Below are 72,089 nucleotides of genomic sequence, written 5' to 3' on the forward strand. Positions count from 1 at the left end.
ACATTAACACCAAACTACAAGTAGATGTGTTTTGCAAAACAACCAAGAAATGGGAAAAAATCTCTTATCTCCAGTGCTTCATGGCACTATGTCTAAATGAAGGGTCAAAGGTTGAATCGAAAACTTCAAAAATACTTTCCACATTACAAGATCTTTCTGATGAGGAGGATCTCCTCAACTAGTAGAGGCTGCATTTACAGTGTTCAGTAACGGAGATCAAGCTGAGGATGAAAAGGAAATAAGAAGATGAAAAGATAAGCTGCCCTGTTAGCTGTGGTCCTCCAGTCTACTCAAGGTAACCCTAGGGAGAGAAGGATTACACCATGAGTGAGTGACCCCAGCCCTATTGAGGGACCAGAAAGCCACCAACAAAGTTGGGGGCTAATCAGTGTGCATACTGCAAACAGGAAGAGCGTTGGCCACACGATAGCTGGAACCATCCCCATAGAAGGAAGGGATCGAACAAGACCAAGACATGGCAACTTCCCTTGACTACAGATGAGATGGGACATGGCCGTGGGGCTCCCCAGTTGGCTCTAGGAGCCCTAGGGGACCTTGGCAGTAGGAGAACATGTTGAATTCTTGCTCCTTATTGGAGCCACATTCCTAGTGTTAAACACCCAAAAAGAGAAATCTTCCAAAAATCGAAGCATGGCATAAAAGGAGTATCAGGAAAAGCAGAGACCAAAAGTTTTCAGGAGTCCTTGATCTGTGAAATAGGATAAAAAATGCTGAAGCATTCTTTTCTGTATGTACCAGAATGCCCTGTTCTCCCTCTAGGGAGGGATATGCTATCTAAATTAGGAGCCTCAGTAAGCTGGGAACAAGATAAAATAGAGATCCAAGTTCCCAAAAGTCAGGGAGGTGAGCTTACGACCCTATTGCAAGATACACCAGCACCTGAGAAGGAAGAGCTTCCCCTAAATGTTTTAAGCCGAGTTAACTCATGTAGGGGAGGAAGACATTTCCTCTACCCACTCTAAGTCCTTCTGGCCAGGCTATGAATTAAATACATGTGAGAGACAATAACAGGAGAAAATTAAACAAAGCTTTGTAACATGTATACATGGGAGAGACTCAGGAAAACTGAGCAACTCACCAAAATGGTGGAGGTTCTCATCTTAAATACCATCTTCAGCTACAGAGGAGGATGTTGGGAGTGGGGGAGTCAGTTATGGGAGATTACCAGAAAAGCACAGTAAACAAGAGTAAGGTTATTATGCAGATTTAAGTCCTTGCCTTCTGCATTGATTAAGAGTTTCTAGAGGATAAGGTCATCCCCCTTTCTCCCTGGTACAAAGAGGGAGACACTTTTACAGATGGAGATTTCCCTTACAAATATCTCTTACAAAGGGTAAGTAAATTCTACTTTCTAGAGTTTCTTTTAAAAGTAACCAGCCCAAAATAATCCTCATGCAAAAGAGATATATCTTGGGTGGCCAATTCCAATCCCCCACACTCAGAAGTATGGGCACAAGGACAGGTGGGGCGAGCAGCTGTTGACACATCAGTAGAGGTAAAATTGAAGCAGGTAGGTCACTCGTCCCCGGTAAACAATACCCCTTGAAGCCAGAAGCCATAAAGAGGAATCTTTCCTGTAATCAATAGGCTTTTATTTATTTAATTATTTATTTTTCCGAGGAGGGTTAGCCCTGAGATAACATCTGCCAATCCTCCTCTTTTTGTCTCTTTAGGCTGCTTCCTGTCTCAGACAGACTCAGTGACTTAAGGGGCGGTTTAACCCCATCAAAGGGAACCCCTTCTCTGATCACAGGCACGACACAAAAGCAGACTCAGTGACTTCAGGGGGGCCTTGAACCCACATCTCGTCACTCCAGAGGAGACTCGATTTCCAGAGGGCCCTTGAACCCCTGGCTAGTCAACAGGGATTGCTCCCGTTTTGCCAGAGCCAAGCATTGGTCCTTCTGGATTGGCCAGGTTGTGCAATCCTTCCAATCACAGGATGCTCTCACTCCCCTGAGCCAGGCTACCCCCAGATGGGGACTCAAACCTGAAGCCAGGCCCCAACATGTAAACTTTGTGAGACAACTTAAAGAAATAACTGTTATAGCCATGCCGTGGGGTTGGCACCCCCACCCACCTCTATTGAGAGATCCTCTGAGCAAAGTGCTCAGTGCGGCTACTGGGTCTCCCAATCAGGCAGCAACATCAAGCCGGTGGCAAAAGCACCATGAAGAAGCAAGCCCCACATTGGACACCAATTTGTTACCAAACCAAAGTGTGTTCCTTCCTGGTGAGTTAAATCAGACTACACCAGAAGTAGTTGTCTCACAAAGTAAAGTATATTTGCAGCAAACAGGAGACCATGTGGAATCATTTCCAGAGTCATGGTGTCCCCGAACAAAGGGAAGCAGGGACATTTATTTCGGATGGGGAATGAATATTCAAAAAGGAGAGGTGGGTATTCACTTACGCAGGCTCAGGTGGAAAACATGTTTCCACATACACTGCAGGTTGCGATAATAAGGCCTAAGCTCCTCCTGGAGAGATCTTAGCATTAAAAATAAGGCAAAGGTCAGGGGCCAGCCCCATGGCTGAGTGTTTAAGCTCACATGCTCCGCTTCCATGCCCCAGGGTTTTGCTGGTTCAGATCCTGGGCAGGGACATGGCACTGCTCATCAGGCCATGCTGAGGTGGCGTCCCACACAGCACAACCAGAAGGGCCTACAACTAGAATATACAATTACGTAATGGGGGGCTTTGGGGAGAAGAAGAAGAAAACAAAAAAGAAGATTGGCAACAGATGTTAGCTCAGGTGCCAATCTTAAAAAAATGATAAGGCAAAGGTCACAGGCGTAGCTCTTGTGGTGAGGCTTGGTCTGGTGCAGGGTGGTTGGTGATTGCGTCCCCTTAACATAACAAAAGGAAAAAGAATAATTTGGAAAAACAGTTAAAATATCCAAACCCACCCTTCAGTTCCTCAGGTCAACTGGGTGGTGACAGTTCCTTCAGCTGAAACCTGCCACTGACAAGTGTTATCAAGAAGTAGGCATTCTAGGTCCTCGCTTCTCAGTCCTGCGGGCCAGCAGCATCACATCCCCTGGGAGCTTGCTAGAAAGACCGGATCTAGCCTCCACCTCACCCCACTGAGTCAGCACCTGCACTTTCGCTGCATCCCAGGTGGTTCTCTCACACATTACATCTAGAGATTCTCTGCTCCGGGTACTACTTTAAGTAAGAAGATTTGTTTGCTGTAGATGAGAGGTGGTGGGTCCACATGCCTCAGTGGCTCTGTCTGAATCTTGATGCAGAAATGGGACCAAGTCACAATCATCCCCCTACCTCAGGGCCTGGTCACTGGCTGGAGCAGGCCCAGAAAGCCCTCATTCAGGGCTACCATGACAAAGGTGGTGGGGACCCTCTCAAGTCTGTTTCCTGGCTTGGGAGGGTAAACCTAATAATATTTTGATACTTGTTTTGTAAATTTATGTAGTGGACTCTGAAGATTTTCTGGGTTTCCACCACTTCCCTGAGCACATTTCTTAAGCTCTTGCTGGCTCAGTTTTCTCATCTGAAAATAGGGATATATCATCTGTCTCCCGAGCTGTGTGAGGATTGATTGAATGGGTTAATCTTCATGGCATCTAAGAGCAATGACCGGCACATAGTAAGTGCTACATGGGTTAGCTAATATTGTTTTTATTTCAGGAAAGTTTAAAGAGGTCCCATGACCTCCTTTTTGGCTTTGTTTTTTCCTTAGAAAGAGTTAACATTTGACCAGAGAATTTATTCCCTGTGAGCCATCTGCATACCCCAAATTTTTGCCAGAGTTTAAATTATTCACACAAGTATGTTCAAATGGTTCAAACTTTTCCATCTTTGGGGCCAGTTTCTGAAGCTGTTACAATCTGACTCATGAAAATTTACATGTGGAAGTTGAGTGACTGGAATCAGATAGTCAGCACCAGCCTTAGGGAAAGGAGAGGACGGAGCTTTGCTCCTTCGAGAGAAGAGAACACAAAAGGACCCACTCTGACCAGGGAAAAAACAGTCCAGGGCATTTTCTACTTCCCTTGAAGAGAGATGTTTTGTCTTCCTTGACAGGAAGAGAATGAGACCATTAAAGCAGGGAACCAAAGGAAAAAGACATATAATTTTGCTGCATAGACATACCAGAAAGGCAAATAATTACCCCACTTTGGAAGTGTTATTCAGCGCTTCACACAAGGGAGAAGGAAACCTGAAGATGACAAAACTTTGTGGAGGAGAGACCAGCACATCCTGCCTGAAGCCGAGGGAGTCAGCGGAGGAGAGACCAGCAAGTCCTGGCACCCAGGTCTCCACCACTTGGTGGAAAGAACTGAGCACATTCAATTCCAGACTGCACGGCAGAGGAGAAATGTGTTTGGTAGGGTTTTGTTTGGTTTTGTTTTTTTGAGTTCAGAAACTCCAGTAGGATAGAGTAAGGCAGACCCATGGTCAGGTGTGTCCTAAGCCCTCTGGGAGTTGTGGAAGATGGTACCAAAGGCCAGCATGAGGAGTAGGCCCACCCTCCCTCATTAGGATGGCTCTGGATCTGGGGGACTCTTCACTGTGAGAATAGTCTTTGCCTTTTTTAGAAATAGATTGGATCCGCCTACCTATCAAATATGATCAGTAATTTTAGACTTCCAAGGAAATGACTAAGTAAATCCTTGAGGTCTCAACCATCCTCTCCAGAACTTATGAGGTTTGCCTTTGTTTTTTTCTGTTGCTTTCTTTTGAAACCTCCTTGGTGTCCAGCTTGGGAAGTAGACAAAATCCACTACTTTGGGACCTAGCTGATTAGCTTTGGAATGGAAAAGGGATGGATCCCGTGTCACTCAATGCCACCACCCTGGTTCCACTGAAGGACCAGCTGTTATTCCCCTTTTGTAATTTACTGACCTTGATGGCAGGTGATAGAAAGAAGAAGAATTCAGAGGCAGGACCAAGATGCGGAGTGAATAGTCTTCTTTGTCTCTCCCCCTTCAAATCTACAACCAATTGGATGTTCATCGGTTAACAAAGTATATCCATATAGCATCTCAGGATGCCTGAGAGACCCGTGCTGCTATACCTCGGAAGGCAAACAGACTTCCTCCTGGGAGGAGGTGGAGATAGGTGAAGACTCTCCGACCCCTGACCCATGGACAGCCTAGTACCTGCAAGCGGCTCTCTTCCAGTGGACTCCCCCATGGCATCGCCACGCACCAAGGGCAGGAGTGTGCACTCACCGGTGGAGTGACGGTGAAAACAGGTGACTACAGCCCTACCTAAGCCCCCCACGATTACACCTAAGCCCAGTGGGAAACTCCAGGGTCCTGCACTGGTGGCAGGGAAAGCCTCTGCTCGCCATTAGCGGAGAGGCCCCGCCCAGCATCCACAATGCCAGGAGGCCCCCAAAGAGCAAGATCCCAGGCAAGGCAGCAGCCCGCCAGCTGCCGCTGAACTCATGGACTCTGGCTGTGTCCCAGACGGGGCAAGGGGCTCCCAGAGATTCCATGGGAGTGGTCTGGGGCTGAGTGGAGCTCCAGCTGCCCAGCTCCGTGGCCCAGAGGGAAACTCCAGGTTCCCACAGCAGCCTCAGTGAAAGCCTCTGCACAGCACTAGTGCCCCAACCGGCAATCGCAAGGCTGGAAGGCACTGGGGCAAAAGCAGCACAGCTAGGTGAGCTAACCACAGACTGCAGAAGATAACCATAGCTCTGCTGGGACCTATAGTGCACAAGTGAGATCTTGTGGGCTCTGACAGTGACAGAGCTGTGATTATAGGTGATCCTTCTCCCGGCCACTGGGAAAGCCCATAACACTGCTGCAGACCCCAAGGAGGGAGCACATCTAGGTGTTCTGCAACAGTAGGCACCAGCAGCCTGAGGCCCCCTTGCGATTGCCCCCACAACTGATGAGGGACCCCATAGGACCACTGTGACTACGAGGAGGGGCCCAGGTCCAGTCAGTAACAGCTGACAGGGTTCCTGGTCCGTGCAGTCTAAACAGCTGCTCCCCCCAACACCAGTTGAAACAAGTGGAAGCAGTAACTAAATTCTATCTCTATGTGGAGGCACAAATCCATGACTTCAAACAGTATGAAAGAATATATTAAATCTCCAGAACAGAAGGAAAATGACAAGTGTCCAGAAAACAATCCCAAAGACAATGAAATCTATAACCTAAATGATGATGAATTCAAAACAGCCATTATTAAAAAACTCAATGAGTTAAAAGAGAATTCAGATAGACAACTCAACGAGTTCAGGAGCTATGCCACAAAAAAGCTTGATACTATAAAGAAGAACCAATCAGAAATACTGGAGATGAAGAACACAATGGAGGAGATTAAGAAAAATCTGGACTCTCCAAACAGTAGGGTCAATAATATGGAGGACAAAATTAGCAATTTGGAGGGTAGGAATATAGAAATGCTGCAGACAGAGGAGGAGAGAGAACTAAGACTGAAAAGAAATGAAGAAACTCTCCGAGAACTATCTGACTCAATTAGGAGATGCAACATAAGGATTATAGGTATACCAGAGGGAGAAGAGAAGGAGAAGGGGGCAGAAAGCCTGTTCAAAGAAATAATGGCTGAGAATTTTCCAAACCTGGGGAGAGAGATGGAACTTCATATGACAGAAGCCAACACATCTCCAAACTTTATCAATGCAAGAAGACCAACCCCAAGGCATATAGTAGTGAAGCTAGCAAAAGTCAACGACAAAGAGAAAATACTAAGGGCAACCAGGCAGAAGAAAATAACCTACAAAGGAACCCCCATAAGGCTATCAGCAGATTTCTCAGCAGATACTTTACAGGCTAGAAGAGAATGGAATGATATATTCAAAACTCTGAAGGACAAAAACCTGCAGCCAAGAATACTCTACCCAGCGAAAATATCCTTCAAATACAATGGAGAAATAAAAACTTTCCCAGATAAACAAAAGTTAAGGGAGTTCATTTCCACAAGACCTCCTCTTCAAGAAATGCTCAGGAAGACCCTCATACCTGAAAAATCAAAAAAGGTAAGGGGCTACAAAACCCAGAACAAAGGAGATAAGTAGAAGGACAATAACAGAAAGTAACAGCTCTCAATCAGAACAGGTTAGTAAAAGTTAAATAAAACATTAAAGATAAAAGGAAGGGAAACACTAAGAATAAATATAATCCTGTCATTTTAACCACAAACTCACAACACAAAAAGGAAGAGGAAAAAAAATCTGACAATAACAACCTAGAAGGGGAAGAGAAAAGGGACGGAATGTTTTAATTTAAGGAAATAAGAGGCCATCAGAAAAAGGACTATCTCATCTATGAGATGTGTTATACAAACCACCTGGTAACCACTAAACAAATAACAAGAATAAAGACACAAATTACAAATAAGAAGAAAGCTAATATAGAAATTTACCTACCTGAATTAGGAATCCAAAAATCATGGGACGAGAAACAAAGGAAATGCAAGAGAACCAGAAAACAAGTGATAAAATGGCAGCAGTAGGCCCCCACGTTTCAATAATCACTCTAAATGTAAATGGACTGAACTCTCCAATCAAAAGACACAGAGTGGCAGGATGGATCAAAGAACAAGACCCAACAATATGCTGCCTCCAGGAAACACACCTCAGCCCCAAAGACAAACACAGACTCAGAGTGAAGGGATGGAAGACAATACTCCAAGCTACTAATGAACAAAAGAAAGCAGGTGTTGCCATACTTATATCAGACAAAGTAGACTTCAAAGCAAAACAGATACAGAAAGACAAAGAGGGGCAGTATATAATGATAAAAGGGACACTCCACCAAGATGACATAACACTTATAAATATATATGCACCCAACATAGGAGCACCAAAATTTGTAAAGCATCTATTAACAAAACTAAAAGGAGACATCAACAACAATACAATAATAGTAGGGGACCTCAACACCCCATTAACACCAATGGATAGATCATCCAGACAGATAATCAACAAGGAAATTATAGAATTAAATGAAAAATTAGACCAGATGGACTTAGATATATATAGAACACTTCATCCAAAAACAGCAGGTTACACATTCTTCTCAAGTGTGCATGGAACATTCTCAAGGATAGACCATATCTTGGGAAACAAAGCAAGCATCAATAAATTCAAGAGGGTTGAAATAATATTCAGCATCTTTTTGGGTCATAATGCTATGAAACTAGAAATCAACTACAAGAATAAAGCTGGAAAAGGGGCAAAAATGTGGAGACTAAACAACATGCTACTGAACAATGGATTATTGAATAAATTAAGGCAGAAATCAAATATTATCTGGAGACAAATGAAAATGAAAACACGCCATACCAACTCATTTGGGACACAGCAAAAGCAGTCCTAAGAGGGAAATTCATTGCAATACAGGCTCACCTCAATAAGCAAGAAAAATCTCACATAAACAACCTCAAACAACACCTAACAGAATTAGAAAAAGACGAACAAACAAAGCCCAAAGTCAGTAGAAGGAGGAAAATAATAAAAATTAGAGCAGAAATAAACAATATTGAAACAAAAAAGACAGTAGAAAGGATTAATGAAACAAAGAGTTGGTGCTTTGAAAAAATTAACAAAATCGATAAACCCTTAGCCAGACTCACTAAGAAAAAAAGAGAGAAGTCTCAAATAAATAAAACTAGTAACGAGAGAGGAGAAATCACAACAGATACCGAAGAAATAGAAAGGATCATAAGAGAATACTATGAAAAACTATATGCCAACAAATTGAACAACCTAGAAGAAATGCATAAATTCCTAGACTCTTACAACCTCCCCAAACTGAATCAGGAAGAAATAGAGAATCTGAATAGACCAATCACAAGTAAAGAAATACAAACAGTAATCAAAAACCTCCCCAAAAATAAGAGTCCAGGACCAGACGGCTTCTCTGGAGAATTCTAACAAACATTCAAAGAAGATTTAATACCTATCCTTCTCAAACTATTCCAGAAAATTGAGGAAGATGGAGCACTCCCTAACACATTCGATGAAGCCAACATCACCCTGATCCCCAAACCTGACAAGGACAACATAAAGAAGGAAAACTACAGGCCAATATCACTGATGAACATAGATGCAAAAATCCTCAACAAAATTTTGGCAAACTGAATACAGCAATACATCAAAAAGATTATACACCATGATCAAGTGGGATTTATACCAGGGACACAGGGATGGTTCAACATCCACAAGTCAATCAACATGATTCACTACATTAACAAAATGAGAAAGAAAAACCACGTGATCATCTCAATAGATGCTGAGAAAGCATTCGACAAGATCCAACATCCGTTTATGATAAAAACCCTCAATAAAATGGATATAGAAGGAAAGTACCTCAACATAATAAAGGCCATATATGACAAACCCACAGCCAACATCATACTCAATGGACAATAACTGAAACCCATCCCTCTGAGAACAGGAACAAGACAAGGGTGCCCACTTTCACTACTCTTATTCAACATAGTACTAGAGGTGTTGGCCAGAGCAATTCGGCAGGAAAAAGAAATAAAAGGAATCCAAATAGGCAACGAAGAAGTAAAACTCTCACTGTTTGCAGACAACATGATCTTATATATAGAAAACCCCAAAGAATCCATAGGAAAACTATTAGAAACAATCAACAGCTACAGCAAAGTTGCAGGGTATAAAATCAACATACATAAATCAGTAGCATTTCTATACACTAACAATGAACCAACAGAAAAAGAACTCAAGAACTCAATCCCATTCACAATCGCAACAAAAAGAATAAAATACCTTGGGATAAATTTAACCAAGGAAGTGAAAGATCTATACAATGAAAACTACAAGACTTTCTTGAAAGAAATTGATGACGACATAAAGAGATGGAAAGACATTCCATGTACATGGACTGGAAGAATAAACATAGTTAAAATGTCCATACTACCTAAAGCAATCTACAGATTCAGTGCTATCCCAATCAGAATCCCAATGACATTCTTTACAGAATTAGAACAAAGAATCCTAAAATTCATATGGGGCAACAAAAGACCCCGAATTGCTAAAGCAATCCTGAGAAAGAAGAACAAAGCTGGAGGCATCACAATCCCTGACTTTAAAGCATACTACAAAGCTACAGTAATCAAAACAGCATGGTACTGGTACAAAAACAGGTGCACAGATCAATGGAACAGAATTGAAAGTCCAGAGATAAAACCACACACCTACGGACAGCTTATCTTTGACAAAGGAGCTGAGGGCATACAATGGAGAAAAGAAAGTCTCTTCAACAAATGGTGCTGGGAAAACTGGACAGCCACATGTAAAAGAATGAAAATTGACCATTCTTTTTCACCATTCACAAAAATAAACTCAAAATGGATCAAAGACCTAAAGATTAGGCCTGAAACAATAAGTCTTCTAGAAGAAAATATAGGCAGTACACTCTTTGACATCAGTTTCAAAGGAATCTTTTTGGACACCATAACCCCTTAGATGAGGGAAACAATAGAAAGAATAAACAAATGGGACTTCATCAGACTAATGAGCTTCTTCAAGGCAAGGGAAAACAGGATTGAAACAAAAAAACAGCCCACTAATTGGGAAAAAATATTTACAAGTTATTTATCTGACAAAGGGTTAATCTCCATAATATATAAAGAACTCACATAGTTCAACAACAAAAAATCAAACAACCTGATCAAAAAATGGGCAGGGGACATGAACAGACATTTCTCCAAGGAAGATATACGGATGGCCAATAGAGACATGAAAAGATGCTCACCGTCACTAATCATCAGGGAAATGCAAATCAAAACTACATTAAGATATCACCTTACACTTGTTAGAATGGCAAAAATATCCAAAACCAAGAGTGACAAATGTTGTAGAGGCTGTGGAGAAAAAGGAACCCTCATACACTGTTGGTGGGAATGCAAACTGGGACAGCCACTATGGAAAACAGTATGGAGACTTCTCAAAAAGTTAAAAATAGAAATACCCTATGACCCAGCCATCCCACTACTGGGTATCTATCCTAAGAACCCGAAATCAGCAATTCCAAAAGTTCCATGCACCCCTATGTTCATTGCAGCATTATTCACAATAGCCAAGATATGGCACCAACCTAAGTGTCCAGCAACTGATGATTGGATAAAGAAGATATGGTATATATATACACAATGGAATACTACTCGGCCATAAAAAAGGACAAAGTCGTCCCATTCACAACAACATGGACGGACCTTGAGGGTATTATGTTGAGTGAAATAAGCCAGACAGAGAAAGACGAACTCTGTATGACTCCACTTATAGGTGGTTAACATATAGACAAAGAGAACTGATCGGTGGTTACCAGGGGAAAGTTGGGGGTTGGGGGAGGGCACAAATGGTGAAGTGGTGTACCTACAACATGACTAACAATAATGTACAACTGTAATTTCACAAGGTTGTTAACTATCATAATCTTAATAAAAAAAAAAAGAAAGAAGAAGAATTCGACTTGAGAGAAAGTGACACGGAGGCCAGTTTCCTCTGCCTCGAATGTTCTTCTCCCTACTCTTTGCATGCTTGATTTCTTCTCATCCTTTAGATCTCAGTTTAAATATCGCCTGTCCAGAATAGCCTTCCCAATCCCCTGCCTAGTGTGGACACCCCCTGTGATGATTAATTTTATGTCAACTTGGCTGGGCATGGTCCCCAGAGAGGTGGTCAAACACTATTCTGGATGTTTCTGTGAGAGCGTTTTTGGATGAGATTTACATTTAAATCAGTGGACTTTGAGTAAAGCAAACTGCCCTCCCTAATGTAGGTGGGCCTCTCCGATCATTTAAAGGTCTGAATAGAACAAACGGCCAACCTTCACTGTGCGAGATGGGGTTGTGCCAGCACGTGGCCTTTGGACTCATCTGTAACGTCAGCTCCTCCCAATTCTGCAGCAGACTATCTTTGAACTCAAACCACAATTCTTTCATGAGTCTCCAGCCTGTGGGCCTCCCCCATCAGATTTTGGACTCACCAAGCCTCCACAACTGTGAGCCAATTCCTTAAAATAAGTTTCTTTCTATATATACACACACATCGTATTAGTTCTGTTTCTCTGGAGAATTCTGACTAATCACACACACACACACACACACACACACATCACTATTCTTTTCTTCTTTTTATTTATTTATTTTAATGTTTTTTTCTGAGGAAGATTAGTCCTGAGCTAACATCTGCCACCAATCCTCCTCTTTTTGCTGAGGAAGACTGGCCCTGAGCTAACATCCGTGCCCATCTTCCTCTACTTTATATGTGGGACGCCTACCACAGCGTGGCGTGCCAAGCGGTGCCACGTCCGCACCTGGGATTCGAGCCAGAGAACCCCGGGCTGCCAAAGCGGAACATGCGCACTCAACCGCTGCGCCACCAAGCCTGCCCCACACATCACTGTCCTTTTCCTCAGCACTTGGTCCTTGTTTGTGTCCTTCAGAGGCTCGTTCCAATGTGCAGCCATTTTGTTCATTATTTCATGTTTTTTTAGTATCTTCACTGAGTGTAAGTTCCATGAGGGCTGAGCAGGTCTGCCTTGTTCTCTCTGCCTTGTGCTGTGTCTTTCCCAGAAGTGCCAGGCACATAGCAGATGCTAGTAAATCTTGGTTGAATGAGTGAATGGCTAAGGTTCTCTAATATACTATGGACTGGGGGAACTCATATGCAAAACGTGGTTATAATGTGTGTGAGAATATTGTGTTAAAAATACTCACAGACACAATGAGACACCACTTCACACCCACTAGGATGGCTAGAATCCCAAAAAGTAAAAGACAAATAATGAGTGTTTGTCAGGATGTGGAAACGATAGAACTCTTGTACATTGCTGGTGGGAACGTAAACTGGCACAGCTACTGTGAAAATCAACTTTGCAGTTTCTCAGAAAATTAAACATAGAGTTATCCTATGACCCAGCAGTTCCACTTCTAGATATACACCCAAGAGAAATGAAAATATGTTCCCACAAAAACTTGCACACAAATATTTATAGCAGCATTATTCATAAGGGCCAAAAGCTGGAAACAACTCAAGCATCCATTAGTTGCAGAATGAATAAACAAATGTGATATATGCATACAATGGGATATTTTCTGGCAATTAAAAGGAATGAAGTAGGGGTCGGCCAGTGGCAGAGTGGTTAAGTTCACGTGATCTCCTTCAGCGGCTTGGGTTTTGCTGGTTCGGATCCTGGGTGCAGACCTAACACCGCTCTTCAGGCCATGCTGAGACGGCGTCTCACATAGCAGAGCCAGAAGGACGTACAAATAGAATATACAACTATTTACTGGGGGGCTTTGGGGAGAAGAAGGAAAAAAAAAGAGAGAAGATTGACAACAGACGTTAACTCATCTTGAAAAGACAGAAAAAGGAATGAAGTACTGATATGTGCTATAACATGGATGAACCTTGAAAACATTACGCTAGTGAAAGCAGCTCTTCATGTGAAACGCCCCAGGCAAATCCATAGAGACAGAAGGTAGATTAGTGGTTGCCAGGGCTTGGGGGTAATGGGGAATGACTACTAATGGGTGCCAGGTTTCTTTTGAGGATGATGAAATATTCTGGAATCAGTGGTAATGGTTGCACAGTCTTGTAAACATACTAAAAACCACTGAATTGTACACTTTTAAATGGTGAGTTTTATGGTATGTAATTATATCCCAATTTTTTTTCCTTTTTCTCCCTAAAGCCCCCTGGTACACAGCTGTGTATTTTCAGTTGTGGGTCCCCCCAGCTGTGGCACGTGGGACACTGCCCCAGCATGGCCCCAGTGTGGCGGCTGTATCCGAGCCCAGGATCTGAACGGGCGAAACCCTGGGCTGCCAAAGTGCAGCGCGCAAACTCAACCACTCGGCCCCGGCCGGCCCCTATATCTCAATTTTTTTTTTATTGAGTTATTGATAGGCTACAATCTTGTGAAATTTCAATTGTACATTAATGTTTGTCAGTCATGTTGTAGGTGCACCACTTCACCCTTTGTGCCCACCCCCCACCCCACCTTTCCCCTGGTATCCACTAAACTGTTCTTGGTCCATAGTTTTAAATTCCTCATATGAGTGGAGTCATACACAGATTATCTTTCTCTCGCTGGCTTATTTCACTTAACATAATTCTCTCAAGGTCCATCCATGTTATTGCAAATGGAATGATTTTGTTCTGTTTTGCAGCTGAGTAGTATTCCATTGTATATATGTACCACATCTTCTTTATCCATTCGTCTGTTGATGGGCACTTAGGTTGCTTCCACATCTTGGCTATTGTAAACAGTACTGCAATAAACATTGGGGTGCACAGGACTTTTGGGATTGCTGACTTCAAGCTCTTTGGATAAATACCCAGTAGTGGGATGGCTGGATCGTATGGTAGTTCTATTTTTAGTTTTTTGAGGAATCTCCATACTGTTTTCCATAGTGGCTGCACCAGTTTGCATTCCCACCAGCAGTGTATGAGGGTTCCTTTTTCTCCGCAACCTCTCCAACATTTGTTGCTATTAGTTTTAGATATTTTTGTCATTCTAACAGGTGTAAGGTGATATCTTAGTGTAGTTTTGATTTGCATTTCCCTGATGATCAGCGATGATGAGCATCTTTTCATGTGCCTATTGGCCATCAGTATATCTTCTTTGGAGAAATGTCTGTTCATGTCTCCAGCCCATTTTTTGATTGGGTTGTTTGATGTTTTGTGGTTGAGTTGCGAGAGTTCTTTATATATTAAGGATATTAAGCCTTTGTCAGATATATGACTTGCAAATATTTTTTCCCAGTTAGTGGGTTGTTTTTTTGTTTCAATCCTGTTTTCATTTGCCTTGAAGAAGCTCTTTAATCTGATGAAGTCCCATTTGTTTATTCTTTTTATTGTTTCCCTTCTCTGAGAAGGCATGGTGTCCGAAAAGATCCTTTTAATACCGATGTCAAAGAGTGTACTGCCTACGTTTTCTTCCAGAAGCCTTATGGTTTCAGGTCTCACCTTTAGGTCTTTAATCCATTTTGAGTTTATTTTGGTGAATGGTGAAAAAGAATGGTCAATTTTCATTCTTTTACATGTGGCTTTCCAGTTTTCCCAGCACCATTTGTTGAAAAGACTTTCTTTTCTCCATTGTAGGCCCTCAGCTCCTTTGTCAAAGATAAGCTGTCCATAGATGTGTGGTTTTATTTCTGGGCTTTCAATTCTGTTCCATTGATCTGTGCACCTGTTTTTGTACCAGTACCATGCTGTTTTGATTACTGTAGCTTTGTAGTATGTTTTGAAGTCAGGGATTGTGATGCCTCCCGTTTTGTTCTTTTTTCTCAGGATTGCTTTAGAAATTCGGGGTCTTTTGTTGCCCCATATGAATTTTAGGATTCTTTTTTCTAATTCTGTAAAGAATGTCATTGGGATTCTGATTGGGATGGCGTTGAATCTGTGGATTGCTTTAGGTAGAATGGACATTTTAACTATGTTTATTCTTCCAATCCATGTACATGGAATGTCTTCCATCTCCTTATGTCATCGTCCAATTCTCTCAGAAAGGCCTTGTAATTTTCATTATATAGGTCCTTCACTTCCTTAGTTAAATTTACCCCAAGGTATTTTATTCTTTTTGTTGCGATTGTGAATGGTATTGTATTCTTGAGCTCTTTTTCTGTTGGTTCATTACCGGAGTATAGAAATGCTACTGATTTAGGCAAATTGATTTTATACCCTGCAACTTTGCTGTAGTTGTTGATTACTTCTAACAGTTTTCCAATGGATTCTTTGGGGTTTTCTATATATACGATCATGTCGTCTGCAAACAGCGAGAGTTTCACTTCTTCCCTCCCTATTTGGATTCCTTTTATTCCTTTTTCTTGCCTGATTGCTCTGGCCAGGACCTCCAGTACTATGTTAAATAAGAGTGGTGATAGAGGGCATCCTTGTCTCGTTCCTCTTTTCAGGGGGATGGGGTTCAGTTTTTGCCCATTGAGTATGATGTTGGCTATGGGTTTGTCGTATATGGCCTTTATTATGTTGAGGTAGTTTCCTTCTATGCCCATTTTGTTCAGAGTTTTTATCATAAATGGCTGTTGGATCTTGTCAAATGCCTTCTCTGCATCTATTGAGATGATCATGTGGTTTTTATTCCTCAGTTTGTTGATGTGGTGTATCACGTTGATTGATTTGCGGATGTTGAACCATCCCTGTGTCCCTGGTATGAATCCCACCTGATCCTGATGTATGATTCTTTTGATGAATTGCTGAATTCTGGTTGCCAAAATTTTGTTTAGAATTTTTGCATTTATGTTCATCAGTGATATTGGCCTGTAGTTCTCTTTTTTTGTGGTGTCCTTGTCAGGTTTTGGTATCAGCGTGATGTTGGCCTCATAGAATGTGTTAGGAAGTGTTCCATCTTCCCTAATTTTTTGGAATAGCTTGAAAAGGATAGGTATTAAATCCTCTCTGAAAGTTTGGTAGAATTCCCCAGGAAAGCCATCTGGTCCTGGGGTTTTATTCTTTGGGATGTTTTTGATTGCTGTTTCAATCTCTTTCCTTGTGATTGGTCTGTTCAAATTGTCTGCCTCTTCTTGAGTGAGCTTTGGGAGATTGTAGGAGTCCAAGAATTTATCCATTTCCTCTAGGTTATCCATTCTGTTGGCATATAGTTTTTTGTAGTATTCTCTTATAATCTGTTGTATTTCTGCAGAGTCTGTTGTTATTTCTCCTCACTCATTTCTGATTTTGTTTATTTGAGCTTTCTCCCTTTTTTTCTTTGTAAGTCTGGCTAGTGGTTTGTCAATTTTATTTATCTTCTCAGAAAACCAGCTCTTTGTCTCATTGATCCTTTCTACTACCTTTTTCGTTTCAATAGTATTTATTTCTGCTCTGATTTTTATTATTTCTCTCCTTCTGCTGACTTTGGGCTTCATTTGTTTTTTTTTTCTCTAGTTCAGTTAGGTGTGCTTTAAGGTTGCTTATTTGGGATTTTTCTTGTTTGTTAAGATGTGCCTGTATTGCGATGAATTTTCCCCTTAATACAGCTTTTGCTGTATCCCATATGAGTTGGTATGGCATGCTATCATTTTCATTTGTTTCCAGGTATTTTTTTATTTCTTCTTTAATTTCTTCAATGATCCATTGCTTGTTCAGTAGTGTGTTGTTTAGTCTCCACATCTTTGTGCCTTTCTCAGCTTTTTTCTTGTAATTAATTTCTAGCCTTATAGCACTATGATCTGAGAAGATGCTTGTTATTATTTCAATTTTTTTAAATTTGTAGAGGCTTGCCTTGTTTCCCAACATATGGTCTATCCTAGAGAATGTTCCATGTGCACTTGAGAAGAATGTGTATTCCGCTCCTTCAGGGTGGAGTGATCTATGTATGTCTATTAAGTCCAATTGTTTTAGTTTTTCATTCAGCTCCACTATTTCCTTGTTGATTTTCTGTCTGGATGATCTGTCCATTGATGTGAGTGGGGTGTTGAGGTCCCCTACTATTATTGTGTTGTTTTTAACATCTTCCTTTAGGTCTGTTAATAGTTGCTTTATGAATCTTGGTGCTCCTGTGTTGGGTGCATAGATATTTATAAGCATTATTTCTTCTTGATGAAGTGTCCCTTTGATCATTATATATTGTCCCTCTGTGTCTCTCTTTAACTATCTTATTTTGAAATCCACTTGGTCTGATATGAGAATTGCAACACCTGCCTTTTTTTCCTTGCTATTTGCTTGAAGTATTGTCCTCCACCCCTTCACCCTGAGTCTGTGTTTGTCCTTGGGGCTGAGGTGTGTTTCCTGGAGGCAACAAATTGTTGGATCTTGTTCTTTAATCCATTTTGCCACTCTGTGTCTTTTTATTGGAGAGTTCAATCCGTTCACATTGAGAGTGATTATTGATGCATGTGGACTTAATGCTGTCAATCTGTCGCTCATTATCTTGTTTTCCTGTGTTTCTTTTCCTGTGTGCTTTAGACTACCCATTTAATACTGCAATTTCTTATGCTGGGTTTCTTAGATTTTTCCTTATCTATGATTTGTGACTCTGTTCTGTACTTTATTTTAGTGTCTACCTTGAAGTTTGTATTTAGAATCTCGTGTATAATATAGTCTTTTCTCTGGTGGTCTCTTACTTACTCGACCAATACTGATTTAGACCCTTTGCTCTTCCCCTCCTAAATAATTATTTTCATTTTTGATTCCAACTCGTCTTATTAATTTGTAGTGAGAGTGCTAAGATCGTCCTTGTTTTGGTAGTTTCCTTATTTTTACCCTAATGCTATAGTTGAATATTTGCTATCCTGTTCTGGTTCCATCCATCGGTCTCCCTAGTCTGTGGATTGTGTCCCCTTTCTCCCTTTTTTCTTTTTTCAAGTATGAGAGCCTTCTTGAGGATTTCTTGTAATGGAGGGCTTTTAGTTACAAATTCCCTTAACTTTTGTTTGTCTGGAAAAGATTTAATTTCTCCCTCATATCTGAAGGAAATTCTTGCTGGATAGAGTATTCTTGGCTGAAGGTTTTTATCCTTTAAAGCTTTGAATATATCACTCCATTCTCTCCTAGCTTGTAGGGTTTCTGTAGAGAAATCCGCTGACAGTCTGATAGGGGCTCCTTTATAGGTTATTCTCTTTTTTTTTCTTACTTCCCTGAGTATTCTCTCCTTATCATTCCTATTTGCCATCTTTACTATTATGTGCCTTGCGGTGGGTCTTTTTACATTGACAAATCTAGGAGATCTAAAACCCTCCTCTACACACATTTCTCCGTTGATCCCTAGATTTGGGAAGTTCTCTTCAATAATTTCGTTAAGCACACTTTCTGCTCCATTTTCCTTTTCCATATTCTCGGGAATTCCTATGATCCTTATGTTCTTACTCCTCATTGAATCCATTATCTCTCGGAGATTTTCCTCATTTTTTTTAATTCTTAGTTCTCTTTCTTCCTCTGTCTGGCGCCATTCAGCCTGTCTGTCCTCGATTATGCTGATTTGCTCCTCTAGGTTGTCTACACGGGCATTCAGGGAATCCGTATTCTGTTTTATCTGGTCCATTGTGTTTTTCATCTCAAGTAATTCTGTTTGATTCTTCTTTATGATTTCAATCTCTTTTGTGAAGTAACTCCAGAACTCGGCTTGTTTCTCTATCTTTCTCTCTACCTCATTGAGTTTTTTGATTATAGCTGCTCTGAATTCATTCTCACTTAGTTTACCTAATTCCAAGTCCTCAGGACTTAATTCTGTGTTTTTATTGTTTTCCTTCTGGTCTGGGGCTTTTATAAATTGCTGGATTGTAGAGGAGCGGTTTTTTCTCATGGTGGTAGAATTCAGTTGCAGTTACAGCCTGTCGCCACTAGATGGGGGTCGAGAGCGGCGTATTAGCTCTCCGCCTTCGGGCAAGATGGCTGCGCCCACTGGCTTTGCCGGGGGGGAGGGGCTGTTACTGACCCGTGCCGGTCTGGGTTCAGATCAGTTCTGTTCTCTGGTCTCCCAAGGCCCTTGATTTATAGGGTCCCCGCAGACGGAAGTTTCCCCCCCCCCCGTCAGTGGGTCTCCACTGAATCAGCGGCAGGAGTCCTGGATGATCCCCCGGTTGCGCGGCCCCTCCCCTGCTCCTTCCCGACCACGCTGCAGCCATCGCAGACTCTAGGGGAGGGAGCGATGTTCTCTCCTAGTGTTCCAGTGCCTCCGAGGCCGTCTGCAAGGTTTATGATCTCCGCCTTCTTGGTATTGTAGGTCTCTAACGAGCTGGCATTATGTTTATTCTCTGAAATTCAGTTCTTCCAATCTTTTGTTGTATTTTGGAGGGGAGAGAATCCCGGGTCAGCTCACCCCACCATTTTGCTCCACCCACTCTCCCCCTATATCTCAATTTTTAAAGTTAATAAAATTCCAAAAAAAAAAATGCTCTCAAGAGATGAGCACTCACAGGTTAACAATGGTGCAGGATGCAGCCCGAAGCCAAGTAGAGCACACGGCATCCCAACCACTCCCTTGAAAAGCCTACACTACATGAGCAAGGGCATCTCTAAACGAGACTTACATTTATTATCATAAGGGTGGTAATATTAATACTAGTTTCAATTTTTCTTTTTGGCCTGTAAGTATGCCTGTAGGTGATATCTCATTCTTAAAACTACTTAGCCATTATTTCAGAACCTATAGCTATAGCCCCTTTGAAAACCAGGTGTCAAAAACCACTATTGAGGGGCCTGCCCTGAGGCCCAGTGGTTAGTTCCATGCCCTCCTCTTCATGGGCCCAGGGTTCACAGGTTCGGATGCCAGCTGGGGACCTACTCCACTCACCAGCCATGCTGTGGAGGCATCCCATGTACAAAGTGGAGGAAGATTGGCACAGATGTTAGTTCAGGCCAAATCTTCTTCACACACACACACAGACAAACCACTTTTGAGTACACGCGGCGTCAAGCGTGGCTAGTAGGAAATGACACTTTTGGCTGGCACAAAAAATAAGGTAAAACTTCCCCCAGGTCATCTTCCTCCAGGAGCACTGCAGACAGACATTCATCCTGAGTCCAGTCTCAACTACAAAAGCCAGATTCTCTTCTTGTCACTACCCTCTCAGCCATGAGCTCTGAGCTCACTTTCTGTTGCTGATGCCTGCTCTGTGATAGCTTGTCTGATAATGGCAGCTGAGGCCACACTGAGTGGGAGGCACTCTCCTGGGTGCCGTGGCAGCCCACAAAGGAAGCCATCGACACCACATACACCAGAGTCACCCCTCTACTCCTGGGGAGATGCTGGGGAAGGGAGAGAGCGACTCCTCTGAGGAGGATGTGCTAGACCACATCTCACACCCACACAGAAGGCCTCCTCCATTTGGGGTGTCTGCTCCTTTCATTGAGAATTTTAGAGGAAAGGAAAGGAAACATTACAACCAACTCTCATCTCCCAGAACTCCGTGTGAGTGCAGTAGAGCACATTGGAGCCCCCTCTCTAACTAGGAGGGCCCAGTGCACAGAAGCTGGTGTTAGGAAAACACCTTCTGAAGAGGAGCAAAGGTTAGCCTAGGAACACTGCAGCAACTCCTGAACACATGCTCATAAGGTCCGTTTCTGCCAGATCTAGGACAAAAAGTACCTGGTGAGAGGACAGTATGTTCTTCAAAAATGCAAATCAACCAATTAACTCTGACTGCAACTTTTCATTTCCTAAAAATGAAAGATGGGCACTAAAATCCCGTTTTGAACTTTATTCAGGAGCTGTCCCCAGAAGCCTGGGGTTTAGCAGGCAAACTAACCTCAGGTCATCTGACCTGTGAGCAGGGCTGTGGTGGAACCAGGAGTTGTGAGTGGGAGGGCTGACCACATTTGCAGAAAGTTCCCTCCCCAGATTAAATGAGTAGAAATAGATCTGGTTTTCCTAGAGGAATCCCTAGCATTGGCCTTCCATTTGACAATGATTACCAGCTTGCTACATTGAGGGGATGGGAGAGAAAGGACCTTCAGGGTAATCAGTACGAAAGCCCCAATATGGGAAACTCTGAGTGTGGTAACAAAGTGGCAGAGGCAAGGGGCTGGTGAGTCAGCAGTGTTCCGTTAGAAATTGAATTCTCTGCCTACTGGACCTAATCAGCAGGTGCCTCCTGCTGTGAAGTACCCAGAAGAACTCAGCATCACTACTGAGCAGTGTGCGGAGCCTGAATCTGATCATCGGAGAACATCAGCCAAACTCAAATTGAGGGACAGCCTACAAACTTACAGGCCTGTATTCCTAACAAATGTCAATGTCATGAAATACAAAGACAGATACAGAAACGGTTATAGATTAAAGGAGACTAAAGAGATGTGACAACTGAACACAACCGATGACCGATGTATAAGGTTTGTAGATTAGAGAATAATATCGTATCGTTAATTTCCTGGTTTCGTTCATTGTATTGTGGTTATGTAAGAAAATCCTTGTGTTTAGAAAATACACACTGAAATATTTAGGAGTATAGGACATGAGATCCGTGTCTTACTCTTAAATGATGCAGAAAAATAATGAGAGAGAAGAATGAAGAGGCTTTCTTCATGAATAAAATCAAGATTCCGCCAGCAAGGAGGAAGGGAAGAATGGACGTTGGACTTCACAACCAGCACACAGAGCTTAATAAGGTAGTCTTTTATTGCTGAAGAAATAGCTTGGGTAAATTCCACCCTAAACTATTAAAACATGCACTTATATGTAAGAACATCAAGTGAGATTTTTCCCGTGGTTCTGGAATTAACCAGAAGCGTTAAGCACTGCACATCTAGAAAGTTGTCATCAGTTGAGGTTAGCTATTCACCACAGAGACTACAAGAGGCACCACGTCACAGCCAATCCCACTTTTCCTCCCCCGGCCCACCCCAAACCCAATGACTATAATAAGAAATTTGAGACATAAGGGAGCCCTTGGCTTTTCGACTAGTACAATGTTCATGAAAAGAAGTTATTTCCTCACATTCTCTAAAACCAAGAAATGTAGAAGAGCCCAAGAGAATTAGCTATAAAGATTTGGGGAGACAAGAAGGAGGCAATTGCATTTTATTCCCTGGTGGGACATAAGCTTATCTAGTAGAAGTCTAATCTGCCCTGTTACTTGAGCAAGGAGAAAAGAAACTTAGGAAGACGGCAAGATGGAGAGAGGGCTCCACAATGGAACAGGCTGTACATCCACTATTTGTCAAGGCATATATGCATACATTTCCACTAGGTCAAATGGACTCAATAACTAAGTTTAGGTCATGTTGCTAATACCAGGTCAAAGATAGTCAACCTCAGGGAAGGAGAATCCCAGAGCAAGAGGCCATGGGATGGACCGTCTTTGGTGTGGACAAGGGCAATGAGAGCAGGGAGGGGAAGCCAGTACAATTTACAGAGCCGCGTGGTCTGGAATGTTGTCTATCAAATTAAATCTGATCTTACTGGTGGACTCAACCCTGCTCTCAGTCACCTGTACAAACTACATTTAACCTCACAAATCCAAAGAACCAAGACAGTTCTAGTTCGTACTAGGAGGATGAGGAAAAAAAGAGCTTGGAATGGCTTTTGAGATGTAAGTTTTGAAATGAACAGGAATGAGTCTCATACCAAAATGAGACTGTTGCAAAACAAGAATGCCTACAGAATTATAAAATTTGACCAGGATGTGGATAAAGAATAAGCAACACTGGTAAAGTCAGGTTCGACAGGGCAGCTAGGTGAAATTATTAGAAAAAATAAAATTACTTTATGTTTTAGACACGTGAGTTTAGACTTCTGAATAAACTGGTTATGAATAGAAACTAAAATAGATAAAACACTGGCCTTGAATCATCATCCATCTGGATGTGACTCACCACCTCCATTTTATCAGTCCTGTCCTGTGGTTGACTTACCAGCATAGAAACGCCAAGGGACCAGTCACTATGGTGACAGAAGGAGAACCAATTTTCCTACGATGTTCCAAGGGAGTAAGAAAAATCAACATTAAGTGATCTCTAAGGAGTATGTGTTCACCAGGGTCTGCTACTGCCAAGTCACCCTGATCAGTAGCAGTCAGTCAGTGAGCAGATGTCAAAGCTGACCTTCTGTCCACTGTGTGACATAATCCCCATGACCCCACCTTCATAAGGCCACTTTCTTTTAATCAAAAGGAAAGAAAGAAGGAAAGTAGGAAGAAAGGAAGGAAGGAAGGAAGGAAGGAAGGGAGGGAGGAAGGAAAAAGTAGACTGCATCCAGCAATAGTCAGAATATGGTTATATTTGCCTTGAGCATCCTTATCCAAGTTTGACTGGAGTGGTTGACAAAAGTATTGACATATTTCCTGGCTGCAATTATAATTACCACTATACCTATTGTTTCCAAGAAGGCATTGAGGGGATGGGGGATGGCACATACACAGTGAAGTCCAGTCAGATCAGCAGCCGGGGTCCTGGAAAGAGAGTGCCTGGGTTCAAGTCCCAGCAATCTCATCTATTAGCTGTGTGACCCTGCGAAGATTATGTTATCTCTCTATGCTTCAACTTCCTTATCACAAAAAGGCGGTACTTAACATCATTGACTTGTGAGGCTTAGAGAAATAATCATATGTAAAACCCTGAGCGCAATATCTGGCACATCATAAACACTTAATAAATGCTGGCTATCATTGTCATAATAATTATAATTATTACCACCTTAAAAAGTAGAGAGGCACAGAGTGTGGGTGGGAGTGAGGGTAGAGGGAAAGGAAGGGCTGGCTGCTGTCAGAACTAGATGAACAACGAACGCAGAGAGTTGAATGAAGACAAACCAGCAGCCAAAGCCAGACTGAGAAACTTAATTGAGTGCCCCCACAAGGGGTCCTGGAGTTGATGGAGGGCAAAGGCAGGGTCTTGCATGACCCAGGACTGGAGTGTCAGGAGTAGATAGACAGGAGTTGCCTTGTAAATACTTGCAGCTGCATTTTATCGGCTCCAAACAAATGGAGACACGCCCCAGGCCAAGAGACTCTGGGTTGGCCTGCAGCTCTAACACATGCCATGGGGTTGTGGTAACACCTGAGGAGAGGCAGTGTGGCCAGGCTAGAGGCTGCCCACTTTGGCCATTTGGGTCCAAGCAGCCATAGTCATCTGCTCCAGCTGGAGAGCGATGGGCCCTGATGTGACAGCTTAGCAAGTATTCCTTCCTGGACACAAAATTGTTTCAATTCACCTATGGGAAATGCAGACGCACTGTCAGAAATGAGGAGTTGAGGGTAATTATAAGCTAAAGATAACAAGTAGAGCTGTGACAGCTGGGCTTGACATAAAACTAGAGGAAATTGGAGATAATTTGAGAAATGTACCCCAAATGAGAAACTGTCCTTTCCTTGAACGGTTCTGTAAAATGAATACAGACACCCGTGAAGTTAAATAACACAGTGCTCAACATCCCCAGCTCTACTCTCAAACAAACATGGGTTTGAATTTCTACCGTGCCACTTGGAAGCTTGATGTTTCTGGGAAAGTTACCTAACCACCTTAAAATTAGGCTTTCTCCTCTGTAAATTTTGGGCGAAGGGCAGCACCAATCTCAAAGGGTGATTGTAAGTATTAAATGAAAAAACTTATGAAATAAATCTGGCTTATGGTAGATAGTTCAGTAAATATCACCTATTGTCTTAAGTGACCAAGTCACTTTGTTGTATTCATTTCCTATGAAAGAGTGAGTGACTTTTGGGGGTTGTGCTAAGAAGCCTGGCAAATGCCTTCCTCTCTTATACCCTTTGTCAACATCAGAATGACCACAGATTTGTACATTCGATTTCCTACTCAACATCTTCACTTGGATATCTAAAAGATGTCTTAAATTAATTCAAAATCAAACACCTAATCTCCATATCCCAAATCTGCTCTTCCCACTGCCTCCCTCATTTCAATCAGTGACAACGCTTACCTTCCGAACGCTCAGGTGAAAAACCTTGAGACATCCTTGATGCCTCTCTTTTTGACTTCCAATAGGTCAGGAAATACTATTGATTTAGATTTCAAAATATATCCAGAGTCAGGCTGCTTCTCTCTATTCTTCTACTGCAACTCAGATTCAAGCTGCCAATATCTCTCAACGGGAGTGTGGCTGTTGCTTCTTAGCTGGGTTCCCTGCTTCCACCCTTACCCTTGTGGGTTGAAATGTGTCCCCCAGAAAGATATGTTGAAGTCCTACCATCCAGTACCTGTGAGTGTGACCTTATTTGGAAATCGGGTCTTTACAAATATAATCAAGTTAAGATGAGGTTAGACTGGATTAGGGTGGGCCCTAATCTAATGCGTGCTGTCCTTAAGGAGAAAGAGATCCAGACTGACACAGAGATACGGGGAAGAAGACCATGTAGGGATGGAGGCAGAGATTGAAGTCATGCTACCACAAGTCAGGGAATGCCAGCAACCATGAGAAGCTGGAAGAATCCAGGAAGGATTCTACCCTATAGCCTCTAGAGGGAGCATAGTCCTGTTGACACCTTGATTTCAGACTTCTAGCCCCCAGAACTGTTAGAGAATTGATTTCTGCTGTTTTAAGCCACCGAGTTAGTGGTAATTTGTTACAGGAGCCCTAGGAAATGAATACACCCTCATACTGTCCATGTCAACATAGACCTAGGAGTCACCCTTTTAAAAGGTGATTCCAACCATATCACTCCTCCATTCAAAACCCTCCATAACTTACATGCCAGGGTCTTCCATGATGAGGCCCTCTATGATCTTCTCTTCCTACCCTCACCTCTCTCACCTCCTTCCTGTCCTTCTCCCCTTGTTTACTCCACACTAGCCGCACAGCCTCCTTGTTGCTCCTGGTACAAGCCAAGCATGTTCCTGCCATAGGGCTTCTGCCTCTTCTCCAAACACACACACGGCTCCTCCCTAACCTGCTTCAAGTCTTTGCTCAAATGTCGCCTTCTCAGTGAGGTGTGCTTTGACCACTCTGATTAAAATTGCAATCTACCAACGCCCTCACTCCCAAACCTTGTTACACTTTTCTATTTTTTCCACCTTGCATAGCACCTTTCCACATACCATATAGTCTACCAATCTATCATGTCATCTTCCCAAGCTGAAATATAAGCTCCACGGGTTGGGGATCTCTGACTGTTTTGTCCATTCAAACTAACACATAGAAGGCATTTACCAAGTATTTGTTGAATGAATGAGTGAACAATTCTGTTGGGACAAAACTGTGATTCCAACAAAAGGCATCTTATAAGGGAAGATAATCTTCCTCCCAATGGCTTATGAAGACTTAATTCTTTGGTCAACTTATCTTCAGGCTGCATCCTCCATATCCAATTTAAGCTAGGATCTTTCCAAGTTAATCAAATAAGGATTAAATGAGAAAATGTACGTAAATGCAGCTAATACTGCTCCTGGCACAGAATAAGTGCCTGATAAATTAAATTTCCCCCACCTCTTTCTGGTAAGTATGGGATTTGATTATTCTGAAGGAGTGGGTCAGGGGGTTCTTTAATGTGAGTCCTTCTAGTGACAAGGACAGAAGATCTGGGGCCTCAGCATCAGATGGTTCCTGGTACTTACATTAGAGAGTGCTCTTCCAGGCTTATGGGTAAGCAATGACACTTCGACATGCCAAAATGACAGAAAGGCAGAACCAAAGAAGTAAGTTATGGCAATTTTGGGCTCGTGCAGCCACAGGCCTTCTTGCTCCATTTGGGAATAACCTTTATTATTAAGGACCTAGTCCTCACCCTGCAGTGCCCTCTGGCATTTTGTGTCAAAGCACAGCATCAACACAGAGGACCCAGAGAAAGAAACAGTGGTTGTGTTTATTACCAAGTCTTCCACAGTGAGTGCAGCTTGACACAGCTGCCCAGTCTGAGACCCCCAGGCCTTGGACTTATCTTTCCAGAAGGCAATGAAGTCACTCAGCAATGGCTGTCCTTAGCAGAAGGAGACGTGTCTTTTAAAGGAGAACCTAGGCAGCTGATGCTTGTTCCAATACACATTTCTCTTTACTTACTCTTTGGCACTGAAATCATGCAAGATTTCTTAGAATCTCTCTCTGAAGTCATCCTCTATTGAGTTCATGGTCATCCTGTCCTGGAATCCTGGAAAGCAGCGTGTTGAGAAAGCATTTAAAAATTTCTAAGGAAATAGAAATTTCAAATTAGAAAGACTTCTCACTCTTACTTATACATTATGTCATTTAATCCTCTCAGGAGGTGGGTATTACCATTTTACAGATGAAAACTACAGACTAGATAAATTCAGAAAATGGTACAAGTTCGCTGTATAGGTTCCCTAGTGCTGCCATAAAAAATTACCACAAACTTGGTCGTTTAAAAGAACAGAAATGCATCCTCTTACGGTTTTTGAAGCCAGGAGTGCAAAAACCAAGGTATCAGAAGGGTTGGTTGCTTCTGGAGCATCAGGTGAAGAATCCTTCCTTGCCTCCCTCCTAGCTTCCTTGTAGATGCAGTACTCCAATCTCTGCCTCCGTCTTCACGTGGCCTTCCCCTCTGTGTGTCTCTGTGTACATTAAACTCCCTATCTTTTCTTTTATAAGGATACCAGTCATTGGATTTGCGTCCTGCCATAAGTCAAGAGTGATCTCATTACTAGATCTTTAACTTAATTGCATCTGCAGAGACCCTGTTTCCAAATAAAGTCACATTCCAAGGTATCAGGGGCTACGACTTGGACATATCCTGGGGGGAGGACACAGTCAACCCATTACAGTCACCAAGAAGTGGCAAAGCCGGAACTCGAACACAATTCTGTCTGATTTTGTTACTCCAATTCCATCCTGCTTTCCCTGGTGCTCCCAGGGGAACTAGCGTAAATTATTCCAGATTCTCAGTTGGCTTGAGGGCAAATCCTCGTCAGTTGCCTTCTTTTCCTAAGAGAAACTTTTATTTTAGCTTTTCCCATAATTTATCTGGATTTAGGTGGAATGCAATCTCTGAGTCCTCTGAGAAATCCTTGGAAAGTTTGTGGGAGTTCATTCTAATACTAAGTATGCTTTGGACCACCCGTCTTCCTACAAGGTGTTGAAGCTGTTCTGAGAGAGAGTTCCAAGGGACACTACACAGAGCTTGTAGCAACAACACCCAGGCAAACATTGAATTTGTAAAGATGCTCCTGACACAGGGAAGGGTACTTTGGAACTATCAGTAACATCTAAATTTTTTGAACAATAAGAATTCTTTTGGGTACTGGGCAGTAAGGGATTATTTCAGCAAGTCTGGGTTGTCCAAACTCTGCACATGTCACAGAAAGATTTAGTCCTTGCTCAGCTCCTAGCAGACAACCTCTAAGTCATTGGAATATCCTGCCTGATAAAAGTGTCTTTGTTTATCTAAGGGTCTTGGGCAACACCAGATAGTTTATGCTAACAACAGGACTTATGATGGGGGCCTTGGGCCATGTGGTATCAGCTTGATCTCTGGAGGGGCTGGAGTTGGGTCAACCACGTGGGCAGTCAGCCATGCTTATGTGATAGAACCCAAATAAAAACCTTGGACACCAAGACTCAGGTGAGCCTCCCTTGTTGGCAATACTTTGTGTGCGTTGCCATAGACTGTTGTCTGGAGAATTAAGCAACACGGGAGACCATATGACCCCACTGGGAGAGGATAACTGGAGGCTTGCGCCTGGTCTCTCCCGGACTCCTTTCTATGCACCTTTTTCTGTTGTTGATTTTAATCTCTATCCTTTCACTGTAATAAACCACAAAGATAATTATAACAGATTTGCTGATTTCTGTGAGTCTTTCTAGTGAATCATTGAACCTAAGGGTGGATCCTCTGAGGACCTCCTGGGGGTCTGAGGTAGACCCCCACACAGGAAATATTGTCTAACAAAAGTCCATAATTTTTTAAACAGGGCATGGTTCCTTCAACATTCAGTTCTGGCAAAGTCCTGCTGTATTATAAACTCCATTATGGTAAAGATTGTGCCTTTCTATATTCATCTTTACATCTCCTCCTCCCCACAATACACATATGGAGCTTTGCATGTACTAGGTGTTCACTGAGGAGCAAATGAGAATGACATTGAATTCTGAGAGCAGACTGAAGAAGAATCTCCTATAACCAGGGCTGACTTGCAGGTTATTGGTGAGCGCTGCTGTAAATACTCTTCTGAATGGGATTCAACTCACACAATGAAGATCCCCTGAGCTTGAGTGACGTGAGCCTCCTTTTGATGGATTTTGAATGATAAACTCTCCTAAGGTGACTCTTTTCCTTGAAGTCTCTGTTCCCTGCCTCTGTGGCTTGGCAGACAGCTCCAGAAGTGTGTGCAAGGCTGGTATGTCTGAACTGATTCCAAATTGTGTGGGAATACACATTCCCCTTTCTCTTCCCTATCAACAAGAGATCTCTGACTGTTTGCAATGGACAGTATTTGAGTTACAGCTTCTGTAATTTCTGTGATGCTACACCATTATTATAAGTGGGCCGTCTCCCTGAATCAAGAGGTTTAGTGGGAAGGCAATCCCCACACTGAGCAACTGCTTAAAGTGAAGCCTTGAAACAGATGCCATGACCTTGCAAGAAAAGCAGTAATGTCCTCAACAGGTCTTTTATTTTACAACTAAGGTTTTAGTGGACCCCTCCAGGTTGGTCAAAAGTTTTAGTCTTGGAAGAAATAAAGCTGGTTGAATTGTGGCAAATGTTCAGGTCTCTCTAATCATCTAGAACTAGTATATTTCTCAGGGGTCTCTCTTTTGTTTGCTTTGAGATAGAATAAAATCTTTTAAGCACATGATGCCAAGCAGCATGCTGGTGGACAAATTGGCCAGTGTGCAATAAAACAGACAGTAGAAGCACTTAACATAGGCTGCACTCCACTGCTGTTCAGAAATAGTTGATTACTCCGCACTTCTTGCTCTTGTTCAATGTGTCTGTTTCTTTTTTCCCATATCAATATCTTCACAAGAAAATTTGTTTTGGGTAAAAATTTAAAACAAAACAAAATGGGTAGAACAACTGATTTTTGACAAAGGTGCAAGACAATTAAATGGGGAAAGAATAGTCATTTCAACAAATGGTGCTAGGACAACTGGATACCCACATGCAAAAGAATGGAGTTGGACCTTTACTTCACACCATCAACTAACAGAAACTGACTCAGAGGATCAAAGGCCTGGGCCGGCCTGGTGGCACAGTGGTTAAGTTCACACGTTCTGCTTAGGTGGCCCAGGGTTCACCGGTTCAGATCCCAGGTGTGGACATGGCACCACTTGGCAAGCCATGGTGTGGTAGGCGTCCCACATATAAAGTAGAGGACGATGGGCACGAATGTTAGCTCAGGGCCAGTCTTGCTCAGCAAAAAGAGGAGGATTGGTGGCAGATGTTAGCTCAGAGCTAATGTTCCTCAAAAAAAGAAAAAAGAAAAAAGGATCAAAGGCGTAAATGTAAGATTTAAAAGTATAAAACTCTTAGAGAAAAATATAGAAGTTAATCTTTGTGACCTTGGATTAGGCAATGGTTTGTTAAATAAGACATCAAAAGCACAAGTGAAAAAAGAAAAAATAGATTTAAAAAATAAGATAGCATCAAAATTAAAACTTTCATGCAGGGGCCGGCCCCATGGCTGAGTGGTTGAGTTTGCATGCTCTGCTTTGGTGACTCAGGGTTTTGCCAGTTTGGATCCTGGATGCAGATTCTAGCACTGCTCATTGGGCCATGCTGAGGTGGGTCCCACAAAGCAGAAGTAGAAGGACCTATGACTCAAATATGCAACTAGGTACTGGGGGGCTTTGGGGAGAACAAGGGAAAAAAAGATTAGCAACAGATGTTAGCTCAGGGCCAATCTTAAAACAAAACAAAACAAAACGTTCGTGCATCAAAGGATACCATAAGGAAAGTAAAAAGACAACCTACAGAATGGGAGAAAATATTTACAAATCATGTATCTGATAAGGGACTTGTATGTATAACACATAAAGAACTCTTACAACTCAATAATAAAAAGACAAATAGCCAATGTTAAAACAGGAAAAGGACCTGAACAGGCATTTCTCCAAAGGAGATATACAAATGGCCAATAAACACATGAAAATTTGCTCAACCTCATTAGCCATCAGGGAAATGCAAATCAAAACCACAATGAGATATCACTTTATACCCACTACACCCACTAGGTTGGCTAGAATCAAAAAGTCAGATAATAACAAGTGCTGACAGATATGTGAAGAAATTACAACACTCATACACTGCTGATGGAAATCTTAAATTGTGCAGCCGGTCTGGTGATACTTCAAATGTTTAAACATAGAGTTACTATATGATCCAGCAGCTGCATTTCTAGGTATATACCCAAGAGAAATAAAAACATATGCCTTAGTCCGTTTGGGCTGCTATAGCAAACATACCACAGCCTGGGTGACCTAAACAACAAACATATTTATTTCTCACAGTTCTGGAGACTGGAAGTCTGAGCTCAGTGTACCAGCGTGGTAGGGTTCTGGTAAGAGCCCTCCTCCTGGCCATCAGATGGCACCTTCTTGTTGCATCTTCACATGGTGGAGAGAAAGAGAGAAAGTGAACTCTGGTCTCTTTCTCTTCTTGTAAGGGCGCTAATCTCATGCATGAGGGCTCCACCCTTATGACCTAATTACCTCCCAAAGGCCCCACCTCCTAATATCATCACATTGGGAGTTAGGGCTTCAACTTGAATTTTGGGGGAGCACAAACATTCAGTCTGTAACAACGTATATTGACACAAAAACTTATACACAAATGTTCATAGCAGCATCATTCTTAATGGTCAAAGAGTAAAAACAACCCAAATTTATCAATTGATGAATAGATAAATAAAATGTGATATATCCATCCAATGGGATATTATTTGGCAATAAGAAGAAATGAAGTACTAATACACGCTATCCAACATGGATGAGTGAAAGAAGCCAGTCATAAAGGACCACATATTGTACGGTTCCATTTTTGTGAAATGTCTGGAACAGGCAAATCTAGAGATAGAAAATAAACTAGTGGTGGTTGCCTAAGAACAGAGGAAACAGGATGATTTCGGGTGGGGTGGGGGTGGCCAGGGGATATAGGGTTTCTTCTTAGGGTAATAAAAATATTCTAGAATTAATTGTGGTGACTAACGCACAGTTTTATGAATAGACTAAAAGTCATTAAATTCTCTTTGGGTGAATTGTATGGGATGTGATTACATCTCAAAAATATTTTTAAAGTTGTTTTTTTTTAAAAAGGATAAAGATTGAGCAAATTTTTCTGAAAGGCAATGACCTATGCAAGAAAAAAACCACACAGGTCAACCCCTCTCCCATACCTCCCAGTGAAGGAGAAAAGAACCAGCACTTGTTAAGCACGTCACTGGTGCCAGGCAATTCTTGTTCAAATTCTGCCAAGGTCACACAATCAGTGAAAGGGGAGGCCCGGTCCCCTTGAGGAAAGACCCTGCTACACTAATAAAAATGCATACTATTAATCGTCATCTCAGCCATGAAGGGACCTTTAGCCTTTTACCAGGATGACTGTGCACCGGGGAAAAGGAAATAATCAGACTCTTCAGGGATCACTGGACACTAATTCTGAACTGACATTGATTCCAGGGGACCCAAAACATCACTGTGGTCCACCAGTCATAATGGGGGCTTATGGAAGTCAGGTGACCAATAGCGTTTTAGCTCAGAACCATCTCACAGTGGGCCCAGTGGGTCCCCGAACCCATCCTGTGGTTGTTTCCCCATTTCTGGAGTGTATAATTGGAATAGACATACATAACAGCTGACAGAATCCCCATATGGGTGGGGTTCTGGACTAAAATCTAGGTCTGTCTGACTCCAGAGCCTGTGTTCTCTCCACTATGCCAAGTGTCATAAGGGCACAAGATCAAATTATAAACAACAGGCTCCAGCAGCCCTGGAATTTATTCCTGCTTTCTGCGTAATGAAGTTATGGCCGGTGATCTGGTTTCTCAGTTCAGAGCAGATTAGGAGTAGCAAATTAGAAGGAGATACAAATTAGACAGAGACGTATGATGACAGCAGTGGCAGCAAACACTACAGAAAGGAGGCAGGAATTCCTCCTGCAAAGAGGCAAGCAGGCTGTGGGTGTGGGGCAAAGATGCTACTCACCACCTTTGCCCCCAAGGGCATCCCTATCAGCCCGTCTCAAACTTGAGTGGGCTTTAGAATCACCTGGAGGGCGTGTTCAAACACAGATTGCTGGGCCCCAGCCGCAGAGTTTCCAGTTCAGTGGGTCTGGGGTGGGGCCTGAGAATGTGCATTTCTAACAAGTTCCAGGGTTGCTGATGCTGCTGGTCCAGAGATGTGCTTTGAGAACCGCTGGCCTGTATTCTAGCCCACGGCACCGCCAGGTGTTCCCAGTAATAGAATCTTTTTCAGAAAAGATTTGATTATGCTGAGTTCCTGTGTTATAAGGCAGAGGTGTACACTGCATTTAAAGTAATTTTGGTCAAAACTAGTTAGAACAAAAACATTTTTGACATTTAAAGAGGTAAAGTTTGGAAACTGGGAAAATTCATTCCTAAGGACCCTGCTCACAGACCACCTGAGGGGGTGGAAGGCCCTCCCTGGTGACCCCACCCAGCCTCCCCTGCAGCATCTATTCCCTATTCCCGAACCTTGCTTTATTTCATTTCACAGCATTTATCACAACCAGATATTGTATTATGTATTTATTTGTTCATATGTTCATAGTCTTTCTCCCCGCAAAAAAGTAAGCTCTGTGAAGGCAGGACTGGGTAACTTTTGTTCACCAAAGAATCCCCAGGATCTGGAATAGGCCTGGCACTTAGTAGAGTCTTAATAAATAAATATTGAACAAGAGAATGAATAAAGAAAACATATCGTTTTGCTATAATGTTGGTTTAAGGAGGGGTATGTGTGTGAGTGTGTGTGTGTGTGATGTACATGTGTGTATGTGTGGGGTGTGTGGGGGGGTGTATTTGCAGGGGGTCAGAGAACAGGAAAGGGGCTAACTGTTGGGTGGTTAGAATCCAAGGAAAAGGATCCTCCTCTCTGCTCCTCCTTTAAGAACGTGGAATTGGAGGAGAGCCGTAACTGAGAGGAGCGAAACTGCTGTTCGTGCAGAAGCTGTTTTCCCTCCGGACCCAGACGCTGACGGCGCGATTCCAGCCTCAGGAAAGGGCAGGAATCCGCCAGGAGCAGCACAGTTCTCCCATGCGGACTCGAGGTTGCCTCCGCCCAGGGTCCGCTGGCTGGGCTCACGACACTCCTCGGACACTGTGTTGCCAGGGCTTGAAAGCCCTGCTCGGTTATCAATCGTGCCAGTCCAGCGCTTGCTGGCGAAGGAAGGCAGGCGCGCCTGGCACACTGCCCGCCCGTGACTGCCCCCCGCTGCCGAGAAAAGATGACAGTTTCTGGTGGTGGAAAAATACAGAGTGAAACCACGCCTCCTTCCTCCTCTCCCCTTCTCTGCCCAACAGCATAGTGTTTTTCCTCACAGTCACTCTCCAAGGGGTCCCACCACACACCTTCCTAACACAGAGATAGTAAACCAGAAAGCCAGGAGATCAACGAGTCCCGCTTCTTGACTGCAAATGAGGTAATTAAGGCTCCGGGAGCAGAGGTCACTCTCCGGAGGCAGAGGCAGATCCTGGGCTAGATGCCACTCTGACCATCAGGAGAGCTTTCTACTCCGTGCCCTGTCATCAGCAGACTTTGAGCTCCTGCAGAGAGAAGCTGCCACATTCAGCTCAAGGCACAGTATCTATTATACAATAGATCTCAAGAAATACTTGAGGAATGAATGTGTGAATAACTTACTTTTATCTGCTCTTACGTGTGCTCTGCAAGAGGTAGTTTGATTATGGATGACATAATGAACTTCTCTGTTGAGGTTAGAGAGAGAAAGGGGTGTAACAGAGGAATTAAAGAAGGATGGTTAGGCCTGCTGTAGCTAAGTAAAATTAACTTTATGAGGTCAGCACTTTCCAGGGTCTAGTCATAAGTGGTTTGGCTCTGGAAACCCAATCTTGACAGCACACTCATGGCTGAGGGTTGGGGACTGCCTCAAGCTGGCCAAACTCACAAGAGACCAGAATGAAACTAATTAATCGTTGGTGTGCCAAAGGGACTGGGTATTTGAATTAGTTAATCAACCATTCTCTCCCTATGGAAAGATCTAATTGGGAAGCCGCATCCATTAACTGTGAGTCCCTAGAGGGCCAGTCTTAGCCCTTTTTACTGTCGTTCCAAACGCTGGCACAGTGAATAATCACTCAAAAAGTTATTTCTTCCTAGAGGGTAAGCTCCAGGCGGGCAGGCATCTTTGCCTTTCTTGTTCACTGCTGTATCCCAAGCACCTAAAAGAGTGCATGGCACATAGCACGTGCTCAATGAGTATTTCTTGAATGAATGAAGAGCTCGTTAATCAACACAAAATTAGGAATGAAAAATTTCCTTGATCAGCCTATTGGTATTGATTATGTGGACTAATCTCTGCTAAGAAAATGCAGCTGCCAAGCAGACGTGATGGGCATGTGCCCCCCACTGGCCTCTTCACTGGATGGTGCTGAAGACACTGATAACATTTCTCTCTCTGACCTTCCTTTAGTCTGCACAGCTGCCCCTGGGTTGGCACATTCTTTCTTCAGACAAGGTACAAGCGTAACCTTCTTGGTTACACTCACCTTCCAACCACTCCTCCTGATGACTACAACTTGGCACCTGGTCACATTGCTTGTAAGTGGGTGAGCGTAAGTCTCCCCGACTGCCCATTTGTACTTCCTAGGAAGAGTCCTATTCAGCAGATGTTCATTCCTCCTTGTTTCCTTCACAAAGGGCAACTGAGCTTCCAAGATCAAGGCTCTCAATAGTCTAACCACAGTCTGTAGCAAGCATTCAGAGGGAGTCATCGAACATGCAGGCAGCCAGGAAGTAAACCCTGTCTCTGCCTCCGGATGTGAGATCCTCCTGAGCAACTAGCTGCCAGCTCTACCACTCGTTGTCAATTTCGATTAACATATCCGTTATGCCTGACAGTTTACCAACACTCTTACACGTGATATCTCTTGGTCTGATGCTCCTAACAACCACCTCTCACAGGTACAGCAGATATGATAATGCCGTTTCACAGAGGAGAATATGGCGGCACTGAGGTTTGCTGCCTTGACTAAGTCGACACTTGTAATAAAACGCAGAGCTGAGGTCTAAGCTGACTTCATAGGACTACAATCCAGAAATCTTCCATTATACCCCCTGCCTCTACAAACTGAGGATGTCATTGAGGGTCAGCTGGAAGGGGAGCGTGGTGACTGACCCCAACGGTGTGTCCAAGGCCCAAGGGGTAAGCAGATCAGCAACAAGGTAGGAACAAAGCCACCAGGTAACCCACTACTGAACCTCCACTCTGTTCCTATCCCCATCGGCACCACTGCCCCAATCCTTCTGTAAACCCCAACCAAGGTGACCATTAAGGAATTGAAAATGTATGAATCCACAAGGATAAGGAGAACACGAGAGGAAACGATGGACAAGAAACGTCAACATTGTTTTAGAAAAAGATAAAAAATTTTGGCAATTCAGAGACTTTTATTGGTACAAAACACGTGGAAGACAAACTTAACATAATTACACAGAAAGTAGTACAAGACAAAGAGATGGATAATTGGGAGAGGGGTAAGAAAATTAAAAGATCGATATCAAGTGGTAATCAGTGTCTGACTAATAGGAGATCCAGAAAGGGAGAATTGAAAAAATAGAAGGAAGGAAAATTTGAGGAAAGAGCACAAGAACATTTAACAGGAGCAAAGGAACTAAGTCTCTGAGTTGAAAAAAGCACACCTAATGTCCCACACAATGAATGAAAAACACCCACCCACAGCCCACCATCATGAAATTTCAGAATTCCTGGGATAAAGAAGACCACCCTAAAAGCTTCCAAAAAGGAAACACAATCAAATATATAGGCATAAGAATCAGAATGACTGTGTTTAAAAATGTTTTATATTTTGTTATATGTTCTGCAGTCAACGATTTTAAATGCGAATAATATATTTAATAAAATTAAACATTTCAAGTGAAAAAACAAATGCAGAAAAATTTTTTGTTCTTTAATTTATTCTGTCCTGAAAGTCAAACATCTTTCCAAAGCAAAATGACTTTGGACTTCTCAACAACACTGGAAGCTAGAATATGTTAAAGAGATGTTTCAAAATTTGAGGAAAACAAACGATCAATTAAATATGTAGAATTAAGATGTTTTCAGATGCACAACATCTTGAAAAAATTTATGTCTCATGTATGCTTTCTCAAGAAGCTACCAATCAAAAGAGCAAATATAAGAAGAAAGGGAAAGAGTGAATACAAGAGGAAAGGGCAAGACAGTGGATCCAGAAACCTAGCACTCCCACACAGGACAGCAGGAAGCAGGAATGCCAAGGCCAGCGGTGGAGACAGCTGGAGAGGGTGCGACCAGCCCATTTTCCAGCAGGAAGGATGGCGGTTCCAAGAAGGGGCTCCAGAGGAACGAACGGAACAGATAAGTTGCCTGATGCCTTTGATGATATCCTCGAGATTACTTAGACTCTTTAAGAAGAATTAAGGAGTGGTATAAAATGATAACTAAGAAATATTAACTTCTGGACAATCTAAATATTGTATAAAAAAAGGAATATAGTTGTTGGCTCAGCAGTGAACGTTTCCGTAGTGCTAATAATGAAAATTCTAAATATAAATGTAATAGGAAATTATGATATAACTCTAGTGGTCTCTGAGGGAGAGAGGAGAAGTAAGGTGGAGGATGTAAGGCTTCATGTACCATAACAGGACAACAATAGCTCCTGTCTGAAACTGTTGAGTCGAGAAATGGCAGTATAATGAATATTCTTCAGAATGTGGAGTTAAATATCAGAAAAATAGGGGCCAGCCCGGTGGTGTAGTGGTTAAGTTTGCATGCTCTGCTTCAGCGGCCCAGGGCTCGCCAGTTCGGATCCTGGGCGTGGACCTAGCACCGCTCATCAAGCCATGCTGTGCAGGCGTCCCAGATAAAATAGAGGAAGAAGGGCACAGATGTTAGCTTAGGGCCAGTCTTCCTCAACAGATATGGAAAGGCAGATATGTGAAACAAGGAACAGGTATGATTTTTCTTAATCTTTTAGTACTATTGGACTTAAGTGTGTGTGTGTGTGTGTGTGTGTGTGTGTGTGTGTGTATACATTCCACTGATAATAGTTTAAAGTGCAGCGAGGAGGCTAGGGAATCTGGGGCATTATAAAGAGATCTCCTTCAAAATGGCTGGCATCAACCAGCACCCATATAAGATTTAATGCAAGTTTCAGCATTTGCAAAATGTGCTCATGTGGCCTCCTTGGGCCCCACACTGAATCCAGCGCAGCTCACCACCACCTCAAGCTCTCGCCCCAGGGTCTCCCTTCAGACTCCACCTGTTCAGTTACCCAGGCAAACCAGCTGTTTACTCTCATACCTGGGACCCCAGGGTTTTCTCCAGAAAAAGCTCTGTGCTTTTCCGTAGCTGATGAAGGCTGTCTCCTAAATCAGCCCAAGAAACTGTTGCCTCAGCCCGCTGGCCTTTGCCTAGGCTACCAGCTTGCTCTCTGAAGTGGGTCCCAGAAACTGCAAGGCCACATTTTGACTTTCGTGGGCTCAAGGCACTTTGCCTTTGTGGTCCTTTCCTCCATAAAAAAATATTAAAAATTACATTTGATGACTGTGCTGGTATAAAGATTAATATAGTACATGCTGGATTCATTGTTATGTATTCATTAAAATGTGTTTTCTTCTGATTTTAAGAGAAATTAAAACATTGTCATGGGCCCCTACAAGTCTCATAGGCCCATGGCTCTGCACCTGCTTTGCCTAATGGGGAAACAGGCCCTGAGAACCCAGCTGGGAAGAAAGGACAGCAACCGAAGGCCTCTGCCACCCTCTGCAGGTTCTAGGAGAAAAGTGTCAAAAGCAAAGAAATTATAAACCCCAGACGGGACAAAGTAATGGTCCCATATTCGCTGGTGTTTAAGCGGCTATTGCCTGCTAAGCAATTTGCAGACACACCTTTTTGAGGTCCCTCAGCCTCCCTGTGAAGCGAGTCTCATGGCCACTGACATCTTGTGGCCCCAGAGGTTAGGTTTTGTGCCCAAGTCCACATAAGCAGTCAATGACAGCCCAGGGATGTGGCTCTTCTCGCCTTCACGTCAACCTTTCTGGGTGGGGTGGGAGGGCTGCATGTGCTCCCGTCGCCCTCTGAGTCCTGCCTTCCCCACCCGCACTTTGCCTCACCTGGAAAATAAACATCAGCGACAGGTAAGTCTGAAGTTAGCATGGATGTACCGTAAAACTCCGTAAGTCCACATTCCTTTGTATCTACAGAGATCAGCATTTTGGTGACATCTTCTCTCTTCCAATCTATAGGATTGCTTATTGGTTCCCTGTGCTCCTACTTCATTAGTATTGTGAGCCGGCCTTGGCGGCAAAGGCTGGGTCTCCACGTCAGGTGGTTACATTTGGACAATGGCGTTCGCACAAGCTGTGTCGCTCTCTCTGAGAGGCGAAACTCAGAAGTCACAGCAGCCCAGCAATTCCAAGTCCACCTCATTTTCCTCAGTCATTACCCATTTCTGTGCCTGAGAGGGACTCGGTGGGTGGGGGGAGGTGACAATTTGCCTTTATATAGAATACCAGCTTTCAGTTAATTAATCGAAACAGTAAGCTACCCAGACAAATCCATCAGTGAAACCCGAAAGCTAACCTGAGGCACGTTGTTGGACATCGTGATTTTGGCTGCAGCAAAATCTCACCACAGGCCTCCTAAACCTCATAACCCATCACCTGAGGACACTATTCTCTGTAGGGAGACGCATCCATTCACTCCAACAAGGTGATTTTCCTTTCTACATTTCCTACCCTCCTATCCATGTCTATATCCTCTCCCCAGGCAAAAACACTCCATGAGTAAAAAGGGAAAAAATCCTCGGGAAAAGAGAGACTTGGGAAAATGAGAAACCACCAAAAGGTGGGTGGGTTGAATACCCAAGCTGGGGTGAAGCCACCTGTCACAGGCTTTGGGCCTCTCACGCACACTGTGGAAAGCTGTGAGGAAGTCACAACGAAGGAAAGGTGGGCCTGAGGCAGAAACTTGATGCGGGACAGGAAGCATCAAGAAATGAATACCCGTGGGCCAGCCCGGTGGCGTAGCAGTTAAGTGCACACGTTCTGCTTCGCTGGCCTGGGGTTCATCGGTTTGGATCCCGGGTGCGGAAATGGCACCACTTGGCAAGCCATGCTGTGGTAGGCGTCCCACATATAAAGTAGAGGAAGATGGGTGCAGATGTTAGCTCAGGGCCAGTCTTCCTCAGCCAAAACAAGAGAGTTGGCAGCAGTTAGCTCAGGGCTAATCTTCCTCAAAAAAAAAAAATAAAATTAATATCCACAATGAATAGTGGAGTTGGGTCCCAAAGTGTTCACTGAGTGGTTACCTCAGGGAAATGTAGACATCTCCACTTTATATTCTTCCGGAGGTTTGGAATATTTGTTAAACAAAGCGCATGTATTTGTTTTACCACACACACACAAAAAAAGATTATAGAAAATACATTATTACTTTCAGCTACTGCATAAAAGGAAGTAAATTATAGCCGTGGGAAGTCTCCGGGAGAAAAAAAGATAAGAGCAGAGAAGCCAGAATCAAGGGCTTGAATCTCCTACTCAGCTTTCTGCACCTCAGATTCTTCATGTGAAAAATGGAGGAAATTATAAAACTCATCACCCCAGGTCACCCCAGGAAGATTACATGACATGATAAATGGGAAAAGCTCAGGGTTTTTTCCCACTTAGCCCCTTATCTCTAAATCTCCTAACTTTATGCAATGATGGAAGTGTAAATGCTATTCCCCAAACACAATTTGCCAGGTCCTTTCCTTCAGGCTGTGTCCTAGGCAGTGTGGGGCCACCAGCCCCGAGGAGCTGCCCAGCAGACATGAGAACCAGCTTCTCGCCTGGTGAGCTCTCAGTCAGGTGGCTCACAGACTCACAGACACGTCACACAAACAGGAAAGTACACACACTCATGGGTAAAGGCAAATGTGGAAACAATGCTTACCTGACACCCTCACCAGGGCCGAGAATGAGGCAACAGAGAGGCCAAAACAGGGTCACAAAGCCATGCACTGAGTGGGGCATGATGCTCAGAGACGGGAAAGGGTGTTTACTCGAGAGCAAAATTCAGTTGAAGAAACATCCTGCTGAGGGATGGTCCTCTCTGGATCCCAGGGGTCAAGCTGAGCTGCCACTAAACTCTAGTTTGCCCCTTCTTTCTTTACTTACCCCTCACCCTCACCCACCTGCCAACACAGACGAACAACTACCACACACACCGGCCCCCTCCCCCAGTGGAGGAAAGTGGAGAAGTCAGTCTACAGTGGGTGGGGCCGGGACACTTCCCAGGGTCAGACCTAGAACTCTGTTCAGCAACCAGAAAGTAACTTCGGGCAAATAATGTAAGCCGTCCCTGGTCACTCCAACGACCAGATTCGCAGGAATCACCAGTTTTTATAATACTTTTTGCTGCTCTGGAAAATGCGTTCATCAGGCTTTGATGTCCTGGCTCTTAGTGTTGAGGCAACTTTATTGGTTAATCCTCCCTCTCATGGAAGGAGAAGAAGGAGCTGAGCAGTGCATCCAGGCTGTTGGAATGCCTTCTACTCTGTGAAGGGGAAACCTGTCATAAATGAGGGCTCTGCTTTCCGGGATGGACAGGACCAAAGCTTGGGCCATGTGCTCAGTGTGTTCAGTCCACCATGAGAGATCACAGAAGCTGGACATAAATTCATAGGTTGTGGTTTGAGGTGTTGCTGGCCTCGCAGTTAAAAAAGTATCTGACAGCTACTGTTAGCATTCTAGCACCAGGGATGCTTGAAAAGGTCAAGCTCTGTGGATCGCTGCTGGGTAAAAGATCATGAGGCTGCTTTCCCAGGTCCGCCCCAGAAGCTCTGTGGTGGCAAACCTCCTCACCTTGGCTTGTCTTGGAGCAGATTTGAGAGGAACTAATTCTGAGAATCATCTGAAGAGACATCAAGAGACCATCCGATCCAAACCCCTAACTTCAGGCAGACAGGTGTTCTAGTCACCAATTTACAAGCGAATGGTAACTGGGCTGCAGGGGTTCAGTGACTCACCCAAGGTCACATGGCCAGTGATGAAGAAGCTGAGGTTAAACTCCTCATCTCTGTGCTCTCGTGCATGCTCCTCCCACTGCTCTGCTTCTTCCCCAGCCCAGGGAGAACGTAGGGGGGGTTTCCTGTGCAGTGTAGATTCCTGCCTCCCAGCCATTATCCACAAATACATCCACACAAACATATATTCATATACACATACGTACAGCCACCCACCCAGTCCTTCATCCACCCATCCACCCACGCACCCACCCATCCATCCATCCATCCACCCATCCACGCACCCACCCATCCATCCATCCATCCATTCATCCACCTACCTGGTTCAATAACAAACGTTTACTAAGACTTACTCTATTCCAGGTTCTGTACTAATCCAGGGGCTGGAGGTAGACAGATAGGTAAGAGGCAGCTCCTGCCCTCAGGTGTTTGCGGCTCAGTGGGGGAGGTCTGGGCATACTCACCCGCATGGCAGACTCAGACTCGAGCTAATAAAAACAGAGGCTTGGGCAGGGACAGACAGGATAGAGTGGGCTCAGGGCAGGGAGTATGTACAGAGAGTTGGATAGGAGAGGGCTTTCCCACTAGAAGCATGGGAGGAAGCACCAGGAGTGGTCTAGGAAAGCGAGGAGGCCATGCTGCCTGGCCTGGGTGGGGCAGCAGTACGTGGGAGATAACAGAAGGGGCAAGAAAAAAAAGTCAGGTTCTCTGCCCCTGTGATCTCCTGGCGGAGATGCTGAAGAGATGAGACCGGGACCGGACTGTGGGGACCTTGAATGCTGGAGTGGGTAGCTCAGACTCTGTCTTGCAAGAGGTGTCCTCTCTCTTGCGTCTGAGTCTTAGATCAATCCAGGGTGATTTGCATAATTGATGTTCTGTTCCTAAGTGTCTCTAAAATGTTTCCCCTGCCTGGCCTGCTTCTAGGACCTCCCGGGGGATTCTGCCTCCTCCGTCCTTCACATCCACCGCCCCAATATCTACCAGTGTTCACTTTCCGGTTGGTTTGGGCGCTTGTTTTTGAACTTTGTGTGTGGCCAAGTTATAAGTACCTTATCTCATTTAAGAAGTCAATATATCCTTATGTGCCTCACCCCTAAATATGCTTATCTCTGACACTCCCCTGCCATTATACGTTCCTGCCATGTCTCCCCAGGCAGTTAATCAGGAATAAGTCCACCCATGACAATTACCCATTCTGCCAGCTCCCTTTCCTCTGTGTAATTAGCTCCCTGTTGCCTACCAGAGTGTGGAACCAGCTTATGTTAGACCGGCTAACCCAGAATCCGTCAGCAGGTTCCAACACAGACTCTGCTGTAGACAGAGGCTGGACATTGGCCAAACTCTGGGGAGGGACCGCAGCCTTTCTGTGGGCGGACAAGCTTGGAAGAAGTGTTTCGTTGTGACAGCAGTCAAGTTAGAAGCCTCCAAAAGTGAGCAGCGAAGATTTCAGTTGTTGCCGATTCCCCACCCACCCTCCAGCTTACTATGTTAACTCAAAAAAGGGAAAATAAGATGTGTTCTCCAAATGTTTAACCTAAAACATGAGAGTCACCTTTACTTCACGCGAGCGCTACTTAGCAACAGAAAGAGTAACAGAAAGAGCAACAACAGAGTGGTTGTTCTATTGTTAGACTCAGAACTCATGGGATCCCATAACCCACGCAGCGAAAGGACTTGAGAGCCGCTGTCCTGCACACTCCATGGTTGACACAAAGGATTTTTCTTTTCTTAAGAAAGTGAGACAAGTGGTGACAGAGATGGAGATGAAGAGGTAGGAGCTGAAAGGCAATAGTTATTGGCATCAGAGAAGAGAATAGACAAACCTCAGGACAGTCATTAATGAAAGTGTATCATGTGTTATTGATAACTTTTGAGGGGGAGGAGTGCATGCCCTTTTCAGGTAAGTAAAGTAATTTCAGCTTCCATAGCATTATTTCTTGAAATGAGGGATAACAGAAGCAGCAAACATTCCACTGAATATGAAAATTAGGACATTTGAACCCCTGTTCAGAGCGGCCAACAAGATGCCTTATTATATTCAATTTCAGATAAAAAATGAATTTTTTAAGTGTATGTCCCAAATATTGTATATTAAAAAGTTCTTTGTTGTTTATCTGAAATTCAAATTTAACCAGATATCCTATATTTTTATTTGCTAAATCGAAAAACCCTACTATTATAGAAAGAATGAAAACTCTCATCAAGCTTGGCATGAGAATGGCATTTAGAACATAAGAGAGAGATCAGTGAGAGGTCATCCAGCAAACACCACAAAGGGTTTTTATAGAGGATGTTGGGAAAACATGCGGTCAAGTGCCAGCTTCTCGCTGCTGTGAAAGGCTAGCTTTGTTTCTTAGCAGGATGGAGACTGGCCTCACTAACCCCAATTTTCAGCCAGATTGGGAAACTTTCCTGCAGTAGAACTGGTTTCCATGGGAACCCCCTGGCTGCCAAATACTGCAGTGCCAGGCGAGCAGGGCTTGCAATAGGTGCTCAATGAAAAACGGCAGGTTGCGTGAGAGACTTGGGAGATGAATTCTCCAAATTTTAGCATCTAAAGAATGGGGGACTCTTTAACAAGACTGATTAGCAAGCCAAAGTCTTCCTATCTGCACTCATTGGCCAATGTTCAATTTTTTAAGTATAAAAATGGACAGATCTTCAGGAAAATTCACTCTGGATAATGGCAGAGCTGGGACAAGAAGCTCCCAAGCAAGAAACTGTCAAGCTGTGCCATAGGCTTTGGCACACATTTCCATTCAACAATTTTGCTTTCCTGGGGCCGGCCCAGTGGCAGTGGTCTAGTGGTTGGCTTTGCATGCTCTGCTTCAGCAGTCCAGGGTTCGCAGGTCTGGAACCCCGGGCAGGGACCTACACACCCCTCATCAAGCCACGCTGTGGTTGCATCCCATGTACAAAAAGTAAAGGAAGATTGGCACAGGTGTTAGCTCAGGGCCAATCTTCCTCACCAAAAAAAAGCAAAACCAAAAACATTTTGCTTTCCCATTAGATAGCTAAGACTTTCATTGTTACAGGATAAAATAAAACCACATTTTCCCAGAGACATAATTCTTTATGCGTTGTGTATAAGATAATTTACACAGCCCCCAGTTTCTCAGTTCTTTGGTTTGTCTGAGTGGATTTGTCTTGGAAAATCACTGCGCTGCAGAGCCATTCCAGCTACCCTCCAATTTATTTGCAGATTTATGAATATCTAAAGGAGCTTGGTCCCTGCCAATTTATATAGGATTTTAGGTGGAACTTTTTCATTCCCTGTTCTATTTTTCATGTATCCTGTCTCCAGGAAGTGATGGTACATGACCATCATTTAAATCTAAGCTGCACATTTAGTCAAGGTTTGGAGTATGCTTAAGGAGTTACCATGGTTTGATTTCTGTTTATTTTATTGTTCCCATGTCTTTTATAAAATTTGGAAACATTCCCAAAGACCTTCGAGTACTTGGCATGTTTTAAAAACTACCTGAATCAACAAATGAATCTGGGCCTTGAGCAGATGCTTGAGCAGATCCTACAGGAGAGGAAAAAAATGCATGAACCCAGTTTGAGCTTCCTGTTTTTCCTTTGATGCACAGCACGCCGTCACCAAACTCAGGTCTCCTGACCTAGAAGCACCAGGCAGTGCTTTAGAAATGCCACCCAAAGTGTGTCATCATCCATGACAAAATCCCTGATCACACTTATAAATTCCTTACCCTCACAGATACCTTCTGCTGGAACTCAAGAAACTACCAAGTCTCAGAACGCCTCCTGTCAGTCTTTAGATGTGTGATGAGAAGGAGTGCATGCTTTGATCCGAAGAAGCAGGATCTGTATTTACTTGGGAGAAACTCACACATCGGTGGTATTGGGTAGACCTGGTCCCTGAAATGCTTCCTGAGTGCCTACTCTGTAGCAGATCTTGAGCTGGATGGCTGAGAAATAGAAAGATGAATTTGCCTCTCTCTCTTCAAAGGGCTATGAGACATGTAGTTAAATATTTATAGTATAAGGCAAAATACAATACATATCATTAAAAAGTACAGAATGTTATAGGATTAAGAAGAAGGAGAGAGGCTTGTACTGGGGAATATTCAAGAAACAGTATTTTCGCCTTGAAAGAGGCTTTGGGCAGACCCAGATGAGGGGCAAGGCAGGGCAGACCCAGATGAGGGGCAAGGCAAGCCAGACAGAGGGAACAGCCTAGGGTGTGTGGGGCAGCAGGTTCTGTTCCCATCAGTGAGATGCAGGGAACAGCGGGCAGTGAGCCTGGAAAGGCAAGCTGGGGTCAGGCCATGCCAGACCTAGACTGTCTTAGTCCAGCATTCAAGATGCCCCTTGGCAGACAGTTGATCGTTTTCGCACCCTCCACCTCCCACATGCCCTCTGGCTTCGTTATCTACGTCCACATGGGGCACTTTGTCCAGCTGCCCACCAAATGGGAAACCTCTTGACATGTCAGTAAGAGCAGAAAGCTGCTGTAAAGTGGCATTTACCTTTTGCCAAGTAGCTCCTGGGAACCAAAAGTTATCTGCAAGACCTCAAGAGAGACAGAGAAGGAAGAGTTATAGTCCAAGAGGCCTAACCTTTAAAAGAATGTAGCAGAGGCACCTCACGGTCCTGCACTCTAGGTGACCCTGAAGGACAGCCATTGTCAGTTAAAGGCCAGAGCAAGAGGACAGGGATAAGAAAAGCATAAATACCTGAACATGAATACCTCTTGGACACTGGCTGTGGCCAGAGTACAGCTCTCAGGGGACCGTGTTCCTCCGTGAATCAGGTCAGCCGGCTGCACACCAGAGGCGGTTACCCCTCGGGGTAGTCTCTGAAATCATTTTCCACATCCTTGGCTCCTGTGTTCCTGAGTGATTGCCTGAGGAAGTGCCTACGGGAGCTCAGTCCATGGGTTGCCCCCTCCCCTCTTGTTGACACCTCCCCTTTCACAAGCACCCTTCTCCCACTGAACAAAACACAGACACCTCTTACCATCCTGCATCTTGCTAAATACACTGTCCCAGTATGTGAGAAAATGCACCCAACAACAGCACAATAAGAAAATTCAGATCTAAGCAGGGAAGAGTCCCAGGAGAGCAAAGCACAGGGAGCTTTCTCGAAGGACATCCTAAGGGGGGAGTGCCATGCCCCTGTGCCTGCTCTAGCCACTCACCTGCTCAACAGCAGAGAGCAAGAGTGCAGTGGTTGCCACAAACACGCAATTCCATTGAGTAGAAAACAACCAGGTCAACTTTTTTTTCCGTCAGAAAGAAATTCCAATTTGGTTGATTGGTTTGCTGATGAGGGCTGGTTTTATCCACAAGGTGGGGTGGAGGGACATTTTTCATAAACTGGATGAGCTCCATCTGCAACTGTTTAAAGCACAGAAAATACGTGGAAAGTTTCATCCTTTACAACTGTGAAATTGATGATACAAACTTACATGTCCTTATGGTGGTGATCATTTCACAGTAGATACGAATATCGAATCATTCGTTTGTACACCTGAAACTAATATAATGTTATAGTCAATTATGCCTCGATAAAAATAAACTTAGATCAGTTTAAACGCATGCAAAGGGGTACATGATTGTTTGCAATTATTTTAGGGAGTTTATGAGCGAAGTCTGAAGGCCCCTGGACCTGCCTGTTCTCTCTAAACTAACCAATGCTGGGAAGTTTGTACAAACTGCAGAGCTGAGATTTCCAGTTTTGCTCTGCAGAGGGCAGCATTGGTAAGATGTTAAAGAATTTTTTTTTTAATAGTTCTTTCTAGGCTAACTTTCCTCTTTTGCCTTCGGGCAACTGTAAATTAGAATAAGCATGAGCTTCAGCATTTGTGGTCTTGAGGAGAGAGGAGCTATTTGACCAGAACAGAAATACTACAGGCTTCTGTATCCGGCACATTTTTCCAGGGCCAAAACAGTATATTTTGCTTTAGGTTTTTCACCAATTTTTTTTTATTTCCAAGAGTCTAATGGTGCCTAGCACCAAGTGGGTGCTCAAAAAGTGTTTGATGGATGAAGTTACACTATTTCTGGCTCCCGGGAAGCTTTTCAGTTAAACATACAAGTTAATTGCCTGTCTATGAGACTCGCAGGCAAGGCTTTCCTGGCCCCCCTCACTCAGATTGCATGAGTCCAGCAGTGCTCAGAAAGGGCAGGCACCATCTATAATGAAAAAGGACTTTGGCACTGGCTGATACAAAATGGCCCGGATGTGACTAGAGCTCTTTACGGTTCTTAGTGACTCAGTGACAGAAATTATTTTCTGATGCCATTTCACTAAGAAAATCATAGTATTTCCTTATAGTGAGTTAATTATTGCCAGGCCTTGAAGAAATGGCTGAAAACTTAAACGTAAATCCCAGGTGAAGCACATAGACAAGTAATCGATGGTTCACACTGAACGCCGCTGTGTCAGGAACTGAAAGCTTTTTTCAAAAATGAGACAAGGTCAGAAGACCAGGCTTAAAGGAAAAGCATGAAGTAATGAGTTTTGACTCTGAGAGTCTCAATTCCTCTTTCCAAAAATGTATCCACTCTTTATGGTGTCCCCCCTCCCACCCTCAGCTAAGTGGCTACACACTTCTCTTTCTAGATGTCAAAACTGCCTGCCAGCAAGTTTTAACACATGGGTGATTATTGCCTCCACTAGGGCATTTGAAAATTTGCTGAACAGGATTTGAAGTAAAAGGTTATATTCCCTGTGGAAGGAACGCCAGCATGGGGGACGGGTGAGGGAGCTGGCTTTTCCAGACGCTGGGCTCTGCAGCTGGTACTGAGCCCTCTGGGCCGGTGTGAAAGGAGGACCATGGCCTCCACTCAGCCCTTCTTCCAGCTTCCCTCACCGTCAAAACAAGAGTGTCAATTACAAGGGACATGGTACTTTCAAGGGGTTGAAAGTTACAAATATGATATGCAATGACAAAAACCACTGATTACTTTCTACTACCTGTCCTCCTGTTTTTTCTAAAACTGGGAGCATCTCATAGTACTTACATGTGTACATGGGTTATCTGTGTGTATATATACATACTATATTAGGTATAGTATATTGTACGTAAATATTATAAATATATATGTAAATACATATATTTAAGCATACAAATAACTGCAAAAAATGCAAGGCTTATAATATCAAGAACTGTATAACCTGCCAGGAAAGAATCTATCCTCACCACCACCAGTGGCAAAGAGTTATTGATTAAATTCCCACAGTCACATGACATTTCCCTTAGCAAACGAAACAGCCGGCATCTCTGGTTGAGTTTACCACGTGTAGGCAACACTCGTGTGGGCCCTTCCATAGAGGGAAAGGCAGGCCAAGAAATGGACAGTCAGGGCCAGACAGTTGACTAAATTAATAACAACACACTCACTCTGTGGTTGAATCTACAGGAGACAAGTGTCCATACTGCATGACATCACACCTTAGCTGTGCTCTGTTTCTTCACTCTCTCAAGGACGTAGACTAGTTATGATCCTGACTCAGTGGCAAGCTGGCTTATTCAGGCACTGGCTTATTTCAGACTAAACCACTGGATCCTATTTCTAGGTGATAACACCAAGACCCTGGTACCAAGGTGTAATGGACTGAATGTTTATGTCCTACCCAAAATTTGTATATGGAAATTCTAACCCTCCATGTGATGGTATAAGGAGGTGGGCCTTTGGGAGGTGATGAGGTCGTGAGGGTGGAGCCCTCATGGATGGGATTAGTGCCCTTACAAAAGAGACCCCAGAGAGCTCCCTTGCCTCTTCTACCATATGAGGACAGCAAGAAGACAGCTGTCTATGAGCCAGGGAGCAGGTTCTCGCCAGACACCAGCCCTGCTGAGCCTTGATCTAGGAGTTCTCTGCCTCCAGGACTGTGAGAAATAAATTTCTGCCATTTAAGCTGTGCAGTCTCATGGTATTGTTATTATAGCTGCCCAAGGGGATAAGACACAAGGTAAGGGCAGTATTTATTATACATGGGCTTCAGGATCCCAGAAACCAATGCTGTCATCCCTTATTGAAACAAGTGACCAGGAAAATGGTGAACTGGAGTTTACTGAAAAGTTGCTGTCAGTTTACCGCTAACTGGGAAACTCAGCCCTAGCCGCCCTTAAAATGGAGCCGCCCTCTGGGTGTTCTGTAAGTCAGGAGGGTGAGCGGAAGGAGGGAGTGGATCCTCCATGTTCCTCCAGTGGATCATCTGCATTCAATGGGCTTCTTACTTGCCTCTCTTCATCCCTGATAAGCAGAGTCTTCTAGAAGATTAGCTCCAGAAATGCCAGAGAGATGGCATGTGAGGCTCTCAGGAGGGAACTTTAAGGTTAAAACCCACATCCTAAGCCTCAGCAGCAGCAAGGCCAGGGCCTGCCCAGGATCACATACTCTCCCAGGAAGGGACCCTGGCTGCCTAGGAGCCCAGGAGCTCCCCCTTCCTGGCACTTCCTCAGTTGGTCAGACCCAGGGAGACTTAGTGACCCCAGGGTGGGATAATGGTTTTAAAGCTGTGAGGATGAGAAATTAGATGAAAAGGAAAGATACCACTCCCATACTGAGTCCCCCAGAGGACCTGAAGGCTTAGAAGGCGCTCTAAGAACACAAGTATCAGAGATGAGAAGCCACAGAGCTTCAGCTTAGCGTTTTGATTCTTACTTTGTTTTTTCAGATATCCATGGTTTCCCTTACATTCTCAAAGGGAGTCTGAAATTCACCCAGATTCTTGACATGAAACCAATTTAATTCTATCATATTTAGAAAAATCAATGTATGTCTCATAGCATTTTCGGAAGAAGACAGGGAAGGGTCTTTCTTACACAAAAAACAATATTAAAGTGATTGAATTCACCAAAGACCAGGAATCACTTATTTATATATATATATATAATATATATATTATATAGTGTATATATATGTATAGAACCTGGAGAGAAGGACACTAGTGAGGAACACCCTCAGTTATCCTTACTGGGCCCTTTGCATCCTCATTCCCCCTAAACCTTGAGACAGTCGTGTGAGGAACCCGAGGGTTAGAGAGGATGTGGGTTTACCAAAGTTACCGCAGCTAATAAGGCCAGATGAGATCAAACCTAGATCTGTTGAGTCAGAAACTCATGGTCTTACCGACTGTGCCACACCGGCTGTCCAGACTTGCTCAATAAATGTCTGTTGAATAAAAAAAAAAGGAATAAAAGGGATCTCATGAGAAGCTTTGAAAAGAAGAAACGGATATTGCCTCCTGTTGGATTAGTCTTTGTAAATAAATATCGCTGGTAGATACAATATCCATGGTTATAGTTAATGTATTGTTTCCATCTGTGTCTTAAAGGGAAGAAGGGAAGGCAGAAGGAAGGGGGAGAACAAAGGAGAGGAGCTAAAACGCCTTTGAGATCTTTGACACGAGTCCACCTCTCTTTGCCACTAGGCGAATGGAGAACGTGTTTTCTGGGAGAAAAGTCAAGCCATTCTCCCTGGCACATCTCTCCCCCAAGAGCAGTTACCTCTTTCAGAGGGACCTGTGCTATCCTCAGCAGCGGGGTCAAGCACCAGGCTGCAGGAAGGACTAGGAATTTGGAAATGCAATCTACCTCATTCTGAAGACCCTTGGCAGGGCAGCTCTATGAATCAGTTCATTGCTCCACAAACCCCGAGGATTTGAATGTTGGCCAGAATCACGCTGACGAGCTTTCCTCTTTCCTGACAGTGTGGCTGAGTGCCCTCACTCCAGGGATTCTGGCAGGCTGACTTCCTGGCCAGATGTTTCTTATCCACACCTGTGGACCTTAGGAAACCAAGGGTGACCTCAGTAGGCACGGCCTTGATTTCCTTCCCATCCCCGCCCTTGAGACGTGGAAATTGAATGAACATCCACACCAGGACCATCCACTCAAATAAGGAGGTCAGGGAGGGGAACTTCCTCACTTTGTGGTCGGCAAGTCAGGTGTTGGGCCGCCTTCTGGCAGAGCTGGTCAAAGGACAAGGTCATCCGTCCCGTGGATCAGGCTGTGTTCTTGCAGCGTGGCGTGGTTGGGCTTATGTTTCATGGCTCATCCAGAAGCAGGTGGTTTTGATTCTCAAGCAATAAGCCCAGATCCTGTGCCAGAACAGGGAAGCCACCCTTTGGGTTCTTTGGAGTAAGTCAGACCTTCAGAGAGCTGCCTTTGTGCACTACATTTCCTTGGCCTCCCATAAAAGTTCTATTTCTGAATTACCTTTTCATATACTCCTACTTTTTGCATCAAGGGATGTTATATCAGCTGTGGGAAAGTTTCTGTGACAGCCACTTAGCAGATGCTACTAAGGATGTGGCTCAATGTAGCTGACACCACTGATTGCCCTTTTCAGGCCTCTTAGGAGAAACATCTCTCAGCTTGAAGAACAGGAAAAAAATGTATTTCTCCTGGGTGTTAGCATGTTTTTCTCTTCTGGGCGTCTTGTAACTCATAGACTTTCCCTCTTTGCTTTGGACGCAAGGAAACTCAAAGCCAAATATGTTGCCCACTTCCAACAACTTGTCCAGTTTCTTATAACATGCATTTTCTGTACATACTTCACATTTATGTTCATCTTATTTTCCTATCCTTACTTTACTTTTGCAGTAATTGCTTCATCTCCAAGTTGTTATTTATCACATTGGACGTATTCTAAAGGGTCCCTCTAGCAGAGCAGGCTAACTGCAGTCACGAATGACTTCAAAATCTCAGTACAGTAAAGTTGACCTCTCACTTACCCTAAGTCTAATGTGGATATTACTTGGTGACTCCCCTCCAGGTAGGGGACACAGGAACCTATGTTCTTTAGCTCTGCTGTCTTCAACATATAGCCCTCCACGGGCAGCAAGAGGTAGAAAGATAGGAAACACATCAGACACTTAACTCCTTCAGCCTGGAAATGACACACAGCATTTCCTTTCATTTCTACTTCATTGGCCAGAAATAATCAGCCAGCTGCAAAGCTGCTGGGAAACATTGTTCCCAGTTGGGCAACCACTTACCAAAAATAACTCTACATGGGAGGGGGACACAATCTTTGATGGTCGTGACTGACTCTGCCACACTCCATAAATTCCTTCTTGGAACAGGAAAATGAAATTAACTCAACAGACTTTAGATAAAGAGGAAATATCTCTTCTCCTCGCCAAAGAACAGGACTATCATTCAAGAAATAACCCAAATTGTGAAGATCTGTGGCTGGACTCAACGCTGGGTATTGTAGGTGGTACAGAGCGTGAGTTATAGTTCTTGCCTCCCAGCTGATTATAGTGTTTCATGTACAGCTTCCACATTTCTGCTTCCATGGTTAGGTAGAGCCCCCCAAATAATTCTGTGGTACAGACGTCGTTCTACTAGGTTTCTTCCATGCCCTCACTGAGCTCTGTAAAGGGAAGGGTCGGATGCAGCAAGGAGCTAGCTCTGTCTGTAGAACAAAAGAAAGCCCTCCGTGGCTGCCTTGACAGTGGCCAGTAGAAAGTAAGGAGGCAGGGACTCTTCATTTCTGGTATTCACTCTGAACGGCCTTGGGTAAAGGGCATAATTTCCTCTCGCCTGGATTCCCAGCCTGTAAATTGCAGATAATGATATTTGCCTACCTTGCTTTCAGAGCTAATTAGTGGTTGTGTTGCACTCTGAGTCAACAGATGAAAGGCTTTTACGTGAGCACAGAGCATCATCACCATCATCATCGTTGTCGTCGTCATCATTACCCTGTGTCCTGAAGATAAAGTGATGGAATCCCCACACAAGGCTTCTAAGAGACTTGACCTTTCTAGGCTTTTCAGCCTCCTCCTCTATGCATTTTTAAAGGACTAACCCACTTTCCCCTTCCTTGTTACCTTGCTGTCAAAGACTGAGAAAGTGAGAGCTGGCTATAATTTCTGAAACACTCATGTTTGATACACCCCAACTTGATGGTGCCTTTCTCCCAGCAATCAAACCTAGACATTTCAACTGTACTCCAAATCCAGAATAAAAAAGAGGTATCTCGGAACCAGAGGGAAGGGAAAACTTCTAGAGAAAGTTTTTTTTAAAAAAATCTCAGAGCTCCTCAAAAAGTTATTTTATTCTTTCTTTCAGAACATCTCACTAAATAAATTTCTCTGTTCTGCTTACCAGATGACGTTATAAAGAGGAGTATTATTTCTTTTTAATTTAGTTCTAGGCTGGATCCCACATCCTTGGGAGCTTGTCAGTCTCTGAACTCATTAAAAGTTCAAATTCTGATGAGAAAACCGGAGTCTTTTCCTAAGGAGCTTGGCAAGGTTTGGGGTGATTCTGCTTTTAAAAGTGGAACTTGAGACCAGAGGTAATGTGGGTTGTGAGGTAAGAGGAGCAGAGCCGAGCAATTAGGGTCAGGTTATCACAGAAGAACCTGAAGTTTCCCTGGTGTCTCAATTTAGTGTTCCTGATCCAGTACCGAGGATGTTAAGTCAAATGGTGGCCTTACTCAGCACTCCTGGCCCCTGGGACTAGTTTGATTGGAGTCTTGATACTTCCGGGACCCCACTGAAATGGACTAGTTTGCTGGCCATGCAAGCCTTTTCACTTATCACTCACGCAGGTACCTCTTCATTTTAAACGAGCATTGAAATGTGAAAGCAGGTCAGGATTGGAAAAGCTGGAATGACCCAGCAAATCCTGTGATTCCAGCCCTAGCTTGTCTTCAACGAACAATGACAAGTTGCACAAGGGGATTGAAGTTTAATTTTGAGTTTTCGGTGACTCATCTACTGAGTCAGGCGATAATGCTAAGAGCAAACATGTTTCCAGCTCTTCCTGTGTGCTTGCCATTGTTCTGTTTCTTTGTATGAAATAAGTCATTTAATCCCCAAAGGACTCTAGGAAGCAATTTCTATTATAACTTCTACTTTAGAGACAAGGAACTGAGGCAGGAAGGGTTTAAATGTCTCATCCAAGGTCTCAGGACAGTCAGAGGCAGAGCTGGGGTTTGAACCCAGACTGTCTATGCTTGGAACCACTAAACTCTCTGTGACTCTGCGAGTGCCCTGTTCTGTATCATCTAGCAATTCTCTCTGTCAGAAAGTCAGTCCCTAACCCTGGACCGAATTTAAATTAACTATTTTCTCCACATGTTGGAATTTTTATCCCTAGAAAAGACCTGCAGATATGATCAACCACAGAGTAGGAAATAGGGTGGAGGCCTGTAGGATGGAAGCCACCTAATGACCGTGAGGTGCAGACAGGAACATGCTGATGCTGGGAGGTTAAAGGAGGGCACTGAGGGCGTGGGTCCAGTCCCTCCATGGCCAAGGCAGTGGTTTATCTTCTCTTTTTTTTTTAACTGCTCTCACTCAAGATGGATAACTTAAAGAGATTTCTGTTGGTGATAAGAAAATCTCTTACAAAGTAAGATAAATAGACAAAGAGGTCTTTTCAACAAACGGTGCTGGAACACCTGACATCCACATGCAAAAAAAATTTAAGCTGGGCATAGGCATTACACTTCTCACAAAAATTAATGCAAAATAGACCGTAGACTTATATATAAATGCTATAAAACTTCTAGAAGATAACAGGAGAAAACCTAGGTGGCCTTGAGGTTGGTATAACTTTTTAAATAGAACACCAAAGGCACAATCCAAATTGATAAGTTGGGTTTCATTAAAATCAAAAACCTCTACTTTGGAGAAGCACTGTTAAGAGAAAGAGAAGACAAGCCACAGATTGGAAGAAAATATTTGCAAATATTTGCACTTCTATCCAAAATATAAAAAAAGTTCTTTAAACTCAACAATAAGAAGACAAACAACCCAGTTTAAAATGAGCAAAAGATTTGGACACCTCACCAAAGAAGATGCACAGATGGCAAATAAACATGAAAAAATGCTCCACATCGTATGTCATTAGAGAATTGCAAATTAAAACAGCTATGAGATACCACTGCACACCTATTAGAATGGTCAAAATAAAAAAAAAAATTAACAATACCAAATGCTGGCAAAGATGCAAAACAGCAGACACTCTCTTTCATTGCTGACGGGAATGCAAATGGCACTGCCAATTTGGAAGATAGTTTGGCAGTTTCCTAAAAAGCTAAACACAGTTTTACCATATGCTCCAGCAATCACGCTGCTATGTTACCTAAATGAGTTTACCTAAATGAGCTGAAAAATTATATGTAGACAAAAACCTGCACGTGAATGTTTATAATAGCTTTGTTCATAATTGCTCAAAACTAGAAGTAACCAAGATATCCTTCAGTTGATGAATGGATAAACAAACTGGGGTGCAACCAAACAATGGAATATTATTCGGCAATAAAGAGAAATGAACTATCAAGCTCTGAAAGGACATGGAGGAAGCTTAAATGCATTCACTTTCACTAGGTGAAAAAAAAAAACCAGTCTGAAAAGGCTATATAGTATATGATTCTAACTATATGACATTCTGGAAAAGGCAAAACTATAGAGATAATGAAAAAAGATGAGTGGTTGCCAAGGTCTTGTTGGAGGGGTAGAGGGATGAATAAGTGGGGCACAGGTGGTTTTTAGAGCGGTGAAACTATTCCATATGGTCCATAAATGGTCGGTACAGGATCTTACGTATTTGGTAAAACTCACAGGACAGGCCTGTACAATACAAAGAGTGAACCCTGATGCAAGCTATGGACTCTAGTAAACAATAATGTGTCAATATTGGTTCATCAATTGTTACAAATGTACCACACAAATGAGAGCTGTTAACAATAGGGGGAACTGAAGCAAGGGGTGGACAGAAAAAGGGGGCATATGAGAACCCTTTATACTATCTGCTCAATTTTTCTGTAACTAAAATTACTTTAAAAAAATAAAGTCTGAGGGCCGACCCCATGGCCAAGTGGTTGAGTTTGACTCCTCTGCTTTGGCGGTCCAGGGTTCCACCGGCTTGGATCCTGGATGTGGACATGGCACCACTCGTCAGGCCATGCTGAGGTGGCACCCCACATGCCACAACTAGAAGGACTCACAACTAAAATATACAACTACGAACTGGGGGGATTCAGTGAAAAAAAAGAAAAAGATTGGCAACAGTTGTTAGCTCAGGTGCCAATCTTAAGAAAAAAGAAAAAAGAAAGTCTATTAATTCTTTGAAAAGACAAAGAGGGGAAATATGAAAGACAAGATGAGAAAGTCAGAGGATCAGTTCAGGAAGTCCAACATGTGACCATCACCGTTACAAAGGATACAAGTTCCATGGGGGCAGAGAGTTTTGTCTCCTTAGTTCCCTGATGTATCCCAAGGGCCTAGAACTGTTTTTGGCATAAAGTAGGGTTCTGTAAAGTATAAAACATAATACTAGGTGTTCCAGAAAGAAAAGGCAGAGAAAACAAAAAGGACGAGTTTATCAAGGAAATAATACAAGCACATTTGCCGGAACTGAAGGGTGTATCTCCAGAGAAAAAGCCCAACCAGCTGTCTCACTGTGGAGCTTCTGGACACCAGCAATAAGTAAAGACGATGCTGAAAGTTCACAGAGTGGACTTAGAAAGAACGGCATTGGATTTCTCAACAACACTGAAGCTAGAATAAAATGGAGAAATGTCTTCTAAATTTTGAGGGAAATTTTTTCCAGCCTGGAATTCTATGCCTTGCTAAACTATCAACCAAATATGAAGGTAAAATAAAGTCATTTTCAAGCAAGCAAAGGCTTTAACAGTTCCTTCTACCAACTCTTTCTCAGGAAGTTCCTGAAGGATGTGTTCTGCCAAAGTAAGGGGTTAGTTCATAAAGGAAGAAGACACAGGTTCTAGGAAACAGGGGCTCCCACACTGAGTGTGAGCAAAAGGAACCCCCAGGGTGGTGGTGAAGGGAATGAAGTCCTCATTGGAGCAGGAGGACGGAGAGGTCTCTGTAAAAAAAAAAGAAAAGAGAAAGAAAGTGAAGATGCACATATTTACACATGAATGAGAATATGTGAATGTGTACATATTCCTAATCATGTAAACACCAAATATTGATTTAACCTCAATTTGAGAAATGTCTGTGTTGGGAGGTAGAGAGTTGAGGGGGGCGGTGGAAGAGAACTAAAGTCTAGTTTCTCATTCCACAGTGAAAACTCAATACATAAAGCTTACGATTGAAAAATTAATGAACTGTAGCATAGCAGATTTGTTTAAAGTATGGGGATAAATGCGGGGGAGTTGGGGGGGGGACAGGGTGCGGGTCAACAGTTTCCATAGGGAGAAGGCGTCAGGATGGGGAGGGGGGCCAGAAAGCTGCTGTTTCTATAGTTGTAAACCTCATAGTGCACCTTGACTTTTGAAGCCATGACATGTATTATATTGTAAAAACACAAATTCAATTTAACAAAAAAGGGGGGAAAGGAGGAGGAAGACGTCAACTCACCGGGGTCCTTTTTGTGGCCTGTTGATCACACTGGGGATGGAGAGGAGGTGTGCAGGTGGCCTGTCCCAAACCCCTCATCTTTCCTGGAGAGATGCAGAGCCCAGGCTGTGTCCAGAGGGGCTTAGCAGGGTCTTTTTGGTGCCTCAGCAGCATCATTTTTGGTCTCTGCTTCTGTTCTCTCTACATCTCTGACTTTGAATCCTTTGCAAGTTTGGAAAACGCTTTAAATCACACATTAGCACCAGGGGCAGATCCAGGTTTTTATGGGACCCAAAACTTGAACAATTTGAGGAACCCTCTCTAAGAAAAATAATACAAATGAATACATCCAAAATTAGGTATGAAAGCGAATGTTTATTCAGAATGAGAAAATAGATCATCATAAACTACAAAATTTTAAAAGCTGTTAAATACCAAAAACATACAAAATTTTAAAAAGTGACATAATGTTTTGTTAATTAACTGCCTGACACATCTCTATAATATTTTCCCCCTATATTGTTTTGGATGTGTAATCTTTGATCACCTCTCCATATGAAAACGTTTTGTCATATTTTCTATGGAGAGAATAGAAAGACGATTCTGTCTGTCCTCTAGCAGGGTTGGTTGAAATCTATTTTCTACAGCTGGTTGCTTAGAAAACTTTCTGATTTCCGGCTCATTATTGGTAAAGTCGTGTCTGCTTTTAACATGAGTGTCCTGATTCTGACACTCTTCTATTTTTGTTCTTTTTATTTATGAACTCCTGCAGACATTTTGCTTGTGTAAGTTTACTGCTGTAAACTTATTGCCTGCAAACTCAGGAATCTGACAAATGTTATTGCATGTAATTCCCATCAATACAGGAAAGAAAAAAATACATATAGTGTATTATAATTGTCTATGCTGCCTTTTCAAGTACATTCCTGATAGGAAAGAACTTAAATTTTGACATTTAACATTTGAGATCTGAATCTTCCCCTTACTGATGATTGGAAGAATGTCCCACAGACTGTCTTCTGGGTCCACACTTTTCAAACCTTGTTTCTCCTCCACTCTCCTCATACTTCCAGTGCCAGATGCCACAGGCCATATCCATGTCAGGAAATGACCTCTGTCCCCTGCATTTTCCTGTCACGCCTCCCAGTGAGGTGGCACAGTGGGCAACGGGAATGGTTTAATTACATGGACGAGACCACAGCCTACATAAATAGATCCCTCTAAACCCAAACTGGGTGTATCTCCAACTCAACTTTCCCAAAATGCTTGTGGATGCGCACAATGCCGCTGACAGATGGGGAAGAACGATGGAAGGGAAAACAGAGTAGAAAAAACAGCTTCTTCACTGATTTCATTTAAAATATGTATTGCAAATTTTATAGAAACCATGTGACTATGAGAACCTGTTTCTAGGGCCTTAGAAGGGCCAGTGCTCAGGCAGGGGACTGCCCCGGCGCTCCAGTCCTTCTGCCCTGATGCGAAACTATGACCTCTGCCCTGAGGATGGTGGGGAGTATGAAGTGGTTGAGATGGTGCCTGGCTCACCTGAGCTGACCTCACCTATGTGGCTTAAGGGATGTGAGCAGAGAGCAAGGGAAAGAGAGTTTCCACCAGTGTCACCCTGGAAGTGCTTTCTGTGCCAGCTGGCAAGGGAGCAGGGGGTGTGTTGAAAGGAGGCAGGAAAGAAAGTAAAACCAGTCCAACTCTTCTGGTACCCAACAATTACTAGTAGGCACCAAAGAAGGTCTTTTCTGGCATTGAATCTTGGTTTCACATCACCAAGATAATCAGTTTATTGATTTCTTGCCACTTTTTCTAAAAACAGCAGTCTCTCCTTTATTTGCATGTATTTATGCATTCTGTGGATTACAAACACAACGGGTTGCCACAAACTATACTTTGGATCTGTCTCTCCCATCATCCACTGTATGTGCAAAAGAAATAAAAATTCATATTACTGGCAGCCCAAGCAAAATATAACAAGAGGATGATTTAAGGTGGAAGAATAACACATTCCATAGCCAGACAGAAATTATTCTGGAAAGTCTGTTTACTTCTGGCTCTTGGAGGAAGGAACACTTTTAGGGGTCTACTTTGTGCTACTCGCTTTATCTCCTTTAATCCTCAGGGCAATCTTGAAAGGAGATATTATTATTCATATTTTGCAAATAAGGACACAAGCCCATAGTGAAGTAAACCAAGAAGTTAGTGTGTCCGAGACAACATGCTAACGAAGGTTACCCGACGCCCAAGCCATGTATTTTCACTACCCTAGACTGATCAGTGCAAACCACCCAGAACATCAAGTTCCCAGACTGGCCAGAGTCTCCTCATCAAAGAGCTTGGTGTCCAGACCTGTCACACTTTGGACAACTGGACCCTCACTACGGCAAAGAACCCAGCACAATACCTTCCTGGTCACTTTATGGGCTCCCCAGTGCTTGCTGAGTGATCCAGACAACTCATCAACATGTTTTACTATTTCCCACAAGAATTACCAATACCTTTAGAGGCAAACCCTAGAGCTAAGAAAGTTTGTAGAAAAAGTATTTTAGATACCTAAAAATTCTGTTTGCAAATTGTACACTAGGGAACATGGAAGGTCAATAGTGCTGAGTCGGGTGAGTAAGAATAAAAGTCTTTCATTTTGGAGCCATTGTAATGCAAGAGAGGCATATTTTTCACTCTGTACCCCTAGGAAACAGCCAGCCAAACATTTACTTTCTCTCTGAGTTCATGTGTCTTAAACAAAAGCTGGTATTTCTTGCTTGTGTGCCTGGCTGTTGCTTCAAAATGAAACCAGAACATCCTCACCTTCGGGCAGCTTGGGTAACTAAACATAGCTGGAAATTCTGCAATCACTGTAAAGTAGGTTAGGGAGAATCTCCTGGAAGCTCCCACACAAACATGAGGTGCACTTTTTTTTTTAAATGAAGCACAAAATGAAGACTCAGAGAATCACAACCGCAGAGGTAGAATGAGCTACCCTCCTGGCCCTGAGTTTGCAGGCCACCGGGTGGGCCGTGTTCCGGCTGAGGAGAAGGGGCCAGGGACATGAGCCCGTTGATGCTGTCAACACTTTAGACACGTTTCTCGAAGAATAAGCAGACTCTCTCCTTTTCTCTAAAAAAAATTGCATGAAACATATGTAGACTATGTTTGGAATGGAGACTATTGCTTTTTCTCCCACAATTGCATATGGATACTTTAGTCTCTGTGGCAGAAAGAATGTCCTCGACCTGTGCGTGTTGTCCTATGAAAGAGTAGCAGCAATCATAACGCCAGACTCGTGCCTGCAAGTTTCGAATGACTTTTCAAATGACAACCAGAATTGTCACCTTTGGGTGACGTCTTTCTCAAGGGGAGCCCAAAGAGTGATAGCCTTGTCTTTAACTCTGACTTTTCCCTCTGAGACCCTAAATCTTCATTCTCCACAGAACTGTGAGGCGTCTGCTCCTGTGTCTCCCCTTTTTTAAACATCCTCTCTCCCTCCCTAGTGCCCCCTCATCCCACCAGACGCCCAAAGCTCTCTGATGACCCTGGATTGCTCAGAACCCCCAAAGCAGGGCACAGGACCATCTCCGGCCTCACTATTCCAAGTCCGGCAGCATTGACCTCACCCATGAGATGGTGAGAAATGCAGGATCCTGGAGCCCAGCTCAGCCCAGCCTAGCCGAATCACAGCCTGCATCCTAACTAGACCCTTGCTGACTTGTGGGCACACGTATGTTTGTGAAGCACTGGTCTACGCCATTCTTGTGGGGTAAAGTTGAGCTTTGTCACCAACTTGCATGTGACCTGGGGCAGACCAGGACACATCTCTGGACCTCAGTTTTCTCAGTCATGAAATGAAGAAGTAAAGCCTTCTCCGGGTGCCAGTGTGATTGAGAAAGCCTGCTCCAGAGTCAGGCCATCCACTCACCTCCAGTCCATGAGAGTCAACCACTCCAAGGCCCAGTCTACTCATCTACAATATAGTGATATTAAGTACCCATCTGATAGGGCCATTCTGAAGGTGGAGTGAGAACATCTGTGTAACAAATTACTCCAAAGTTAGTGTTTTAAAACAATACACATTTTTTTTTAGGTGATGAAGATTGGCCCTGAGCTAACATCTGTGGCCAGTCTTCCTCCATTTTGTATGTGGGACGCCCCCATAGCATGACTTGATGAGTGGTGCATAGGCCTATGCCCAGGATCCAACCCCATGACCCCAGGCTGCCAAAACAGAGTGCATGAACCCAACCACTATGCCATCAGGCCAGCCTCCATAAACGACAAACATTTTTTCTCTTACAGTTCTGGAGCTAAGAAGTCTGCAACGGGTTTCACTGGGCTAAAATCAGGGTGTCAGCAGGGCCAGAGACTCTAGAGGAGAATGCGTTTCCTTGCTTTTCCAGCTTTTAAAAGCTGCCCACATTCCTTGGTTCATAGCTCTCTTTCCACCTTCAAGATCAGCAATGGCCAGTCAAGGCCTCACATCACATCACTTCAGTCTCTGCTTCCGTGCCACATCTCTTTCTCTGACAGTGACTTTTGCCTCCTGCTTTCACGTATAAGGACTCTTATGATTACATTGGGCCCACTAGATAGTCCAGTGCAATCTCACCATCTGTCAGCTCATTAGTAACCTTATTCCATCCACAACCTTAATTCCCCCATTGCCATCTAATAGAACATAGTCACAGGCTTCAGGGGTTAAGACATAGACATCTTTGGAGGGCCGTTATTCTGCCCACTCCACGGCATAAAGAGGTTATTACTGTGCCTGGCAAGTAGTCAGCACCCAATAAATGTTAGCTGTTTTTATTGTGGCCTGTGATTCTGAAGACAGCCTGCTCCACTGTGTAGGAGAAGAGCAATGGGCTGGTTGTGTTTTTGTGATGAAAGGGCCAAGACATTTTCCATAGAAGTGTGCTCTGGTTCTGGCTTGTCTTACCCTCTACAACTTTGGCTCCTGTGGCTGGTCACACATCCCTGACTAGGGAGCTCCCTCACTCCTGGCAAGCCAGCCACAGTGACCCATCCACCATTCCATGCCTAAAGCTTGAGAAACCTTTATGTATAGACTATGCATGGACTATGTATAGACTCTATGCACTGTAACGGTGTAGTTACAGAATCCACTGAACCCATTTATCTAAACTCTTTCTTGCAAACCTACCCTCTATCTCATTCACACGTTCATTCATGCATTCATTCATTCAGGAAATACTGAGCACCTGTCATGTGCTAGGCGCTAGAGATGTAACAAGGATGAGTGGTCCCATCTCTATCTGTCCGTAGAGCCATAGCTCCCTGCAGAGGTGCCTTGAGAGCCGCTAACAGGATTCAGAGGGAAGATGAGCGGCCCTGGGTCCTCCAAGCCTTGCTTCAACAGAGCAGCTTCCACTTTTTCTGTATTACATATTCAGGTTCTACGTACGATTTTGTTTAAAAACCAGATCCCTTTTTTGGTACCCGGCACACAGCAGACACTTATAAATAAGTAAATCTCTAATTGTCTGAAAACCACTGTTCTAGGATATCAAGCCCCTTTCCAGCTGATTCTTCAGGTTTGGCCTCTGGGGTTGCTGTTTCCTTTGGTCCTAAGCCTGGAAACCGCTTCCCTCCTGGTCCTCAATTGCACGACCTCCCATGCGTGCCATAAGCAGCTGCCCTTACTCTGACCTTTATCTGTCTCAACTTCCTCTATTATTTTTCTGCTCCTGGGCCACATCTTTTGGTCCACTTCTGGTATTTCTGGAGCACACTTGGTCTTCTGTTAGTTAAATCCTGCTTCACCGCCATAGTCACATTCTCAAAACCCCTGTGGTATTTCTTACCTTGTCCAGAAAGTCCTTCAACTCTGCCCCTCCTTTACATGGGGGACAAGAGAAAGTACCACCCACCCCCCGCCCCCCGCCCTGTGGCAGCCATGCCCTCGCTCCCCTCAGCACAGGGCAATGAAAATATCTAACACTCACACAGTGCCACTCTCCCCGGAGGCATTTGAAATTACTTAAATTAAGCTGTCTCATCATTTACTTTCAACCACTTCTAATAACATCTCATATTTACAGTTCTTTAGAGTTCACAGAGCTCTCTGACATTATCACATTTAATTGGAGCCTCAAACGCCCTGATGAGGTAAGTGAGGTGGCGACTTTTATTCTCGTTTTGCAGAGAAGGGAACAGGCTCAGAGAGGGCCAGTCTCGCCCAAGGCCATGAGGCCTGAAGCTGCACAACCGGTCACCAGCCCAGATTTTCCCAAGCACAGCACTCTCTGCCCTGTGTGTTCGACCTCACTTCCAAAGATGATGATGGTTCAGGGCCTGTTTCTTTTTGTTTCAGGAATGGCTTTGGCAAAAGGACAAGACAGGACAGTTAATCCCGGCTGCAGCTGCTGGAAAGCCGGCCGCACCCTCCTCTCTGAGCCGAGTGCTGGATTTGAACCCTCAGACAAAGGCAGTAGAAGGGACACAAAAAAAGCTTCCGCTTGTATTTAATTTTGGTTCCCCCTTTGACTTCACAGAAACGAAAGAAGCAGGAAACCTGCCTTTCTGTCATTGTCACAGTTGCCTTAATTATGCAATGCCAGTTGAAAATTCAGCCACCTCTGTTGTGAAAGATAATTTTCTTTTTATGAAGTAGGGCAGCCTTGGGGAGCCAATGAGGGTGTAAAGTTCAGCAACATTTTACACAGCACACCCTTGACCTGCAAAAAGATAGAAGGATAGTTAAGATGTTGTGTCTGGGGTTGGCCCCGTGGCCAAGTGGTTAAGTTCGAGCATTCCACTTGGGAGGCCCAGGGTTTCACTGGTTCAGATCCTGGGCATGGACATGATACAGCTCGTCAGGCCGCACTGAGGCGGTGTCCCACATGCCACAACCAGAGGTACTTACAACTAGAATATGCAACTGTGTACTGGGAGCCTTTGGGGAGAAGAAGAAGAAAAAAGAAAAAGATTGGCAACAGTTGTTAGCTCAGGGCCAATCTTTGAAAAAAAAAGTTCTTGTTTCTGGTAACAAAAATCCAGCTCTCCTAGTCTCACGACTCCAGATATGAAGCAATATAAATGTAGGCTGTAAAGATCGTGAGACCCTCAGCCCTGTCTTTTCTGTTCTCTCTCCTCTGCTCTCCCTGGAGAAAGCTGTACGATTTGGGTTCTCCACAGAACCTTAGAGACATGTGAAGTAGTTAGGATTTGGGGAAGTGTTTTTTTTTAAAACTGATATTAAAAGAAATAACAGATTGCACCTTCAGAGCCTGCAAAAGGAAAATGGAATGCTCCTTGGGAAAAGTGATCACCGTAAAAGCTAATCTTCTGGGTCTCTCAAGGAGCAGAATAAGAAATAAATGGTTCCAAACTTGAATACAAAGCAAGAAACACTCCTGACTAGGGGCCTCTGATTTGGGTTTACGAATGTAGAATCCTTTGCCCTTGAAGGAGGAACCCTGTGGTTTTGGATTAGGAACAGAAGACTCAGCGTGATTCAGCCATGATTTGAATAAATATATACTCTAACTCTCTCTACTGAAGGGGCTCAGAAGCAATGACACCTCACTAGCAAGAAACGCATCTTGTGCCAAGATAGTGGTTTCTAAATACCGTTCCTCTGGGCTCCTTGAGAAAAGGAACAGCTTCAGGGCTGGAGATAGGAAGTGCAAGATGGGCCTATGCTGTACCATAATGTAGGAAAACACTCAAAGACTTACAGGCATACGTGAAAAAGATTATGCAAAGACACAGATGAGTCTTAAATGCATACTGCTAAGTGAAAGAAGTCAGTCTGAAAAGCTCCATACTGTATGATTTCATTGATATGACATTCTGGAAAAGGCATCACTGTAGAGATGGTAAACACAACGATGGTTCTCAGGCATTTGGGGTGGGGAAGAGGACTGAAGAGGTGAAGCACAAGGGATTTTTAGGGTGCTGAAACTATTCTGGAAAGTAAAGAATTCTCTTATAATACAAAAAATCACTTTGAGACTTATCCGTTTCCCAACTTCAGATTTTACTGTATTGAATTTTCTGAAAGGAAAGAACGCATACTCTAGTTATATATTATATATTATAGAATAGATAGGAAGAACTGGAAATTGCAAACGTTGATGTATGGAGTTTATAAATGCACGTAGGTAATCACTTTGATGGAAAGAGTATAATGAAGTTCCAACACACATGGCGATTCATTTAATAGGCTATTTGATTCAGACATCACCTTAGGTGCCATATTGTGTTGAAAATATACTAAATGAAGTTTACTAAGAAGTGCAACTGAATTAAACCCATAAAGTTTCTCTCTCCATCGTGACCTCCCCACCACGGAAAAGACTTAAAGCCCCATCATGCCTAAGGGACTTATGTGTCACAGACGTAGGGGCCTGAAAGGTCGGAATATCACTGATGAGGCCATCACTCTTCTGGCACCTACTCAGAAATCTGGGAAATCCACCTGTAGTGCCTCTGAGAAAGAGGACATTTTGATTTAATGTGACAAAGTCAAGTGGGCCATATAAATCTTAAGAACCCATCCGCATGCTCCCAGTTGTACGAATACCTGCGAAATATAGCTGTAAGAGATGAAATACCATCTAAAGGCTACAGAAATTAAGTCTGATGCCTCGTGCTATCCCTGGGCTAAACCTTATGGTCCTCTGAAGAAGAGTGTCCTCAGCAACGTGCCTCCTCTGGGGCATGTGCATACACACTCACACTCACCTACACACGTTTCCCCCTTTCCCTCCCATGATAAAGTCAAATTTAAGATAAACTCTGCATTGCGCAATTTGTTTTCATTTTCTTTTGCCTAAATAAGGGCAGGGGGCCAAGTTTACTGATAAGTGCAAACCTATGCAGAATCAGCATTTGTAAAACCTCTCAAAGTGCCTCTTAATACTACCATGATGGAATCGGTCAGTGGCCCAAAGAGGAAGTAAAACGTAGACAAGGAAAGATGATCTTTTTAAATCCGACTAAACATCCTCTGTTATTTGCTATGGCCTCTTATTATCCTCACTTTTTCTTTGCTGTAATAGCATGAATATTTTTTCATGAGTCATTATCACCAATTACCCCAGAGAAAGGAAAGCATATATTTATCATTCTTCATTTCTACATAAGAAACTATAGGCTATTAACTGCCCTTCTGCCTTTCTGATCACAACTTCATTTTCAATCTCTTTCTAAGATCCTGTTAGGCAACTCTGTATCATGTCTTCCTTTAGGTGCTTTTAACAGCAAACAGTCTAAAACACTTACAGAATCTATTGCTTTTGTCTTCCTGGTGAGTCATACGTTTATTAAAAGCATTTCAAGGCCAGTGCAAGCTTGGATGACTTGATAGTTGATAAAACAGAGGCAGGAAGTTTTTTAATTACACGAAAGACCACATGGCCTTATGTTCAAGTTCCTTTGGCCACGGTCACTTGGAGTTCAGACATGCGGAGTCAAATGAGATAATTACCCCTGGACAATTCAAGCAATTCAGGTTTGGACGCAAAGCAACCAGAGGGATGGGATTGATCATTGGAAATTTTATAAAGTAAGTAAGGAAGAGATTACTCTCTCGGTACTCTGTAAAATTGGGGAGTGTCAGAGCAGGGAGTGACTTTGGGGTCTATCTAGCCCAATATCTTTATTCTACAGCTGAGGAAGCTGGGAGCCAGGAAGGTCTGGTGACTCATCTTCAGCCAGCAGTTAGCTGCTGGTAAAACAGACTTGGCTCAGTGTTTTTCCATTAGGTCATTGATTTATTTTTGGACATTTGGGTAATAAAGAAATATATTTGTTTGTCAAATTGCATCCTTATTATAGTCTTAGTGCCAGATATTACATGCATCAGCTAGAAAGAGGTTTACAATACAGAGATATGGACAAAAAGCATGTGGCTCTAGGCCTTAAACATTGATTTCTGGGAACATTTAGCTATTAGGTACATTTAAGTTCAGTGAGGGACTCAGGAGAAAATCAGGTTCAACATTCTCTGATTTCGTTGAAGAATAGATTGCATTAGAAGCCATGTTGGCCAACAAAGGAGGCAGTCAAGTGTCTCTGGGAACAAAATGTTTTCTGCCAGTTGCTCTTGGTTTCAGCATTCTTGAGTAGAGATACCATTGAAAAGGAGAGCCACGGGAAGAATTCAAGGTCAAGAGACCATCGTGGTTAAGAGGCCTGTCATTCTAGATAGAGATGGAAAGTGGCATTTCTTAATATCTAAGTTTCTTTGGAGGGTAAGAATAGTGGTCATGAGCCCTCATTCTGCATCCTCCATTTCCCAGTTTCAGTCAACATCCATTGTGTTAGGTTAACCTTACCCACCTTCACCCCACATTGCACCACTATCATTAGGTTCCTTCCTCTTTTGTTCAAGATAAGAAACCATTTTAAAATTTTTTGGTGTTCTCGTATACTTTGTCCAAGTTTAGTCATATAGTAAACCCTCAATTTGTGTATCATGCTTTTAAGTTTGTAACCAATTATTCAGTTGGTTTGGAGAAATTGTAGCAAGTTTGGGTCTGCAATTTGGGACCATGAGGTTGACTACATGGCAGAACAGAAACCCGCACCTGGAATCTCCCAGGTTGTCCAAACGTGAAGTAACACTCCTCGTGATAACTAGTGGTTCAGATTCAATTCTTACTGCCTCTTACTGAATGTTTCTCATGCGTGTTTTCTCTTTCTCTTCCTCTGAGGTCAGTGGTGCTTCCTGCATATAAGGTACTAAATATCTTAAGTCAGAGTCTATCACTTTTTCCATGTAGGTAACATTTAGCAAAGAAGATACTGGTCAACATAAGCTCTATTTGCATTAAATTTGTTTTCTGATTTATCAGCATCCACAGCATCCTTATCATAGACTTGCTTTCAACAACAGATTTGTGTGTCCTTTTGGTCTGTAAATCCACTTCAACGAATACTTGCTAAACGCTTTCATCGAGCTCACTGTTCTGACAGGCACTGCAGAAAATATGGTCTTTACAGGCAACAGCATCTATTTGATTTAACCTCTCATGTCACTGTAATTTAGAGGTATTTCCTGCAAGCTACTTAGGTTATTTTGTGTCTCTCAGTCACTTATTTCCTTTTTTGAAAACATCAAAACAGTAGACATTACAATTGCTGCTTAATTTTTTAATGCGCTTTATTCTCCTGCTTAAAAGTTTGTGAATTAACCAATTCAGAAGCTAATCTATTATGGATCTGTACTACATAATAAAAAATAAACCTGAAAATAGTAATATCAATATTTAATTGACAAATGTCAACCTTATTATGACCTTATATGTTTTTAAAATTAAATACCACTGTTAACAATGGAATCATGAAAAACAGTCCTGAGTATTTTGAGTTGGATTTTTGAAGTCTTAAGGGAATGAATAAGCCTGGATTATCAGCATTCATTTTTCAAAAATCAAGGTGCTTGGAGAAGAGCCAATATTGCAATGAACTTAAAAGCAAATTATCAAATTAATCCTGGTTGACGCAACAACTGTCTAAACTTGTGAAGCCACCTATCTCCATTTGAAGATGTCAACATCCAAAATAAAACAGCATGTACTGAGTGCGCACAATGCTCCAGGCAGGAAAGAGAAAACCAGAACAAAAGAGCCTCACCCAGTGAGCATATAATTACAGAGGAAGTAATAGGCAGGGAATTTTAAGGAAGAAATAAATAGAAACAACAAGATAATATTGAGCAAGAAGAAATTTTAGGATGAGCTCAGGAAAATAATTCCTATCAAACTTCTCAGCGTAATCACTGGAGCCATCACACTGTGTAATGTTGCAGCCATTAGTACTAATAATAGTAATCATCATTTATTATGAGTGTAGTGTAGAGAACAATTCTGCAGCAGTAGGAAGATAGAACAGATAGACTTGAAGAGATACGTCCTTTCAATTCTATAATGCTGTGCACAATATGAATTCTAAGAACAAACGTTCTTAACTACTTCATTATCAAAGAAAGTGCCACCCCACCACATTGAAGGCAAGTGTTTTCTTTACAACTCTACTCCTTCAATTAAAGAAGATGGTTCTTACTATGACTGGCTTAGTTGAAAAAGCACTAGAATCAAGAATGGTCTGTTTACTAAAAAGCTTCTGCAAAGCAAAGGAAACTTTCATCAACAAAATGAAAAGACAACCCAGTAACTGGGAGAAAATATTTGCAGATCATTTATCAGACAAGAGGTTGATCTCCAAAGTATATAAAGAACTCATACAACTCAACAAAAAAAAACAAATGACCCAATCAAAAAATAGGCAGAGGATGTGAACAGATATTTTTCTAAGGAAGATAAATAGATGGCCAACAGACACGTGAAAAGATGCTTAACATCACTAATCATTAGGGAAATGCAAATCAAAACTGCAATGAGACCTTACACTGGTCAGAATTGCTATAATTACCAAGACAAAAGCAACAAATGTTGGAGAGGATGTGGAGAAAAGGAAACACTCATACACTGCTGATGGGAATGCAAACTGGTACAACCACTATGGAAAACAGTATGGATATTCCTCAAAAAACTAAAAATAGAAAACCACATTACCCAGCTATCCTACTACTGGGCATCTACCCAAACAACTTGAAATCAACAATCCGAAGTAACATATGTACCCCTATGTTCATTGCAGCACTATTCACAACAGCCAAGACATGGAAACAATCCAAGTGCCCATTGACCGATGATCGGGTAAAGAAGATGTGGTATATATACACAATGGAATGCTACTCAGCCATTAAAAAGAGAAAATCATCCCATTTGCAACAACATGAATGGACCTAGAGGGTATTATGCTAAGCAAACTAAGCCAGACTGAGAAAGACAAACACCATATGATTTCACTCATATATGGACTATAAACAAATACATGGACAAAGAAAACAGTTCAGTGGTTACTAGGGAAAGGGCATGGCGGGTGGGCACAGGGGGTGAAGGGGAGCACTTGTGTGGTAACAGACAAGAGATAATGTACAACTGAAATTTCACAATGATGTAAACTATTATGAATCTCAATAACAACAACAACAAAAAAATGGTCTGTTTACCAGAAAATGTGCAACACCAAGAGTGAACCCTAATGTAAACTATGGACTAGAGTAATAATGATGCACCCAAGTAGGTTCGTTAACTGAACATATGTACCACTTCAGGAGTGGTTGTCGATAGCAGGGAAACTTGTGGGTATGTGGAGTCAGGGAGTATAAGGGAACTCCCTGTACTTTCAATTTTGCTGTGAACATAATACTTCTTAAAAA

The sequence above is a fragment of the Equus przewalskii genome, chromosome 16, assembly GCF_037783145.1.
Source record: "Equus przewalskii isolate Varuska chromosome 16, EquPr2, whole genome shotgun sequence".
NCBI classification, from domain to species: domain Eukaryota; kingdom Metazoa; phylum Chordata; class Mammalia; order Perissodactyla; family Equidae; genus Equus; species Equus przewalskii.